Below are 72,089 nucleotides of genomic sequence, written 5' to 3'. Positions count from 1 at the left end.
TATGACCACCAGACACATGTATGACCACCAGACACATGTATGACCACCAGACACATATATGACCACCAGACACATGTATGACCACCAGACACATGTATAACCATCAGACACATGTATGACCACCAGACACATGTATGACCACCAGACACATGTATGACCACCAGACACATGTATGACCACAATGCACATGTATGACCACCAGATACATGTATGACCACCAGACACATGTATGACCACCAGACACATGTATGACCACCAGACACATGTATGACCACCAGACACATGTATAACCACCAGACACATGACACATGTATGACCACCAGACACATGTATGACCACCAGACACATGTATGACCACCAGACACATGTATGACCACCAGACACATGTATGATCCCCGGACACATGTATGACCACCAGACACATGTATGACCACCAGACACATGCATAACCACCAGACACATGTATAACCACCAGACACATGTATAACCATCAGACACATGTATGACCACCAGACACATGTATGACCACCAGACACATGTATTATCACCAGACACATGTATGACCACCAGACACATGTATAACCATCAGACACATGTATGACAACCAGACACATGTATGACCACCAGACACATGTATGACCACCAGACACATGTATGACCACCAGACACATGTATGACCACCAGACACATGTATGACCACCAGACACATGCATGACCACAAGGCACATGTATGACCACAAGGCACATGTATGACCACCAGACACATGTATGATCCCCAGACACATGTATGACCACCAGACACATGTATGGCCACAATGCATATGTATGACCACCAGATACATGTATGGCCACCAGACACATGCATGGCCACAAGGTACATATATGACCACAAGGTACATATATGACCACAAGGCACATGTATGACCACAAGGCACATGTATGACTACAAGGCACATGTATGGCCACAAGGTACATGCATGGCCACCAGACACAAGCATGGCCAAAAGGCGTATGTATGGCCATAAGGCACATGTATGACCACCAGACACATGTATGACCACCAGACACATGTATGATCACCAGGCACATATATGACCACCAGACACATGCATGACCACAAGGCACATGTATGACCACAAGGCACATGTATGACCACAAGGCACATGTATGACCACCAGACACATGAATGACCACCAGACACATGTATGAACACCAGGCACATATATGACCACTAGACACATGCATGACCACAAGGCACATGTATGACCACAAGGCACATGTATGACCACAAGACACATGTATGACCACCAGACACATGTATGATCACCAGACACATATATGACCACCAGACACATGTATGGCCACAAGGCAGCACATGTATGACCACCAGACACATGTATGACCACAAGACACATGTATGACCACCAGACACATGTATGGCCACAAGGTACATATATGACCACAAGGCACATGTATGACCACCAGACACATGTATGAACACCAGACACATATATGACCACCAGACACATGCATGACCACAAGGCACATGTATGGCCACAAGGCACATGTATGACCACCAGACACATGTATGACCACCAGACACATGTATGATCACCAGACACATGTATGACCACCAGACACATGTATGGCCACAAGGCACAGTTATGACCACCAGACACATGTATGACCACCAGACACATGTATGATCACCAGACACATGTATGTCTACAAGACACATGTATAACCACCAGACACATGTATGGCCACCAGACACATGCATGGCCACAAGGTACATATATGACCACAAGGTACATATATGACCACAAGGCACATGTATGACCACAAGGCACATGTATGACTACAAGGCACATGTATGGCCACAAGGTACATGCATGACCACCAGACACAAGCATGGCCAAAAGGCGCATGTATGGCCATAAGGCACATGCGTGACCACCAGACACATGTATGATCACCAGACACATGTATGTCTACAAGACACATGTATAACCACCAGACACAATCATGTATGACAACCAGACCTTATCATACATCGACTAAATTTACAATGTGTTTAGCCTGCCAGGAAGTAATCTATTTTTAGCCTTTGCGCCAGTATAGAGCTCGACCAACCTGCACATTCGAACAATCAGAAGGCTCTATACTGGTGATAGCTAAATGCTTTAAATGTTTCAGTTTCGATAATGAAATCCTTTTAACTTCGAATGGACTGTTCCATGTTGAAAGCAGGGCAAACCAACTACTCAAGTTTAAGATATATATATATATAATGGTTATTCTGTGTTTTGTTGTTTTATTTTTTTTCTTATTTTGATATTAAGGTGGCGGGTTTTAATATTTTTCATTAAAATTTAACATTGCGAAACCAGTTGTTGCAACTTATATTAATCACTTTCGAGTCCGCTTCGATCGAATGGGGCTCGAACCCATGATCCTTGGGTGGAGAAACATACACCTTAACCACTACCGCTTCCCTAAGGCTTAAACCGTCAGAGAAATAAAATAAGATGAAACGATATGACAAAGTAAAAACGAAAATTATTTTTTAAAAAAAAAACAAAAACAAAAAAAAAAACACTTGAATCTGACAAATTTTCGTTTTTACTTTTAAAATTTGATAAGACAAATTATTTTTGACATTGCTAATTGTTAGTAAAATTTTAAAGGGTTGTTTTAAATCATCATAACTCGTGTGGTTTATAAAATGTTTAGTTGACGTTCACGACTGAACCACATCCCACATAAGTCTGTTCTGTGCGGTTTCCAAGAAACAATTAGTTAAGAAATAAACGATATTTGACGCCCACATATTTATCAAATATTTCAACCTCCTATTATCTCATTTTTAGTAAACATCGAAACAAAATGCATAAGTCATTGTTTGGCAATATTGACCTGAGACTCGTATATTTTCGAGAAGTTTAAACGCGTAAGAATTTATGAAAATGGTAAAAAAATAAAACAGACGGAAGAATATTTTAAATCTTTACTAACGGAAGGAAACAAATGTAGGGAATATTAAAACACTTACGAAATAATGCATATGCAGTTTACAAACGGAAGTTTTAAAAACAACTTTACAAACGGGATTATATTTATAGAAATTACAAACGAAAGAATTAAAAACTTTAATATTTCTTCAAGCTGAACTATAAATTCTTAAATTGTGTACACAACAGACAATATAAAAGCAAGTAAATCTAGATTAACATACACAATAAAACAACAAAAACAGAATACTGAAGAGGTTGTCAAAATATGTGAAAAAGTATGATATATATTATAGCAAAAAGGATGCCATTTCGCAAGTGATTGTGAAGACAATATACATGCGAATTGATAGGACTTATTTTCCAAAAATGAATCCGTATCAATTTGCAAACGAAATCACGTGGGCTATTAAATACATATATAAACGAACCCTATTAGATATAATTCATTTAAAAGATATACAAGCTTTTCATTTAAATGTCAAAAAAGACTTTTCGAGGGGGGGGGGGGGGGGGGTCTGCTTTCCAATATGAATTCATAATGCAACAAGTCTACACAACATAAGATAAATATAGAATGTATTTGCTGTTCGTCGAGTTGTATTAAAACAACACTCCAAACTGAATTTCAACACAAACAAAATAAAAAAGCAAAATAAGACATTTAAAAACCAAACCACAAATCAAAAGTCAAAATTCCTACCCCCCCCCCCCCCCGTTGATTAAATTATCTAAGCACATTGACAATTATGGTGAAGAGTCTCGTCTCACATTGTATACCGTAACAAAGTTATGTGCTTTACGAGAAATATAAAGTACCTTTGACATAGAATGATAATGTACTGATTGAATGGCGTTCATCTCTAATACCTTTTTAATACGATTTCCATGCTCATCCGAATGGATAGCGAGTAGCATATCCGGCGCTGTGCAAACGTAGAATTTTTTCCCATTTCCAAACGAAACCCCATATGGAACGCCATCATTGCCTAACTTTAGCATAGACAATATTTTGCCATGCCTGTTGATGGACGCCACACAATTTCTAGACGAATCAGATACCAAGATTTCTACATTTTTCTGGTCAGTATTTAAATCTATGTATCTTGCACATCTAAAAATATTTCTTGGAAATGAAAGCGGAAATGTAAACAATCTCTTCTTCACTGATTCTGAACATATTTTCTGTGATAACTTTCCTTCGTATGTTATGATGCGGATCTCGTTCTCCATAGCAACGTAAATGTCTTTGTTATAATACGATATCCCGTAACAATTTTTGTCAAGACTTATTGTCCTAGTTATCGTCAAATAATCGTAAGTAAGCATGATATGAATGTTCTTTGAAGACGGACAGCTTACGGCTACTTCGTATTGTTCGATGGCTGTAACATCCCAAGGCTCGGTTTCAAGCTGTATATAAGTTTCAAAAACTCCGTTACTGTCAAACATTTTTACATTTTCGTTTGCCTCATCTGCTAAAACTACCTTTCCGTCTGGTAAAACGCACATTCCGGTGATAGAGCAACATTTCTGGTCACATTGAGTGCGAACATAGAACCTATTCTTCTGCTCTAAATGAGATTTGGAAACATTTTCATCAATTGAAACGGAAATGATTTCTTCATCTTCTTCTATAATATCGTTCAAACTAGTCATCGAATGGGTCTTTGGTTCGATAGCAATTCCGTCAACAACTGTAGAAGAAGTCTCCGCATTTCTGAGTTTCTCATGGCAGGAATATGGCTCCTGACTTTGAGGAATGTCCATGTCGTCTGCTTCGTCTTTCTTTTCATTTCCTTTGATATGCAGTCTGGTTAACGACTTTCGGGTATGTATGACTGGTCTTTCGTTCACAGCTTCTTTATTGACGATCTCATCATGATGAAAATATTTTCCTGACTCATCATTCGCATTTTCTCGGCTCCCTACAACTTTAGGAAACGTTTCATTGGTTCCAACAATCGAGCGTGCAAGCGCAAAGTCACTTGTAAGAACATTAGGGTCAATTGATTTTGGAACGGTTTGGTCACCTTCGTCAAAACTTTTACTCAGTCGTATAATTGATCTGTGTATTTTACGGCTATGTGAGGAATCATCTTTGCTTTTATAGTTATGTTTTGGCATCTTCCCTTCATCTCCCGCGTATCCAAGAAAGTTAATTTGTTCGCATTTCCGGTGCAGAAGTGCTGCGCATACACTACAAAATGAGTCACAGTGATCCAAACATTGAAATTCAATTACCCGGTCCGGATGGCTTACACATTTTGTTTCTACCATACTCCCCGTCCCAGCATTCTGTTCTGCTTGTTTGGCGGTCCTTAAAGATTTATGCTTGGCTTTCATTTCGTTTACTAGTCCATTCAAAGCAAAGTTTAATGGAAAATTATACGCCCAGGAGCATGTAAGCATTCCTTTGAGTGGAGGCTTAATAAAGGTTTTGCATACCGGGCAGATAAGCCCTTTTTTATCTCCAGTTTTACAATCACTTGTGATGTATGAATTGAGACATTCAGCACAGAACGTGTGCATGCACGGTAAAGCACGTGGATTGAACAATAAATCCAAACAAATAGGGCACGTCACGTGATCAACGTATGACCTTCTTTGGTCAGCCATTCTATCTCACCTTCTAGTAGTTACACTTAAATCTTAAATGGGTATACAAAATATGTGAATTAAAAACGGTTTTCCTTAAAGTAATTTACATGGCAAAATTTCCTTCAAATTTTCATTTTCCTAATTACACTTTTTTTCAAGACTTTAAAACCACATGCCTTGCACAATTTATACAATAACTCAATTTATCCTTTTCTTTATTTCATTTTTATACTTTACTATCCCTGAAATATTTAGAAACGTCGTTTTCTAGTATAAAATATTTCCCTGTCTACACTAAAATACAGAATGAAACAGCCTAGTAAACATTTTACCCTTCAGTAGTCATGACTTCTTTTCGCAAACTAGTATTCTCATGAAATGATCCGTGTCAGTTGTATCTATTTGTAAAGCCAAGAATGCTACTCCCTGTTAAGTTCTCCCAAGATAGAAACTGCGTTCAATATATAACGTTTCAGCTGTGACCAAGCCCCAGTAGTTGTCTAAGACACGCGCGTTCAATATCATGTATTTATCGCGGCCTTTGATTGTATTGAGAAAAAGAGATTTTAATAGTACTTTTATAAATGAAGGACTGGTTAAGTTTGGCGTATCATATATTGCCATGGTTATATTGTTATACGATGTAGTGTTTACCGATAAATATTCTCGTATCCACCTATGATATTTCACCGATATTGTAAATTCTAATGGCAACAGATTTATCTAAAAAATCTACTTAGAGAGTTTTTCTTTGTAAGATCTAAAATGGCTGAATTAAATGTTATTAAAAACATTTATCAAAATTCTGTTCTTATACTTTTTAAGTGATATTAAATTAAATAGATTGCATAACTGAAAATCATAATCCTGTTTAGAAGTACTTTAATAGAATCGCTCTAAGTTGTATTTCTAAGTTGCGAATCTGTGTTAAAAGGAATATATTGAAGTAAATTAAAATGTTGAGGTAGCAAATTACCTTAAATAATCAATAAAGAAAATAATATAATTATAGCATTTAATCAAATCAGGTTTAGAAGATAAGCAAAGTAATTTTCTTAATAGTACGTCTAAAATAGACATAAAGTAATCTAAAATTAATGTCAGTTGTATAAAAATATTTTTCTTTTCAATTCAGTATGTTAAAACATGTAAAAAAATTTTCTTCCATCTATCTTATGTAAGGCTTTCTACCATGTTAGGATTTCCTTTAAATGCATCTAATGTTAGGCGTTCTACGTAAGGATTTCTTCCATATATATTTTAGGCTTTCTACCATGTATTCAATGTAAGGGTTTCTTTCATGTATCTTATGTAAGGTTTTCTTCCATGAATATAATGTTTAGCTTTCTTCCATGTATCTAATGCTAGGCTTTCTACCATGTATATAATGTTAGGCTTTCTACCATGTATATAATGTAAGGTTTTCTTCCATGTATCTAATACATGGCTTTCTACTATGTACCCAATATAACATTTGCTTCCTTGTATCTTAACTATCGCTTTTTTATTATTTTTCAATTCTAGGTTTTCTTCCACGTATCCAATGTTAGACTTTCTTTAATATACCGTATCCGCTGCTAGAATTTCTTCAATGTATCTAATGTTTGATTTTATACCGTGCATCCAATGTTAGGCTTTCTTCCATGTATCTTAAAGGCACATTGTGACTCAGAAATAAAATTTTCACATATTTGGAGGGGAAGAACATGAGTTTTGGAAGATTTTAATTGCTAATGACCTGGAGAAAGAAGCGCTTAATGTGAAATCATTTGTCATAAAAGTAGTAAAATGTAAACAAATAGTATCTTGACTTCCATACAAAATACTTAAATCACAATAACTGTACTAATTACCAATATGCAAAAGAAGCAATAGATGGTTGAACAGGTAATATAATTGGACACTGAGTAACTTTCTGAAAACTATAACAGGGTACCAAATATAGAAAGTTTTTGAGTTATAAAAGCCTTTCTGGGGCATGATGTGCTTTTAAGCCGTTTTGTTATAATGTAAGTAAACATGTATAATGTAAAAAGTACTTATTTTGTAACAGTCAAACGATGTTAGAATGTTTATTGGCACATTAATTATGGTTAAATTTCTGGGTACCCGTCCCGGATTTCACGTCCTCACTAATCCATATGAAATGTGAGAACTTGGGGAAATATTTGCACATAAAGCAACCCATAAATGTAATACAATAAGGAAGATGTATTGTTTGCGACACGAATGGCTGTTCGCTTTGACAATTTGATGCCTCGAAAAAAAAATTAAGTATGGTATCTTATTGCGGCTAGAATGTGTAACTGCGTACAACACGGAAGTTATTTACTATACCAATCATTTGAGCCGCGTCACGACAAAACCAACATAATGGGTTTGCGACCAGCATGGATCCAGACCAGCCTGCGCATCCGCGCAGTCTGATCAGGATCCATGCTGTTCGCAATCAGTTTCTCTACTTGTAATAGGGTTTGTAAGCGAACAGCATGGATCCTGATCAGACTGCGCGGATGCGCAGGCTGGTCTGGATCTATGCTGGTCGCAAACCCATTATGTTGGTTTTGTCGTGACGCGGCTCATTTTTCCTTTTTAATGGAATTTTAATGGTCTTACGTGGAAGAAAGTGATGAGATTGTTATCGTTGTCGTTTTAGGAATGTCTGTTTTTTGAACGTTGTTGTTGTTGTTTTCTTGTTAAATGATAATGTCTATTGTCTTCAAGTGCCACAGCATTTTAAATTGAATAATATTTGTGATGTTCCTTTCTTGGGATGGGGAGGTTGAGGTTAAGTATTGTCGATGGAGTAAAGCTGTCAATGTCCCCAATACAACTTTCTATTTGTATTATAAATATTGATATTTTGAGTTGTATGATTTACATAGATATTTGTATGATAAACATTGATATTTGTATGGATAACATTGAAATTTGTAACATTGACAAACAATGGCAGGTGTATTATTGACATTAATAGGTGTATAATCAACATTGATATTTGCCTGTTTAACATTGATATGTGCCTGTTTAACATTGATATTTGCCTGTTTAACACTGATATTTGTATGATTAATATTGAAAATACCATTTTATGCTATATCATATTTTCAGACATTGATATCAATTTGATAACATCAATAATTAGCCATTCTGAATACTAGTAATAACAACACAATATTAACTTTCCTCTGTTTATAAACTCTGTGTCGGTTTTCCGCTGCCGAGGAATATTCTATCTTTTCAAATAAATTGATATTTTTCGTGTTTTTTGCGATTGTCATTAGTATTCTTTGAATAAGAAAGGATTCAAAACGTTAATATTCAAAGAAATAATTGCAATACGGTTTCTAGGCAACGGATTTATTACGCTACTGATATTTTCAAAACGCATATGTGATCAGAATCCACGATTGCTTCAATATTTTACTTGAAAACGAATTAAGGATACTGTCTCATTGAATGAAGTGTTTTCTCCTATTTCTTAGGTATTGATTTCAATCTATTTTGTAGAATTACGCCATTTGTGGCAGAGTTAATATTGCCTTTTGTTTCAAAGGCGTGGGTTTCGAAATTGACAATTCAGCTAGTATTGTAAAACATTGTATAAAAATGTACATTTTTTTTTCTATATATGTGTATTTATCAATACTTAACGTTTCAAAGTTGATGTTCATACCCTTGGAGCGCAGTATTGCACCACCCCCGGGACTATCACTGCTCAATGCACTACCCCCCGGACAGTGCTCAATGTACAACCCTCGGGACAATGTTGACTGAACAATGCCAAGAACCAGCCATAAAAACGGGACACCAGATCATTAAGTAAGAAACAAATATACATGAAACAAAAACTGTGTTTTTTCTCTTTTTTTCTCTCTTTTTTGCGCGCGCAAATAGGGATGCAAATTGTTTCTATAAAGTACATTACAGTAACGGGAAGAAAAAGAATAATAACCTCTTTTTTTGCTGCAAAAAGAAGCAGTTAAATAATGATAAGGGTTGTCATAACATCTCAGAATGGAATTTATCATAACTTAAAATGATTTTAGTAGATACAAATATCGCGTACTGACAACTTTTCAACCATTTCCGTCAATTTTCAGAGAAAAAAAAGGTAAATGAATTAATCGGCGATGTGTTCCGGAAAACTTCCGGAATAATTATGACTTATCGGTTAGGTGTTCCGATTTTATTCTGAATACATGTTAACGTTTATCTGACCTTTATGAAGATCAAGTTCTATATAAGGAAACAAAATAAAACGTTCGGACTATCACGACCATCGATTCCCCTGGGAAATTTTGAGATCCAAGATTTAATCATCGTCCTAGCTAATGGGTCATATAATGTTTCATATTCTCTAAAACTGACATCTTTATGGACATGATTGGGTTTCTCTCTTCAGTTAAGCATGCTTGGATAAAAAAAATCCCACTCACGAGAGAAAAATGCGTGCTTATTTTCTAATTATTGAAAAGGTGCATTCGTTTTAATTTCTGGGAATGAAAACGGAAGAAATATATATACTGACTTTTTAAATTTCTAATGACCTGTTGATTTTTGTTACACATAATGATGATGATTATGATAATGATGATCGATATTGCTGCTGCTGCTGGTTTTGTTGTTGTTATTGTTGTTGTTGTTGTTGTTGTTGATGATGATGATGATGACGACGACGATGTTGTTGTTGTTGTTGTTGTTGTTGTTGTTGTTGATGATGATGATGATGACGACGACGACGATGATGATGATGATGATGTGAACAAAATATACAAAATTAAGATCGATAGCATTAACATGTTTTGTAGGTCACTGTGAAGTTCGGCATACTGCATGTTTTTCACGTGAGCATTTATAATCATTAATTAATTTATTTGATAAAAAAAAAAAAAATAAATAAACTCGCATGATAATAACCATTGACGTTTAATTCGTTAACTTTATCTGATTAAGATTTTATCATTAATTTAATTAACAGATCTAAATTAACATTATTTTAAAGAGCAATATAACTTCTTTCTAAAACATGAAGCTATATATTTGTAATTAAAGTCTCTACTAAAAAGTTTCTAAAACTAGAATATAAAATTGAATATATCTAGTTAGAGCTAAATAAGAATGAACTAAAGCCTACACATATGTCTACGAGGGATTTGAAATTACTGAAAGTTAGATGGACTAGATATCTATTTCTTTTTCATATACCACCTGTCACACACCGACGCAATGAGGACTCAAGAGTCTTTCTGGGCATACTAACATAAATCAACACACAGAAGGCGCTGAATTTGTTTGGGTCTCAGAATGTCAGAAAGGTGAAGGTTGTGAGATTATAAACCAATTTGTTTTTGTATAGTGCCACCAATTAATGCTTTCCAGTGTTTTAACTGTAGTAAATTGGCTAAAAGACTAATTGCAACACTGATATTCAATTCAGTGTTGATTTGACTTAAACAATTTAAATAAAAATTGACTTGCCTTATCTGGGATTTGAACTCCAGACATCTCACTTCCTAAGCAAGCTAGCAAACCCTTAGGCCACGGTAAAGTTATATGTTACCGGCCTGAAGAAAACCATATCATTCTTAATTAGGGTTTGTAACACTTATTTTTTCGACGCTAAACCTGTTGTTTAACATAGATGTAAATAATCATGGAGATTACTATAAGCATGTATATCTATAAAGAATAAAACAATATTAGAAATATTCGACCATTCGGGAACTATTTTGCTTGAAATTTAATGCGCCTGTCATTTGACAATCTTTACGCAGTGATCTTCCCTGAATTTTTCGGCGTTAGTGTACATATAAAGGGAAGTATATAACCGCTTCAAAAAAGCTTGCAATTAACAGCATCAGGGTCTGAAATTTCGCTACCATTATTTGTTTGGTCTGAAGACCCAAAGAAATAAAAACGAATAGAACTTATATTAAATCGTACGTTCTAGGGATGTAAATATCATTCGCTGGTTTTGCTTTTCATATGGAGAGATCAGTATATGTAATATATGTTAATCCATACCAACTGATATCTTATATCTTAAATTTCAATTTATTTTAATAGATTCATCTAATCACGGATTTATATTACAATATTGTAAATAAGATCCGTGCTCTAATATAGGATTTATTGCCTTCGCTTGTCGAAATAAATTTATTTTCAAACAAATTTATTTCAATAAATTTAGATCTACAGATAATAACATACTGCAGTAAGGTAAATTTCATACTTTATGCATGCGTATTAAGCATATGTAATCAACTGTAATATCCACTGTGGAATTCTATACAGTAAATCATTTAAATATATAGAGGATATTTGTTTAGTTCAGTGTAAGATCGGAATATATTTCACCGAGTGAGCACCAAAAGGTATATTTCACGAGTGGCGCAGCCACGAGTGAAATATGAACTTTTGGTGTTCACAAGGTGAAATACAGTTGAGTTCACACTAAACTTCCCACCCTTGTGCACTTCTAGTGCACTAGAGCTGAACTAGAAGTGCACACCGTGTGCACTTCTAGTGCACTAGACCATATGACCAGGCTGGCCAGGGAAGGTGACACCTAAATGGTTTATTGGATAATTGCATATCAAGTGATAGGGGGCATCCATTGTTATGCTGCTGTAAGAAAAAAAAACTTTGGGAATATATGGCCTATTCATGAATATAAATAAGTAAATTTTAAAATCAGCAGTTTTAACATTTTAGGTGATATCATGTTAAAGCTTAAATTTTTTTTTTTATTGATTGTAATCATATTTTTCCTAACCAGTATTTAACTGTAGGTGTAAAATAACACCCCTTAAAAATTAAATTTATAGAATTAACAAAGTTAAATTTAAATATGCTCCATAATGGATAATTAAATAAGTGTTTTTAATTTTTAATTTTTCAAGTGTACAAATGGGAAAATCAATGTGATAATTCTGGCCCAAATAATTTAGTTTGTAACAACATAAACTTTTTTTCCATAAGCTCAAATAAATCAAGGAAAAGTTTATATTTAAGCTAAAGTGTTATTTTTATAATATATAACTTACAGACAGTTCCTCATGTACAATATTAAAAGAGAATATTAATACATTGATGCTAAAACAATCAATATACTGTGAAAATTTAGTATTCAACTGTGTAATGCTTGCATATGTTTTAAAGATATAAAAAAAAATAAAATATTATCCATAAAATAAATAAATTTGATAACTTTATTCATGATTTCAATATTAAAAATAATGTATTAAAGGAATACTTTTATTGAAGAGGAAAATCACAAGTCATGCTGTGTATTGGTATTTTCTGAGAGGAACTAACAGTTTTCGTTATACCACTCTCCTGTTGATAAGAGGGCCTCAGGGTAAATGACAAAGAACAGTCAATTTTGCAGATTATAAGTATGCATTGAAATTCCGTGGTTTTCTCAAAATGCATGTTAGACATAAGCCTGGAATACCTGGGCACTCAGGCTTGTTAGTCATATAGATAAATGACCATAATTTTTGTATAATCAAATATACAAAAAAAATCATAATGGCATAAATGCGTATAGATATTATTGTCTCTAAAGCAGAATTTTCTATATTTCCAAATTTCTTGCCATTCTGCATAATCGTATATAACTTAAGAGGCAATTCCTCATGTTCAAGATTGAAAGAACATATTAATTCATTGATATTAAAACAATCTATACACTGTGATAGTATGTTTTGCAACCATGAATTGCTTGCATACTTTTTAAAGATATAAATAATTAAAAGTTTTCCATGAAATTATTAAATTGATAACTTTATTCAAGATTTCTATATTAAAAATTTAATGTATAAAGGGAATGCTTTTATACAAGAAAAAAGTCTCAAGTCATGCTGTGTATTGGTATTTTTCTGAGAGCAACTGTTTTCATTATACTGGTCTCCTGCGGTCGTCTCCTGCTGACAACAGGGCCTCAGGGTAAATAACAAAAATGCAGATGTATGCAATAGTTATTTAAAATTTCCTGTTTTTTTCCCCAAAAATACACGTAAGACATATATAAATGACTATAATTTTTGTTATAAATAATCAAATATGAAAAATAATCTTAATGGCATAAACGAGTGTTACATATTATTGTCATTATTGTCTTTGAAGTGGAATTTTCTAATCTTATCATAAAAAAACTGGTTTAAAAGTGTTAACCATTCTAGAAAGACCTCATATCAATATTTATCCACATTTCTTGCAATTCTACAAATAATAAATCTGCAGCATCTTTTAGTTTTTGAATTGGTGAATGTTAATTTTTTCTATTATAGATTTGACAAATTTGCCTTAGTGTCAGTATAAACACATTTATAGAAGATAATATATTTTAAAGAAAATATTTAAATACATGATTATAAAACTTTTTCAACTTCCTTTTCACATTAATGCAGATCTGGTTATTTTGTTTTTGTTTTTTTTTAAATAAAATATCACACATGGGCAGAAAACAGTTACAGAAGATTAAAGTGTCAAAAGTCATGCTGTGTATTGGTGTTTTAATATAGTACCCTGCTGATAATAGAGCCCCTCAGGGTAAATAACAAAAGGCAGATGATAAATATAAGTAGGCAATGTAAATTCTGTATTCTCTGGATGTTGGTGCAAATAAATTTCATATCAAGTAGTACAAAAAGAAAACTGAATTATTTTTGCATTTTATAATAAACTATTTTCAGAATAATATATATTATGTATATTAATCTTAGGTAAATCTCAGTTTGAGAAGGTAAGAGAGATTATAAATGGGATAAAGGCCAATTATAAACATATTAATTCTTTAATGTATTAAAGGCTATTAATGCTTGAAATCATTACCTCTAACTAAAGCAACCATAAGTTAAAATCAAAAATAACTTACTGGTATAATTCCCCCCCCCCCACCAAAAAAAAAAAACCAACAAAAAAACAAATCAAAAATGACTGAATTTTGAATTTTGTTTAATTAGCATTTCAATGTTTCATATTTCATTACCAGATTATATTAAGATAGAATCAAATTAAATATCAATTAATTTTGTTTATTTATGCACTTATCAACATTAAAGAAATAATTATTTATATGTATATACTTATTCTAACAATTAAGTTTTAAAGTACAAAATCAGTAAAACTAATGACTTTGAAAAAATATTTTTTTAATATTTTACACCATATTTTACAAAATTCAATATTCTCAACTTCAAAGTTATTATGAAAAGCTATTAAACAGATATTTATCTTTCTTTTTGTAAAAGTCAAATTGCTATTCATTGAAATAAAAGATAACTGCTTAATCCATATAATAGGTCTGGTGCACTACAAAATGCACAAATGAAGTGCACTAGTAGTGCACTACTAGTGCACTTTGAAGTGCACTAGTAGTGCACCTCTAGTGCACTCCTAGTGCACTTTGTGTAACCTTTAGTGTGAACTCAACTGTATATTTCGATCTTACACTAAACTAAACAAATTTTCTTTTTATTACATGCAAAGAAACGTTTTAAAAGACATTAAACCTAATACTGAATGAAAAGCGCGCCAAATAATAATACAACGTGTCGTCATTTACGACGTCACGTCATTAAGTTGGTTTCCAGTTCTGTGCACGCTGGTATTTCACTGAAACAACGTAAGGGGCTTAAATTCAAAACAGTGAAATTATCAAAGTGGTAATTTCACTGTTTCAAACAGTGAAATAACCAGTTTTATATCACTGATATATTTCTATAAACCACCGAAAAGCATGTAATAAATCAGTCTCCACCCTCCCCACATTATTGTATTTTTGGTACGATAATTATGTGGACAAAAACCAAAATCGGGATTACTTCCCTTGGTTTGAGCATGCGCAATGAGAAGCATTCCTGACAACCACCGACTGCAGAAGAAAAATTGTACATCAAATTGAAAAAAATGGCTAATATACAGATAAAGGAAGGCGAATTTACGTCAACTATTTATGGAATGGTGAGATGTTAATATTTGTTAACTGCAGAACCATTTGGCATTTATATTTAGATAACAATCCTGGTCTAAACTGTAATCCTTCAGCTGTTGGTCACGATTACTGGAGGTTACGTACCACGGAGGATACGTACCAGGAGGTTACGTACCATTTTTGGAGGTTACGTACCACTTATATATTTTGGAGGATACGTACCATATATATAATTTATATAAAATACAAATAATATAGAGCATAACAATTATAAAAAAAGACCGAATTTTATAACTTTAATATTACTTTTTAAAAATCACATATGAGCAATTAATATAAATGCAAACGTTTTATGTATGATTATCACACATTCAGAAATGAGTAATCTAACAAATCACAAACAAATTGCAAACTATTGTTGTTTCATTTCAGAGCGTGTAACATAATTATGTGTTTTTATATATGAGTCTGTAAATAAAACGTAACCTGCATATGTACTGTTATCAATTATTTTGTCTTGTTTATTTCAGTATATTATTATTATTCAGTGCGGATAAATAAAACTCAAATATTTTAAAAAATACTTGTTAATTGTATTATATATAATTATTGTTATTTTCATTTTATGCACAGTTCGGTTAACGTGTAAATAAAAATGTATCAATATGTAACACTTGTTTTTTTTCAAAGGTAAGTAATTTTGTCCGGTATATTAACATGCATATGAAATATTATTATTATTATTGATTATTTTGTTTATTTCAGTTAATTTCAGTGAAATGCGTATAAATAAAAAAATAATACTACATACATGTGAACTTTTTCTGGTGCCAAGTAGGGAGATTTGACCCTAAAAGTAGGTAGATTGAGTCTGTTGGGAGGGAGATTTTTGGAAACCGGACTTTTTGCGTACAGGAAGGTCTTAACACACAATAATTAAAATTTAAAAGCATTAACTACAAGTTCTTTAAAAACATTTTATTTTGCATGATAACTAATTAACAACCCAATTTTATCATTAAAAAACTTTCTTTATAAAACATATGTTTTTTTTCCACTGCACTTGTGTTTTGATGTTTATGTAATTTACTCAACTTTCACTTACACACTTTACACAATTAGTACTGTCTTTATTTGTCATACATGTTTTTTGACTTCACTGTACACAAGTGTTGGCTAAATGGCATACACAGCCCATTTCAGACACATCAGGTTGCTTCTCACGAATAGGAGATAGGACAGAGTTGTGACGGCCAACCATGACACTAGCGTTGTCAGACCCATACCCAATGCATTGCTTCCATGGTATATTCTGATCCCTGAAACAGAAAAAAATATCAATTATCATACCTAATTATAAATATATTATTCATCATTTCATAATTTAAAACAGTTTAAATTGATCCTTCCAATTAGATGTAAATCATAGCCTTACAGAATATTACATTATGTAGACACCTGTCGTGGATGCATGTTAATCCCCATGACAATTAACAATTTTCATTCAAAATAACATAATTGGCATTAATTGACAGTGTATTTGTTTAACAATAAACGGTACTTACCAGATTTTAGTCTCCCTCGCATGTGCCTAATTACTGTTATCAGCAATTATAAACCCCGAAGTCAAGCTGTGAAAAACTGACAATATACAAACAAATTTGCCGATACCAAGGTCAAGGTAATTAGACTGTGTTACATTTTTAGTGAAATAGACAGACTGTGGATGGGTAAAACGAATCGATATCGGTAAACCAGTCAATAAATGTTTACACTGATCATGATTACCGAAACGCTTGTGTTGTAAAATTTTTATTGCTTTTGAAATGAAATATCGGTAGTTTGTAAACCCCGAGCGGTAGGGGGGTCTTAGTTGGCCAAAATCGGTAGTCTACCGCCCAAATCGGTAGGGTTCACATGTATGATACTATAAAGTGTTTTTTTTTATATATTTACCGTGGTCTGTTTCATTGTACTGTTCATTTCAGTTTAGTGCGTGTAATTATATTAGTGTTATTAATGATTTTCATCGTTTGTTCGTTTCAGTTTTGTGTTGTACAGTAAATAAAACTTGTTTATTATCGTTAATTGGTTTGTTGTTTATTCTTATATATTCATACATATTTAATCTCATTACAAAATACAGTTACTGCGCGAATTTAAACAATAAACCTGATATTCACACCTTATCCCTTATTATCACTTTATTATATATTTCTATAGTGCCATTAGTGGTACGTAACCTCCAAAAATGGTACATTTATGAAGTGGTAAGTAACCAGTAACCTCCATGGTACGTAACCTCCAAATTCCTTGGTCACTATCGGTTAAATATTCCAAAATCAGCTTCACAAGGGCACAGTTTATAAGCAAGTTGGCTTAATGCTGGAATAGACCCAGGGGTCAGAACCAGGAGTATATATGACACGCTAGTCACCTTGCCCGATAGAGCTTATAAATATCTCTTTATTAAAATTTCTTGAAAGACCATGAAGATGTTTCATTCACATTAATGTATTTTTTAAAATTACGTATAAGAAACATAATATAATTTGAAACATTTACAAATTGATAACTTTCAGCTCTTATATAAGAATTTCCTATTTTTAGATTTTCATGACATAATTTTTAAAGTCCATAAGACCTGTTATGATGCAAAGTTTGGACAAAACAAACTTAGTGGCTTTCTTGTGTTCTAAATTTTTGCGCCAATATGTGACGGTATACATTTTTTTGTGTTTTCATGTATTACATCTAAGAATATTAGCCGTAAATATATAGACATATTTAGGGCAGTCATTGAATGATTGATGGAAAATTTTGTATTGATATATCGAGAGACAAATATTGACGATATATTGACATTGACAGTAATGCAATGAAAAACATTTAAATGTACATAATTGGGATCATAGTGTTATGCATTGATCAGGGCTTTTTTTCCTTCTATAACAGGGGCCGATATAAGGCCCCTTCACAATTCAAAATTACTCAAGTGATGATATGAATGTTTTTATATTTATTATATATATACAGTCCAAATTTATGTAAATGAATATTTTTAGAGAATAGCTTATCAACGCTTATCAAGGAAATAAAATTTTAAGGTGCATACTTGTTTACATTTATTTGAAGTATAACCCAAGTTCCTGAACACTGGGCGTGTGAAAAAAGATGGTAATTAGTCTGGTCTATAAACTTTAAGGGGGCTTTTGTGTGATGGACTGTGGGGGGGAGCTTTTGTCCTATTTGTATTTTTGATGGGGGGGGGGGGCTTTTGTCCTATTTGTAAATTTCATGGGGGGGGGGCTTTTGTCCACCTTGTCATTTTAAATGGGGGGGGGAAGCTTTTGTCCTCTACTCTGTTATCAGTGTTCCCACTTCTATTTTTCATTGGGGGTATTTTTACCCCTTAATTACCTTTGGAACCTGGGGGTAAAATAAAAATTCAGGGGGTACATAAATTTGAACAATAATTATATGAAATTAAAGGATAATTCCAAAACCACACATCAGACAATTATGCTTTTTTTTTTTTAAAGATTCACTCCCCCCCTCCTTTAGGTAAAATTCATTGTGACCAATACATACTGCCATATATCTTAATTAATGTAACCATTATTTAAGTTATTTTAATTCATAAACTGCATATAAATTGTTACTACACACCTTTGAACAAAACAAAGCTTTTTTTTGGTGATGTTTTTAATTAACAAAATCGGCAATGCTAAATTATGTGACTAATGAAAATTTATCTGTTTTCTGCAGAAACATTCATAATTCCAGTTGTTGCTGATTATAATTATATTAAAATTTGAGAAATTGCTCAAAAAATTAATTTTTGAATTATACCTGATTACGTTTCTGACTTTCTGTGCTATTTTACCCTCTTGCCTAAATTTCTGTACGTGAATTTTGGCATTTATGCGTAAAATACGCACATATGTGCGTAAATGGGAATACTGTGTTATGACTTTTTCGTCATTTTGAAGGTTTTGGTGGCTGTATGACTCAGATCCTAACAAATTTTTATTTGGCGAAAGTCGAAATAAGTTTACATTTTGCCAGAATTCCTTTTAATTTTTTAACTTACATATATAAATGTTATGTACTTCACATGAACCAAAGAGATTTCCATAAATATCCGTAAGAAATTACCAGTAATTCCTTTTATGAAAGGAATGGGACAGTCTTTTTATATTTAAGGCATATTCATATTTCATCCTAAACATTTTCCATTATTACAGTGAATCTTTTGAAATATATAGTCAATGCCGCTCAAAAAATGAGCATGTATATTTAAGGTTACTTTGATGTTGAAATTTGTAGAAATTATTTGTTAGATGTATCAGACGTGGTCTATCATTTTATGTTAACCATACTTGGATTTTCTTACAACTTATTAGACAGTCTTTTTTACTTGTACTTAATGTAATTGTATTATTTTCAGATAAGAGAGTCAAGATTTAGTGAAGCTGTTCAAGTTCTCAATAACCAGCTACAAACTCACCAAAGGGTAAAACGAATTATTTAATACTGACATATTAAATATCGATTTACATTATAATTACGATTATATACATAGGATCATTATTCCTTTGCAAAGTAAGATTGTGTCAATGTCTGATGGTTAATAGCGGTGGCTTCTCTTTTAAAATACATAGAAGGAGTGGGCTCTATACTTTATCCCATAAAAAGTAATGAAATATTTAAAAAGCTGCGGAAAAAACAAAACCTGGACCGTCTTTTGTACAAATTTTTCTGCCTCATGAAGATCACCATCATCAAAAGTTATGTGGTATTACCAGGTATAGGCACATGGTTGTTAAAAATGAAGACACAATGTTTGTTGACAATGACTTCTATAGTGAATGGTAAATGTAGGAAAAGGCTGTGTGGTATTATAATGTATTGTACATATGTACGGTACGTTATAGCCAAAGATTTTGAAACCATTCTTTCCATTTGTTGGAAATCATCGTGTTTCAAATATAAATCATGTTTTCAAATATGTCTTTACTTTTCAAATGTCAAATTTTTTCCTCTTCCAGTCAAGAGCAGCCTTGTCATTGCTTGGGTATTGCTATTACCAGATGCAGGATTTTGTGAATGCGTCTGACTGTTACGAACAGTTGTCGATGATGCACCCTGAGATAGAGGAGTACAAACTGTACTATTCCCAGGCTCTTTACAAGGCTTGTTTGTATGCAGAGGCTATGAAAACTGCTTGTCAAATTGATAATCCTGCTAGACAAGGGGAGGTAAGTAAAATAATCTTTTCAGTCTTGCTACTGGCTGTAAGTTTGACCTAATGCTTCATTATTTAAGAAGTTTGATGAGAATATTGAACCCCTAATGTATGTTTTAAAACAACTAATTTTACGGAGGGAAACAATTCTTTGAATGCTTGGTTCTAAGTTAAGTTTGAAGATTGAAAAAATGAATACACTTTCCATTTCCAGTATAAGAGTTGTCTTATCAATACTACTAAATTATTCATCTGATTGAGATTAACATGTTGCCTTTTAATAGCCAGTGTTGAGTATAAACTGCTTTAAGGGCTGATTTAATGATTTATATAGAATTCCTTTTGTTTAGTTATGGACTTAAGTTAAGGACTTCAGTTCTGGATTTGAACATTTTATGAACTTCAGTTTTGGATTTGAACATCTAATGATCTAAATACAAATTTAATGTTATTTTCTTGAATATTCATTTTAGAGAAACTAGATTTGCATGTAATAATAATTTTTCAGATGGTACATATGGGCACACCTGAAATAAGTATTTTGTAAATTATAAGTTATGTTGATATTATTGTTTACTTTAATGTTTATTCTTCAGTTTATTGTTTTTCTGCGTTAATTTTATTTCTACCCACCTATTAGGCAGGGGTACATGTATATTGATTTGCCCTTGTCTGTCCATAATGCTGTCTGTAGACAGACTAAACAGTAGAATGTTGAGCAATTCATGTCCTATGGACACATTTTTTAGTTTAAAAATGTTCTGTTCAAATTTGCAATATCCAAAATTTATGGATGTCATGATAACATGTATTTATATGGGAGGAAAATCAAATATGACAGTTTAAGTTTACTGGTATTTACCAACATCATAAGGCTTCTGCATTTCAAGTAAGAGAGCTTACCTTTAAATATATATGTTAAAATTTACAATGTTACTCTATAGCATAGTAATGTTGTACCATTATCAAAAGCACATTTGTGTGTTACATTTTAGATTTATATCCGTAGTTTTAGGTGAGAGCATGTTTTTCAGTATGACGACCCTTTGAAAACTGTACGGTCAGTGTATGATAACTTATCATGCAATTTATAGGTAGTATTAAATAAGATCTTCATTTTGTGGTGTGTATTTATGTTTATATTTCTGTTTTACTATAAGGTGATCAAACTGCAAGCTGCCATCAAGTATGGTGAGGAAGATTTACCAGGAGCAAAGGTAAAAAATTATATATATTAAAAAAAAATTGAATTTGAACTTTTAATGACAATGTTTCGGCTAACACTTTCAAGTCCTTAAATTTTTATTTTTCTCTCTAGTTTTTAAGTTTTTGTTCCATTATGTTAGTTTTCATTTATTCAAAGTATATAAATCTATAGATCTTCTGTTATTTATTGTTTAAAAAGAATAATTCAAATAAACCAGTATGAAAGGATAATGTTTGAGTGAATGGTGCTTGCAGCAATATCACTGATATATGCTTAAATCCGTACTTACCATAGAAGTATAATATTTTGTTCCAGAACATGTAATTCTGTTTACATACAAAAATCATGTGTGTAAAATAATAAACTAAAGGATATTTTATGTTTTAACGCTTTTCTAAAATCTATCATAAATTATGGAAACGACATAATTTTTATGTTTATAAAATTTATAAAACATTATTACATATAGCTTTATACACTTCATTATATAGTTTATATGTAATTTAAGTTTTAAACTATATTGTGTATGATTCAAATGGTAACAATAAGTAATATGTACAATATTTTGGTATTTTTAGAGCTTGGTTGAACAGTGCCCTACAGACGACCCAGATACAGAGATTAATCTAGGGTGTCTCCTCTTCAAGGTAAGATTTAAGTGTAATGGTTTGTTATCAAATTTAGGCTAGCAGACTATTGTATTAATATAGCATTTGAGCGGACATTCTGTTCTATTTTTAGAAGCAATAGTGCCCATGGAAAATAATACCAAAAAAACCAACTGAAAATGATAATACTTGCTGAATATGGCAGTTGTTGGCCAATGAAAGGCAGTGTATTGTATACATATACTTTTTGAGAAAAAAAAACAAAGTTATTTCTTATTAACTTTGGATGATCACTGACCACTGAAAGGCATTTTTATTGATAGAAAATATGATGTATTTGTTTTAGGAACATCGTTTTGAGGAAGCCTGCAACAAGTTCGCTACAGCTATACAAATACTTGGATATAAACCAGATTTATCGTACAATATAGCTCTCTGTCACTATATGATGAAACAGTATGCACCAGCACTTAAACATATAGCTGATATAATAGAGAAAGGAATCCGAGAACATCCAGGTAGGTGAAATATACTTCAAAACAGCTGGTTTTATGCAAATCACTTGAAAATTGGTCATTGGTCGGTTCTGTTGTCTGCCTGGTAAGATCATTATTGGATTGGAGCATTGGATTTGTAATCTAGGGGTTCGAGTCTAGACAAACTTTATCTGTGACAATTGATCTAAGATGTTGAGTCTAATGAGTCATTGACCTCTCACTGCTGATTCAGAAAGTATGTGAAATTAGTAGTCGGTCACTTGCGGTGAAATTGGTAATTATAAGTAAGCTATCCAGGAAAGCTGGTCAAGTAGATCAACGGCCAAGATATGAACAAGAATGTGTTTAAATCTGCATAATAACCATCCAAATAAACATTTTGCTGGCCTTCGTTTGAATGAAGCTTTGTCACTCCTCAAAGGATTTACTAAATTAGTACCAGTCAAAAATCTACTTGTCATTTTCATTGCAGAATAAGAGAAATATTTTAATAAGAACATATTCTGGAATTTCAGAGTTGAGTGTTGGCATGACAACTGAAGGAATTGATGTTCGTAGTGTTGGAAACTCCCTCACACTTCATGAGACTGCCCTTGTTGAGGCCTTCAACCTGAAAGCAGCTATTGAATATCAGCTGAAAAACTGTAAGTTGATTTTTTATACCCCCAAAAACGAAGTTTGGGGGGGTATATAGGAGTCACCCGGTGGTCGGTCGGTCGGTCGGTCCAGACGTCCGTTGCATTTTCCTTGTCCGGAGCATAACTTGAAAACTAATGGTTGGAATTCAATATAACTACATACAATGGTCAAGCACATTGAGAGGAAGTGCAGTGCACAAGAACCATAACTCTATCATGACTAATTACAGAGTTATTGCCCTTTGTTACTTTTCCTTGTCCGGGGCATAACTTGAAAACTACTGGTTGGAACTCAAAACAACTTCATACAATTGTCAAACACAATAAGGGGAAGTGCAGTGCACAAGAACCATAACTCTATCTAAAGTAATTACAGAGTTATTGCCCTTTGTTGCTTTTCCATTGCTTTTTTTTTTGTCCGTTGCATTTTCCTTGTCCGGAGCATAACTTGAAGACTAATGGTTGGAATTCAATATAACTACATACAATGGTCAAGCACATTGAGAGGAAGTGCAGTGCGTAAGAAACATAACTCTATCTTGACTAATTACAGAGTTATTGCCCTTTGTTACTTTTCCTTGTCCGTGGCATAACTTGAAAACTACTGGTTGGAATTCAAAACAACTTCATACAATTGTCAAACACAATAAGGGGAAGTGCAGTGCACAAGAACCATAACTCTATATAAAGTAATTACAGAGTTATTGCCCTTTGTTGCTTTTCCATTGCCTTCTTTTTTTTGTCCGGACCGTAACTTGAAGACTAATGGTTGGAATTCAATATAACTACATACAATGGTCAAGCACATTGAGAGGAAGTGCAGTGCATAAGAACCATAACTCTATCTAAAGTAATTACAGAGTTATTGCCCTTTATTACTTTTCCATTGCTTTCTTTTGTCTGGACCATAACTTGAAGACTAATTGTTGGAATTCATTATAACTTCATACAATGGTCCAGCACATTGAGAGGAAGTGCAGTGCACAAGAACCATAACTCCATTTTGACTTATTACAGAGTTACTGCCCTTTGTTTCTTTTCCTTGTCCAGAGCATGACTTTAAAACTACTGGTTGGAATTCAAAACAACTTCATACAATGGTCAAGCACAATAAGGGGAAGTGCAGTGCACAAGAACCATAACTCCATCTTGACTAATTACAGAGTTATTGCCCTTTGTTACTTTTCCATTGCTTTCTTTTGTCCGGACCATAACTGGAAATCTTATTGTTGGAATTCATTATAACTTCATACAATGGTCAAGCACATTGAGAGGAAGTGCAGTGCTTAAGAACCATAACTCCATCTTTACTAATTACAGAGTTACTGCCCTTTGTTACTTTTCCTTGTCCAGAGCATGACTTGAAAACTACTGGTTGGAATTCAAAACAACTTCATTCAATGGTCAAGCACAATAAGGGGAAGTGCAGTGCACAAGAACCATAACTTCATCTTGACTAATTACAGAGTTATTGCCCTTTGTTACTTTTCTTTGTCCAGAGCATAACTTGAAAACTACTGTTTGGAATTCAGTACAACTTCATACAGTTGTCAAGGACATTCAAAGGAAGTGCAGTGCACAAGAGCCATAACTCCATTTTGACAAAATACAGAGTTACTGCCCTTTGATACTTTTCCTTGTCCGGAGCATAACTTAAAACTTACTGGTTGGAATCCAAAACAACTTCATACAATGGTCAAGCACAATAAGAGGAAGTGCAGTGCACAAGAACTATAACTCTATCTTCAGTATTTATAGAGTTATTGCCCTTTGTTTTTTTTCTTTGTCTTTCTGGACTTATTACAGAGTAATTCAATTAAACTTCATCAATGGCCAACCACATTGAAAGGAAATGCAACATACATGAACCACAATTATCTTTAATTGCCCACAACCATAACTCTATGTTTCAATTCTTTTACAAGGTATTCTGTTACTAGTAACATCCTCATTTCCGAAGCAGACTTGTGGGGGTATTAATCACATTTAGTGATAGTTCTAGTTTTATTTTTCTTCATCCATTGTGAAGCATTTATTGACCAACAGAAAACTATAGTGGTATGATATTCATCATCATATTGGTGAATTTAGATTGGGGGTTGTCTGGGTATAAACAATCTTCTGTGGGCAACTACTCTAATACTTCTCAAGGGTTTTCAGCCATATAATGATTGACAATTCTTATGTTATTTTGATGTGATTAATGCTTCCGAGGGATCACTTTGTTTCCAGAATTTTGTAGGTATTGGATTGGTGGGTTTTTATAATTTGATCATATTAGGCAGAATAATGTCCCTTTGTTGTTGTTTTTTCACATAAATATATAAAATGTTGTTTTTTCATATGAATGTAATGTTGGTGGTTAAAGCAATTCTGTTACAATTTTCTTGACTGTATTTTAAAGCTTCTTTAAGAAGTTGAAAGTGAGCTTACTGGTTTAATTGAATGGTATACAGCTTTTGCATTCATTTTGAAAATAATGAAAGTGTAAATGGCTAAATGTTAATTGCTGAAGAAATATTGACAGGCTTCGCGAAAGTTGCCGGACCGTCGGACATGTCAGGCAAAAATCAGGCCGGTCAGATATTTTTTTTCGGAGTTCCGGACCTTATGTCCGGTACGAAAAAATGGCCGCTTTGATCATGAATGTTTTGATTTCCAAACAGAGTCCATCCACAGGTGATTGAAACAAACATTTTAAAGTTTTAAATGGGCTATAAACTATATTTTAATATACATATATAATATAGACCGGTAATGTAAAATATTTGATTATGTGACTAGCGCCTGTGAGTCCATCAATCTGGATAAACTAATGTTTTATTTAAGGGAATAAAATTGTGTTGCAAATCTTTAAAAGTTGTTATGTCTTTAAAAAAAAACACCAAGGTATTACCATATACATATATTTGGGGGAAAAAGTTCGGTCAGACAAAAGTTCTTTCGGTCAGACAAGAATTGAAAGTTTGTCTGACCGAATGTCAGGCAAATTTTTCAGCAGTTTCGCGAAGCCTGTATTGAAATGGTAGTTTTTTGTAGAACATTTATTAAATGTTTATTTTGATAAAAATTTCAGTTGAGGCAGCATGTGAAGCCCTGACAGACATGCCACCTAGAGGTGAGGAGGAGTTAGATGCTGTCACCCTGCATAACCAGGCACTGATGAACATGGACAATGACGCCACACAAGGCTTCGAGAAGCTCCAGTTCCTTCTACAGCAAAACCCGTTCCCACCAGAGACGTTTGGCAACCTGCTCATTTTATATGTGAAATATGAGGTGAGTTTAAATAAAATTATAAATTTTGGATTAGTTTCCTAGAATATTCACTTGCACAGCCAGCTGTTTACATGATGTGTTTCTCCCCCAATATAGCTGACGTATACATGTAGGATGTGTTTATTAACTTTAATGAGGGCCCATGTAGGGCACAAAAAGCAGCTTTCGCTGTCGAGTACGGATCCCGGAAATGTCACCATTCACGCCCTTAAAAAGTTAATTTTGAAGCACAAATGGTGATAATTAACCTCCATGCAATTTCTATGGAGTATTAGTCAAAGATGTGAATTTTGAGCCAAAAGTAGGTCACTGTTTGGTGGTTAATGAGAACCTAAATGCACAGTACACAATATGAAAAGGATGTAGCCCTTAAAAGGGCTGTTGGTGTCAAGCGAAGGTATCGTTGCAACTTGACTTTTTATAGTATATATAAAAAATGACCTGAAACACAAGAATTTTTTTTTGAAAGAATTGAATTATATTTTCAGTACTATGACCTGGCCGCAGATGTTCTAGCGGAAAATGCCCACCTGACATACAAGTACCTGTCCAGTGTGAGTAGATCCTATATGATTTAATATATATGTGATAGAATTGATGGCAAAACTTCTGATATGATACAGATAGTATTTATAACTTCATATGCCTACACTATGATATGATATAACACTTCGCCCTGACTGTTGTGGGTCTGAATCCTTCCAGGGACTTTGAATTCTTTCATGTGAGGAAGTTATCCAGCTTGCTTACGGAAGGTTGGTGGTTCTACTTGCCTGAAATAATGCGTGGTGGGCAGGGGCACCTGAGGTCTTTCACAAGTAAAAATGAAAGTCGCTATATTACCATAGCATAGTTAGTGTGACGAACCAAAAAGAAAACAAAATAGTATGATAGAATTCATAATTTTCAGTTAATATGTATTTCATATTTAGTTATACTAATATTGTTACTTTCAAGGTAAGCTATTTACATCAATTACGACTGTATAATTGAACTGGAACAGAATTAAGAATGAAATTATTTATTTAATCCAAATCCATGATTATTTTTCAGCGACTTGCAAGTATTTCTTATATATATAATTACATTGTTTTAGTTCACTTGGATAAATCCAGAAATGTCCATCAGTGATTTTTTTTCTCAATTTTCAAAACAACCTGTGCTTTTCCGCGGGGGGAAACATAGCGCAATAAATCTGAAAAAGGGGGAAATCTGAAATCAAATTCCAACAACTGAGAATGGAATTTCTCCACATATTTTATAAAAAAAATTCGATTTCAATTCAGTTTAACATGCATGTTATATAACAGAGGCTATCTATAGGGACAGCTTTCTGTCTTCTAGCTGATATATGTTAGATGCTGTGAAGTCATGGTTCTGATGAAAAAGTGATCTGGGCATTTAGGGGAAAATATTTGCATTTTTAGGGGCAAAATACTTATTTTGGGCTAAGGGAAACAGCCTTTATTTGGCTGTAAAACACAGGGAAAAATTCGCTGTCCATGCATGTCAGTGTATATAACCCTCTCCAAAAAATGATAATTTTGACTGGATTTGTCTTTTTTATAGCAAAAATTACTGTATTTTTGCTGTTTCATTACAGTACTTGGTATGTACAACAAATACTTCTAAAAGCCATAGCAAAATGTTGGTTAATAACATAAAAATGGACGTTTTTGAGATGCATTGTTATTGTTTCAAATCTTCTTTTTTTTTTTGATGATATATTATTCATATACTTTTGAAAATGTTTTCAGTTTTAAAAGTTGTTATTTACATATTATTTTTCTTTATTTTCAAAAAAGTGAGTTTTTGTTCTGATTTTAGTATTATCAATCAGAGCTTCTTGGTTCCCAGGTTAGAGCTGTTGTGATATTATTTGAAGTTTGCTGTACGAGGAACCAGTGTTATAAAACATAAATTTTGCAGACAAGTCTGAAAATAAGATCTTTAGTTAACTCTTTAAGCTACTAGCACAGAAAATGTCAAGCCCTTGCGTTCAGTATAGAGCAAGGTTAGTCTGCACAATTTTGCAGTCTTACTAGACTCTTTTTGTTGACAGAGTAACATCAAATTTTAATCTTGATTTCCCCAAAATTTATAAATTATTAATGGACAATTCCAAAAATGGAACTTATTAGAGCCCAATTTACAAATCAAGCAGGTTACGGATTAAGGTTAAGTTGCTCTTCAGGACAGTAATATTTTGACTGGTCTCTATATTTAGGTTTTGTAAGATTGGTTCTTATTGGCTGATCACAGAACAGAATTCTGATTGGCTGATCACATAAGGTTGTTTGATTGGCTAATTACAGAATGTGATCTGATTGATTTATCACATAAGTTAAAGATGTTGCAAGATGTTTCAAGTTTAAATTTGTCACTCACTTTCTGTCACATAAAAATTTAGATATGAAAATTTTCAATTATTCTTAACCCTTACCTTGCTAATTATCTTAAATGGATTTATTCATCTTTCAATCTGGACATTACCATTCCTCAATTGTTGGGGAAATTTTAAAATATGTACTGACTGAAGCGCAAACAGTGCTGACCATGATAAGATAGCACACAATGATGTATTGGCTGGTCTGCACTGGTTGCATGTAAAGATTCAGTTGGCACAAGTAGACTAAGGGTTAAAAGTCTTTATAATGTCAAGTTGTCACAGAAAGTCAAATGGTTTGTTAAAATGTATTTTCACAAAGTACAAATGAGCCGCGTCACGACAAAACCAACATAGTGCGTTTGCGACCAGCATGGATCCAGACCAGCCTGCGCATCCGCCCAGTCTGATCAGTATCCATGCTGTTCGCTTATCAACCCTGTTACAAGTATAGAAACTGATAACGAACAGCATGGATCCTAATCAGACTGCGCAGATGCGCAGGTTGGTCTGGATCCATGCTGGTCGCAAACCCACTATGTTGGTTTTGTCATGAAACGGCTCAAATGTACTTGAAATTTGTCATTCACAATTATGATCATGTTCATTATCATGATTCTACCATGTTTAAGTTCACATTGTCTTAACTTTTATATTGTATGACTTAAGTAATTCAAATCAAATTTTTTAAAATAATTTTGACATATTTTGGCATTAGCATTGCATTGATCTGTCTGTTTGATAAAAAATCTATGATACAGCTTTGTAAAAAAAATGTTGTTAAAGATTTGAAAATTACTTTGTTTTAACTTATAAAAGTTTGAATTAACAATATGTAATACTTGATTTTCTCTTTTTTTGTAGCATTTTAAGGCAAGCAGTTTACCACTGTCCTTCAATATTTGCCCATTGTTCAGGGCATTTAAACAAATCTTGTTTTATTCATGTTCTTCTTTGCAAAGTTGATAATAGTTCATGTTGATATTTTATTGTTAATTTTGATTATATGTTTTTTGTTGTCTTTTTTTTTTCAAAAGAATTATTGCATCTAAATAAACAAAAAGATTTTTTTTTACTTTAGCATTTAGAAAAGAATAATATTTTGTTCTGCAAAATGTACTTTTCAGTTTTATATATTCTAAGAGAGTATAAAATAGAGAAATACTAGCAGACAAATATAAAAACTACAATAAAGCAAATTTATTTTTGATTTATAAGTAAGTAAGCTAAAGTATAGATTCCAAAATATGAATTACAAACAAGTAGATATTTGTTACAAACAAGCTAGGTAGTTAGTTTACGCTGTAGTTTCAAGTATAACTATTTTGTATTGTATTATATATACATGTATCATAATGACATTGTAAACAATTGATTGTATTTTTTCCTCTTACAGATGGCTATTTTTTTTGATACTTGTATTGATTAAAGAGATATCCACTTGTTTTGTTAAAGACATTGAAATGACATTCCCTAGATGTACATTTTGAAAGGACATTTATAAGGATACAATTTCATTATCACAGCTGTAAAATTCATTTGATATGAAGTCAGTAACTGTTTTCCCTTCATGATAGCCTCAAATTTTATCTCAAATTCAAAGCTTATTGCAACTTTGGTATGTAAACAATCCACTAAAATCTTGACAAATTGACCAGTATGGCTTCTTCCAGAAATTCAAAATTCATTAAAAAACAGCTTCACTGTTATTAAATTGATCTGACCTCAGATAACCAGATATATGTATGAATGTATAATAGAAATAGAAACCAAAGAATTGAGCTTCTTACATGTATATTGATCAAGGAAAATTGGCACCAGCAATTAGCACAAAGCATGGGATAATGGATTTCAAAATATAAATAAAGCTTGTATGATTGAACCTTTATCTGTATTTCAGTATCTGTATGATTTCCTGGAAGCTGTGATAACGAGACAGACTTCCCCTGAAGAGGCTTACAGGAAGTTAGATGAGATGGCAACCAAACAGACTGAAACCCTGAGAAAACTTACCAAACAGGTAAAATAATTGAGCCGCGGCATCACAAAACCAACATAGTGCGTTTGCAACCAGCATGGATCCAGACCAGCCTGCGCATCTGTGCAGTCTGGTCAGGATCCATGCTGTTTGCTATCAATTTCTCTACTTGTAATAGGGTTTGTGAGCAAACGGCATGGATCCTTATCAGACTTATCACACAATTATTGTATATTGTTCAACAGAATATGTTCTTAGAACATGCTGCGATCCCAGATTTGTAAATAAACAAATGAAAAGCAGTTAAAATAACTTCACTGAATTTTGAGAATTTAAACATTAAAGACCCTGGTCATTTAGGCATTCATTGTTAAAATAATAATCTAAATGGTGTGTGTCTTCGATGATGGAGGCTGAATTGCTATAATTTCCACAGGAATTAGTCAAATTATTGCCAGTCATTCAGCTTGTGCTCTTATGCAAACTGAAACATAAAGTAAATACTGTATAGAAAAACAGGGCCTTAAGTATATTAGAAACTGGCCTTGGCCAGAATGAATCTTAATTGATGTAGGAAATATAAAACTTCTATGTTTTTGAAATTTTAGCTTGGTCTCCTAGGTAGCCAGTTGTTGCCCCTCATAGCCAACTTTGACAAGGCGCTCTAATGAGAAAATTTTATATAAAAGTAATTATTTATTAAAAAGTATAGTACAAAAAATATGATATCTGCTTTGAATATATAGGTACAAGAGGCTCGACAGAACCATGATGATGAGGCAGTGAAAAGAGCAGTTAATGAATATGATGAGGCCCTGGAAAGGTTGGTTGAAATTTATTGAGCTAATTTATGAATGTTTGATGGTTTTACACATAGATACCTGTTTGTGCATTAATTAATACATCAAAGAGCACCGGGGTGTACTCACAATACTAGTAATATAGCTTAGAAAGTTGTCAGATAAATTTAACAGAGTTTATTAACCAGGTTTTCAACGAAAACAGGGTTATTGTAATGCCGAAGTCGGCAGGCGGGCGTCAACTTTTGGTTTCCTCTCAATAACTTTAGTTTGCTTTGGCCTATTGACACCAAACTTGGTGTGTAGGTTGCTTATATCAAGAGGCAGCTTGAGATTGCTACCCAGGTGTCTGTGATCAAGGTCAAGGTCACTGTTACTAAAAATAGAAGTTCAGTTTCCGCTCAATAACTTGAGTTTGCTTTGACCTATTGACACCAAACTTGGTGTGTAGGTAGCTTATATCAAGAGGCAGCTTGGGATTGCTACCCAGATGTCTGTGATCAAGGTCAAGGTCACTGACTGTTACTAAAAATAGAAATTCAGTTTCTGCTCAATAACTTGAGTTTGCTTTGGCCTATTGACATCAAACTTGTTGTATGGATAGCTTATATCAGAAGGCAGCTTGGGATTGCTACCCAGGTGTCTGTGATCAAGGTCAAGGTCACTGTTACTAAAATTCAGTTTCTGCTCAATAACTTGAGTTTGCTTTGGCCTATTGACACCAAACTTGGTGTACGGACAGCTTATATCAAGGGGTAGCTTGGGATTGCTACCCAGGTGTCTGTGATCAAGGTCAATGTCACTGTTACTTAAAATACAAATTCAGTTTCCGCTCAATAACTTGAGTTTGCTTTGGCCTATTGACACCAAACTTGGTGTATGGATAGCTTACTAGTATATCAAGAGGCAGCTTGGGATTGCTATCCAGTTGTCTGTGATCAAGGTCAAGGTCACTGTTACTAAAAATAGAAATTCAGTTTCTGCTCAATAACTTAAGTTTGCTTTGGCCTATTGACACCTAGCTTGGTGTATGGATAGCTTATATCAAAAGGCAGCTTGGGATTGCTACCCAGGAGTCTGTGATCAAGGTCAAGGTCACTGTAACTGAAAATAGAAATTCAGTTTCTGCTCAATAACTTGAGTTTGCTTTGGCCTATTGACACCAAACTTGACGAATGGATAGGTTATATCAAGAGACAGCTTGGGATTGCTATCCAGGTGTCTGTGATCAAGGTTAATGTGTTTAGTTTTCATGTTATACCTTGAGTTTGCTTTGACCTTTTGACACCAAACTTGCTGAGTGGCAGCTTTGGATTGCCACTAAGATATCTGGGAGCAAGTTCAAGGTCATTTGCTTACATTAGAATTTTCAGCTTCTGCTCAATAACTTCAGTGCTTTTTTGCCTATTGATTGCTGTCACATCAAAACTTGGTCGTTGAAAACCTGGTTTTCGTCGCATTGCAGCGCTTCTTGTTAAAATTAATGTATAAAATAGAAATTAAATCAGAATGTATATTATATTTCTTTGTAATTCTTTTCAGGTATATACCTATCCTCATGCAACAAGCAAAGATTTACTGGGACATGGAAAACTATCAACAGGTGGAGAAGATTTTCCGTAAATCTGTGGAGTTCTGTAACGAGCACGACACGTGGAAACTGAACGTAGCTCATGTGCTCTTCATGCAGGAGAACAAGTACAAGGAGGCGACAGGATTCTATGAACCCATCGTGAAGAAGAATTATGATAATGTAAGTGTAAGAGATATGGATTATATTGCAGAGAAAAATGAAACATTGGAAACAAATTTCTGTGCAAATTCATAATCAGAAAATGAAAGGCAACTTCAGACACCTTCAGAGTTTTATTTATTCCAATATTCATGTTAAAAAACCATATTTTATGTTTATTTATACCCTTTTTTAGCTCACCTGTCACAAAGTGACAGGGTGAGCTTTTGTGATCGCTTTTCGTCCGGCGTCCGTCCGTCGTCCGTCCGTCCGTCGTCCGTCCGTAAACTTTTACTTTAAATGACATCTCCTCATAAACCACTAAGCCAATTTCATCCAAACTTCACAGGAATGTTCCTTTGGTGGTCACCTTTAAAAATTGTTCAAAGAATTTAATTCCATGCAGAACTCTGGTTGCCATGGCAACCGAAAGAAAAAACTTTAAATATCTTCTTTTACAAAACCATAAGAGCTAGAGCTTAGATATTTGGCATGAAACATCTTCTAGTGAGTGTCTACCAAGTTTGTTCAAATAAAAGCCCTGGGGTCAAAATTGGCCCCGCCCCGGGGGGTCATTGATTTTCCCTATATGCATATAGTAAAAACTTAAAAAAATCTTCTTTTAAAGAACTCAAAGAGCTAGAGCTAAGATATTGAGCATCAAACATGTTCTAATAGGTGTCTACCAAGTTTGTTCAAATAAAAGCCCTGGGGTCAAAATTGGCCCCACCCCAAGGGGTCATTGATTTTCCCTATATGCATATAGTAAAAACTTAAAAAATCTTCTTTTAAAGAACCAAAAGAGTTAGAGCTAAGATATTTAGCATGAAATATGTTCTAATAAGTGTCTACCAAGTTTGTTCAAATAAAAGCCCTGGGTCAAAATTGGCCCCGCCCCGGGGGGTCATTGATTTTCCCTATATGCATATAGTAAAAACTTAAAAAATCTTCTTTTAAAGAACTCAAAGAGCCATGGCTAAGATATTTAGCATCAAACATGTTCTAATAGGTGTCTTTACCAAGTTTGTTCAAATAAAAGCCCTGGGGTCAAAATTGGCACCGCCCCGGGGGTCATTGATTTTCATTATATGTGTATAGCAAAAACTTAAAATCTTCTTTGAAAAAACCCAAATAGCTAGAGTTTAGAAAGCATGAAACATCTTTAAGTGAGTGTCTACAAAGTTTGTTCAATTAAAAGACCTGGGGTCAAAATTGGCCCCGCCCCGGGGGTCATTGATTTTCATTATATGTGTATAGCAAAAACTTAAAATCTTCTTTGTAAAAACCCAAATAGCTAGAGTTTAGATATTAAGCATGAAACATCTTCTAGTAAGTGTCTACAAAGTTTGTTCAAATAAAAGCCCTGGGGTCAAAACTGGCCCAGCCCCAGGGATGTCATTGTTTTTAACTATATGTGTATAGTAAAAACTTTAAAAAAATCTTCTTTTAAAAAGCCCAATGAGCTAGAGCTTAGATGTTTAGCATGAAACATCTTCTTATGGGTGTCTACCAAGTTTGTGCAAATAAAAGCCCTTGGTTTAAATTGGCCCTGCAACGTTGGGGGAAGGGGGGGTTGGGGGGGGCCTATATACAGGTGAGCGACCTCAGGGCCATCATGGCCCTCTTGTTTATTGGAAAATATTGATTTTTTCACTAGGAGTGATATAAAGTTAGTGATATGAATTATATTTCACTTATAAAAACTTTGTATTGTCATTGATCTAACTTAAATGGGACAAAAGATTATCCGTAGCTCTGCTAAAATATCTGCTTCATTTTATAACATAACTTTAAAATCATCATTCCGGTAGTCTAAAAAAGGAAGTATATATTTTTGTTAGCAGGGGTTCGAGTAATTTGTTTAAAAACTGTAATGTGTTTTTGCATTGAAAAGTGTTCTTGTTCTTTTGGTAAATAATGACAATGGTTGGGTAAAAGTGTATAGAGCTATAGCTAATAAAATGTTTTATATTTTAAAAGAATTAAAGTTTGAAATATTTTCATAGTTAATGATGTAATATAGAATGTCTTGGGGTTTTTCATACGCATCGATAGCCTAAATAAACTGAATGAAATGCTCAACAAATTATTATTCTGCTGTTTTAAGTTAACTTTGTAGTGCCTGCAGCATTTTCTAAAGGAGATATACGTATAATCCGAACATATTTCATTCATAAGGTATTTTGGGATTATTCATTTTCCAAATAGAAACAACTATTTTATTAACTTATATAGCTGTATATATAGTGTAAGATATAATTTACTTGATTTCAGATTCTGAATGTGAGTGCTATAGTACTAGCCAACCTTTGTGTAGCCTACATCATGACCAGCCAGAATGAAGAGGTGAGAATTTGTGTTTTGATAATGGCTTCAACACTTTAAATTGATACTTTAGAAACTATCAACCATACTTCCTTATTTGAAATCTAGTGATAATACAAGTAAAACAAATTAGGGGTAGAGGGGGGTGGCAATAAATATTTGCTAATGCTATTGTCAGTCCATCCGGATGTCTGTAGACTGACAAAACAATGGAATGTGTGGGCACCCATGGCTTATGGACACATTTCTAGTTTTGTAATCAAGCTAGCTGAATGGTTTTATTCTGGTGCCAACTTGTGTCTGAACGGCTGCAAGGATTGTTGCCATAATTATAACTTTAGTAACTCAGCCAAAAAAAAAAAAAATACAAAACATAATGAAACAAGAATTTGTAACAGAGTTACCAACGTCCCCCGCCCCGGGAGTTTTCTATGAAGCATAAAATTGTGCTATTTCAAAAGATTGAGGTATGGATCTCAGGACATTCAGTCCAAAATTATGATCAATGCTAGATCTGCAAATGTAACAATAAATTTGTTAAAGAAATAAAATGAAACATGGAATTTAAAAATTTATCATGTTAAGCTTTGACCTCTAAGTGTGACCTTGACCTTGGAGGTAGGGGAGCAGGTGTTGTGCATGACATAATGTCTTATTATTGAGACTATTTGTGCCAAGTATTTTCAAAATCCCTTGAACTATGAAGAAGTTATAGATTGGACACAAAATATACCCTATAACAGACTATGTAAATCTTTGACCTCTAAGTGTGACCTTGACCTTGGAGGTAGGGACACAGATGTTACGCATGACATATCATCTAATCATTGTGACTATTTGTGCAAAGTATTTTCAAAATCCCTTAATCTATGAAGAAGTAATGGACGGGACAAAAAATATACCAAATAACAGACTCTGTTAACCTTTGACCTCTAAGTGTGACCTTGACCTTAAGAGGTAGGGGTGCAGGTGTTGTACCTGACATATCGGCTTATTATTGTGACTATTTGTGCCAAGTTATTCCAAAATCCCTTGAACTATGAAGAAGTTCTAGATTCGACACAAAATATATCCTATAACAGACTATGTTAATTTTTGACCTCTAAGTGTGACCTTGACCTTGAAGGTAGGGATGCAGGTGTTGCGCATGACACATCCTCTTATTATAGTGACTATTTGTGCGAAGTATTTTCAAAATCCTTTGATCTATGAAAAAGTTATAGACCTGACACAAAATATACCCTGTAACAGACTATGTAAGTATTTGACCTCCAAGTGTGACCTTGACCTTGGAGGTAGGTGACCGGTTTTTGCGCATGACACATCATCTGATTATTGTGAACAATTATGGCAAGTATTTACAAAAGTCCTTCATAGATAAGAAAGTTATGGACCGGACACGACATATACCCTCAAATAGACAATGTTGACCTTGAATGAGCAAGTACGACCTTGACCCTGAAGGTACGGGTCTGGTTGTCGCGCATGACACATCGTCTTTTTATAACAAACATTTGTGCCAAGTTATCTCAAATTCCTCTGATAAATGACAAAGTTATGGACCGGACACGAAATATACCCTGTAACAGACTATGTTAATATTTGACCTCCAAGTGTGACCTTGACCTTGAAGGTAGGTGACTGGTTTTTGCGCATGACACATCGTCTGATTATGTGAACAATTATAGCAATTATTTACAAAATCCCTTCATAGATAAGAAAGTTATGGACCAGACACGATAATACCCTCAAATAGACAATGTTAACCTTGAATGAGCAAGTACGACCTTGACCCTGTAGGTACGGGTCTTGTTGTTGTGCATGACACATCCTCTTATTATAACAAACATTTGTGCCAAGTAATTTCAAATTCCTTTGATAAATGACAAAGTTATGGACCGGACACGAAATATACCCTGTAATAGACTATGTTAATATTTGACCTCCAAGTGTGACCTTGACCTTGAAGGTAGGTGACTGGTTTTTGCGCATGACACATCATCTGATTATTGTGAACAATTATGGCAAGTATTTACAAAATCCCTTCATAGATAAGAAAGTTATGGACCGGACACGACATATACCCTCAAATAGGCAATGTTGACCTTGAATGAGCAAGTGTGGCCTTGACCCTGGAGGTAGGGGTCTGGTTGTTGCGCATGACACATCGTCTTATTATATTATATAATAAACATTTGTGCCAAGTTATTTCAAATTCCTTTCATTTATGACAAAGTTATGGACCGGACACGAAAGTGTGACGGACGGACGGAGCCTATTTCTATATCCCCCTTTTTTCTTCGAAAAGGCGGGGGACAATAAATGGATTAAAAAAAACATGCAGGAAAAAAAGTTGACAATAAGTTAGATGCACACATTTTGTTTGATCTAGGCTGAAGAGTTGATGAGGAAGATAGAAAAGGAGGAGGAACAGGTGGCGTATCAGGACCCTGAGAAGAAAATTTATCATCTCTGTATTGTAAACCTTGTTATTGGGTATGTATTTTAAAGTTTTTTAGTTGACACTTAACTTGAAAAGTATGATACTATTCCTTTGTGTTTAAGAAGTTTTTATTTTTTGCAAAAGCTAATTAGCTGAATGCCCTTGGAAAACATGTGATTGTTTATAATTGACCATAAGGGAAAATGGAGGCATTTCATATTTTATTGACTAAAAGGGCAAAAAGAAGTGACTAACACTTTCTTGTTGGTTTTGATTATTCTGTCTCTGTGAAAGGGCTCATTTACATAATGCATACAAATCAAATAAAAAGTTGTATTCACAGCTCTATTACAGATTTATTGAAATATTTGAGGAATTTGTATATCCAAATATCATATATATGTCAAATAATAAATTTCATGGTTATTTCAGGACACTTTATTGTGCAAAGGGCAATTACGAGTTTGGTATATCGCGCGTGATCAAGAGTTTGGAGCCATACAACAAGAAGCTCGGTACGGACACATGGTACTATGCGAAGCGCTGTTTCCTGTCCCTCATTGAGAACATGTCAAAACATATGATAATGATGAGAGATTCAGTGATCCAGGAGTGTATACAGTTCCTTGAATGTTGTGAAAGTAAGTCTCTCTCTCTCTCTCTCTCTTGACTGATTATATGCTTGTCTCATAAATGTTCCGGGTACAGTACAGCTTGCACAAAATGCACACTTTTTATGCTTACTTTGTATCGATGTTAAAGCAAACTCCCAAATTTAAAGGAAACCACATGTACATTAGCAGATTTTAATTATTTGGCACATATTGTCATTTCCAATATGTTAGATTCCTATCTACATGTAATAGTTTATGTGTGCATATGATATTCTATAACATGACAGAAATTGGCAAACTGCCAGATGAACAAAAATTTCCAAAGATAAAATTTTGATTTTTATGACTCCATCCCTCAATGAACTACTTGATTTGGAAGTGGGATAAATGACCAGTTGTGTAAACCAGTTGTTTATCAAAGAAAATTTAAATTTTATGTAATACAAGTATGCTTTTGGTCTCGTTTGAAGAAAGTGAGTAAGTTGATCCTTTTCTTTTCCTTTTTTATCTAAAAAAACAAAGTACAGATTTAAAAATGTTGGCAATTCATTATTTATCTGGATACATTTTTGTTAACAATGATATGCCTTTATATCCATTATGGCTGTTTTACTTGATGTAAGTGAAAAGGTTGACATTGTAGAAATACAGATTGGCACTAATGCAAAGTCGACGATCAATTCATATGTAGTTGCCTAGAGTATAGGATTGACAAAATGGAATGCCTAGGGTACATAATGGAATTTTTTATTGTATATTTCAGTGTATGGACGGGAAGTTAAGGCTCTTATAGAGCAGCCCCTGGAAGCCGAGCCGATGCATCCTGGGAAAAATACAGTTACATATGAATCTCGACTCCTGAAGGGACTTCTACTACAGCTTATGTAAACTTAGGAAAGAAATAACATTTGAAATATCCATAGGTATAAAGATTCATAAAAAAAGATTATCCATTATGGCTGTTTTAGGGGAAAAAGTAACACTTGGAATATCCATACATATGAAAGATTTGTAAAAAAAAGATTAATGCAAAATTGACTATTGATTTCTTTTTAAACAGTAATTTTGTGTGATCAAATTCTCTTTTCATTAATTTCAGTAATCTGGATAACTTGTACTGGTTTGTGCTTCATTTGCCTCTTGTGTTAGATAAATGTAACCCAATTATTGTTCATCATATAAAACGTGATTAATATTAAGAAATTGACAAAAGAAATGATGAATATATTGTATATGAAACATTAATACCTATCAAGTTTAGTAATACAAACCTTTAAAATAAACCAATCAACTGAATGAAAAATAAACCAACTGATACTTGATACATCTGTTCATGTTAAATATATATCATACATTCACAAGAATTTAAAAAATTGTCAGTGCATTAAAATAAGCTAAATTTTAAAAATGGAATGTTTAAAAATTATCTTTTTTATAACTTATGTAAATTGTTGATTATTTGTGTGTTACTTAATGAAACATATTTTTTTTCTTTGATTTGTTAACAATCTAGTTCCGTCCACTTATAAAAGCTTGTTTATATATTATATTTATTATGAGTAACTTATTTTCTAATAAAATTGTTGGTTAAGCAAAAACTTTATGTAGTCTGTTTTTAGTTAGGCATTTAGAGACATATACAGAGAACTTGAAACTCGCACATCTGGTTGAGCGTTTTACTATAATCTGAGCACGATAAACAGAAGTTTCTTCATATCTATTTATAGGACGGAATAGTCCATCTTTATACTATATAGGTAAACTACATTTTGCACATTTTATTGATTGTACCTTTTACTGATAATTGTAAAAGTAAGTAACAAAAATTTCAATAACTCAGTCGGTAGAGCACTAAGTTCAGAAAGAAGCTACTCCTTGGCAGGAGGGTAACAAGCTTCAAAAAGATTTTCTGTTTTTTTTTTGTTTAGTTTATTTCCTCCTTCATGTACGAAACTACATAATGATAATTCGTTTTTAACTCGACTATTCGCAGAATAATCAAGCTAATGCAGTCACCAATTTGTCGACGTCGGCGTCCCTGTGGTTAAGTTTTTGTGTGTAAGCTGGTATCTCCATAACTACTGAAGGGAATGGATTGAAACTTCACACACTTGTTCTCTGTGATTATCTAAGATGATTGGCACAAGTCCCATAACTCTGATTCGCTTTTTTGCATAATTATGCCCCTTTTTCGACTTAGAAATTCTTGGTTAAGTTTTTGCGTGTAAGCTGGTATCTCCATAACTACTGAAGAGAATGGATTTAAACTTCACACTCTTGTTGTCTGTGATTATCTTAGATGATTGGCACAAGTCCCATAACTCTAATATGCTTTTTTACATAATTATGCCCCTTTTTCGACTTAGAAATTCTTGGTTAAGTTTTTGCGTTTAAGCTGGTATCTCCATAGCTACTGAAGGGAATGGATTGAAACTTCACACTCTTGTTGTCTGTGATTATCTTAGATGATTGGCACAAGTCCCATAACTCTGATTTGCTTTTTTGCATAATTATGCCCCTATTTTGACTTAGAAATTCTTGGTTAAGTTTTTGCGTGTAAGCTGGTGTCTCCATAACTACTAAAGGAAATGGATTGAAACTTCACACTCTTGTTGTCTGTGATTATCTAAGATGATTGGCACAAGTTCCTTAAGTCTGATTTACTTTTTTGCATAATTATGCCCATTTTTCGATTTAGAAATTCTAGGTAAATTTTTGCTTGTAAGCTGGTATCTCCATAACTACTGAAGGGTTTGTACCTTTTCTGACAATTTTATGTATTCATATAGGTAAGCATTATTATACTCAATGAAATGCCCTTGTGACAACTTTTGGAATAGTCGAGAGTTACTGTCCTCCGACAGTTCTTGTTTTTATTTGATTGATTTATTTATGTTACTTTTTAATCGAAGTATTTTCATTTTATTTATTCCCCTTTTATTTTTTTTTATTTTTTATTCTTCATTTCTAATTATAAATGTATGAATATTTTTACTAATTTTATGAGAGACAAAATACAATTTCGTTTAGTTTCTATGCATAATCATATATTTATTTTTTCAGGCAGAAAGTTATTAAAAAAAAGAATTAGAAATTTCAATAAAAAATGAAACTGTTTCCGCTAGGTTTCGAACCCACTAGCAGAATTCATAAGCTATAATTTAAAAGCGGTCTTACTTACTGTGCCTTTGTGCCAAAAAAAGATAGTATCTCATAAAATATAATTTGTATAACTTTAAAGGTAATTGTTTGGTTAATAACTTTCAGTTTACCTTTGTTTACCTGAGTTAATCTTTTAATGGACTGTGCTTGTATTTTTAGAACTGACGAAAGTTATGTTTATTGTGCTCGGACTATACTTTACCTGAACCCATTGTGTTTTTGTTTGAAATTTGGAAATCTTTTCACCGCCATCTTTAGTCATGGAGTCTCAACTCATGAATATGACATGATGATGGACCAGTTTTGTTTTAGTTGGAGTTTATAGTTTTATTCAACGTGACTTGTTCTGCATACTTTTGTATAACATCTGTGGTCAGACTTCAAATCACTTGCTCCTCATTGTTCCTTCCTTGTTAATAGCTATACTAGATAAGAGTTAAATCATATGTAAATATGTCAGTGCAATGTTGTTGGAAAAACAGAAAGTCAAATGATAAAATCATGATAAAAGTATATGTTCAGCAGAAGCGATAAGGGGAATAATACAGACCAATACAAGTCGAAGACTAAACTGCCTTTCCCTTACTGCTAAGATACTGTCTGTGGGTAAGGTTCACGCCGAAATGGCAGCTTACGATAGACTGTTTATTTCAGGAAAGGGTAAACTATATCGTTATATTGGGGCGGATTTTCAAAGTCCATGACAGCAAAATGAATTAAGAAAAAACCTCCATAAGTAGACGGACATTCCAAGATGGTTGAAGCAAAAGTCCAATGCAAGAGTTCTTCATCTTGAGAACTATTTAAATATGATAAACTGTAGGTAAGTGATTAAACACACGTATTTTGAGGAGGATCATAGTCACAGTTGAAAACTAAAGAAAGAATTTTGCATGTATTAGAAGCGCGAGATCAAATATGCATTTGCCCTTTATACACTTAAATTCCAGTGTCGACGGGCCTGAAAATCCAACAAAAACGAACAACACCAAACACACGTTAAATATGTCTACTATGTCTTCATTTTTCCACTTCTTTCACTTTCATCACAAATTTGTATAACTTGATAAAACAATAATCACAAAATTTAGATGCTTCACTGTTTATTTTAATGGCTCCGAATATAGTTTACAATTTGAAAACATACAAAAACCATAACATTGAATCAAATCGATTAATGCTGCATACATACAGATAAGTAAACAAATGAACTAAACGAATAAATGTGTATTTAATTGATCAGTGTCGCCAACTTCTGTCAGATATATTCTTATCACCATATTTCTGCCTAAGTAATTTGCTAGCTAGCAGTATAGTGCCACGCCAGTTTGCACATCCATGCAGTCTGTCTACGCTGACAAAATTCTATCTTGATATCCCCTTAATTGATTGTGAACAGTTCTAAAGGTGTAGGTTTTTGGTAAATACAATTTACAGTTTTCTTGTGTATTTTGACACACACACGGGTTAAGTACATAATCAAAAAAGCCAAAATTATTTTGGATGTGTATTTTTAACTATTTTTCTGATATTGTAATTGAGAACTTTTACCAAATTTTCGAATGGATTCAGGCGTATTGCTTAAATTTGTGTTGATTTAACAAGATTCGTATTTATCCATTCAAGTCGAGAACGGTTTAAAGACCTTCTATTTTTCAGATGATATTATAGCAAAAATATGATTGTTTGTGTGTAATAAAGTCACTTTCTTGCATCTCAGACAGGATTATCTACCGTTTACACCGGTGCTAGAAAACTCTGTCTTACACCCCCCATGTAAGACAAGTCGCGTGCTTTAAATGACGTCATTGACGCGCGCCTTTTATGAATGAATCGCGTTCTTAGGATGACGTCATTTTTCCGTTATGAATGAAGTTGTAAGTTCAAACGCTACTATAAGAAAAAAGTGCGTAATGAGAATATCAGTTTTCATAATTTCTGCTCCTAAATAATTGACATGTAATATGCAAGAAAAAGAATCAAACACCGGCTTTTGGTACAGACGGGAATATCTAGCTCTCGGGTAACTGTTTAGCGGAAACTCGGCAGAGCCTCGTTACCGCCGTAAACAGTTACCCTCGAGCTAGATATTCCGGTCTGTACCGGCAGCCGGTGTAAGATTCTTATATTGTCATCAAAATGTTGCCACTTTAAAAGTCATTTAATATATATAGAGGATAATGAATTAGTGAAAGTTTAGTACTGAATTTACTGAACGACTTGAATAGAAATGAACTTACACGAATTTAATATTCTACTTATCACATACCAAAATAAATACTGTCTGAAGTGATAAGAACCATTTTTCATTGACAAGCCCATAGAATACCGCGTCTAAACGCTTTTTATATAACGCAAAGGACGTCACGTCAAAATTTCTTGCATATCTGACAGGATTTTCTTGCAGCTCAGACAGGATTATCTACCGTTTACACCGGTGCTGTACATACCCCATTTAAGATAAGTCGCGTGCTTTAAATGACGTCATTGACGCGCGCCTTTTATGAATGAATCGCGTTCTTAGGATGACGTCATTTTTCCTTTATGAATGAAGTTGTATGTTCATACGCTACTATAAGAAAAATGTGCGTAATATATATATCAGTTTTCATAATTTCTGTTCCGAAAATAATTGACATGTAATAAGCAAGAAAAAGAATCAAACACCGGCTGTCGGTACAGACGGGAATATCTAGCTCTTGGGTAACTGTTTAGCGGAAACTCGGCAGAGCCTCGTTACCGCTGTAAACAGTTACCCTCGAGCTCGATATTCCGGTCTGTACAGGCAGCCGGTGTAAGATTCTTATAACCTACTGTTTACAGTATAAAATTCTTATAATATGCATCGTATCCACGGTCGTGCAATACCATTTTACTAGGTCGCAAAAGCAGCACGAGTGTGTGATAAAAGCTTGTATTTAACACAATATTATACGCCTCTTAATATGTATTAAGTGGTACATGTAGCATAGTACTAGACCTTTTGAGGTTAACATTTCTTTTGTAGGACGTTATTTGAGAGAAAGAGGTATGCACGTTCAAAAATTCGTTCAAATAATTCCCTCGCCATGTTACCGACCTATTCTTCGTGCCTGATAACAGTGGGTGTTACATTTTGATTTATTAAACTTGTACAATAATACCTCTGAATACCTCAGACGCCGAGCAATTGGTTTTAATGACTAGTGCGTAATCATCGTCGGATACCCACGATTGATAAACATGTCACATAACATGCAATCAACCGTGGGTAAAATGAATCGATTTGCGTCGATATACGGCAACAGGTGCGTAAAATATCTACCAATTACATCGCGTTTAACAAATCTATATTCTTCAACAGCGGAGGTAAATCAAAGCGCTGAAAGCACTGAAGTATTCGCTGCGCATTTATGCATATGTGTCTTACTTAAAACGTTGAAATTGTGAAGCATAAAGGAATATGGGCCACTGAATAACAGATTATTAATCTGGTGGTTGAATATTTTATTGAAAGAGGGAAAGAATTAAGAATAAACTAAATTAGAACAACTTTATTACATTATCTAATTGGTACAATAAAATATACATCCAAAAATATGAATGCATTCAGTACATTCATGACTAGATCCTTAACATGATAATGAATATATATCCAGTAGCAGTACCTAGAATACTATATTGCTACATAAGCTTCAAATGTAATGAAAGACAGATTACCTAGCTAAAGCATTTCAGTTTTCAACATGATGAAAAAGTGAAACTTGGAACATGTTAATTTCATGAAATTTGAGAAGAAAATATAGGTATTTTTGTAAAATACTTAAATTTTAAAAATTTCTGAGATTAAAAAATTACAAAAAAAACAAGTACTTTTAATATTTTTGCGTATTATACTTTTAAATGAGGATAATGCAATACACACAAGAGCACCGCTAGGCGGAGCATTATATGCCCGAAAGTGTTTGTTTTTTTAGTAAGGATGAAGCATTTGTAAGACATGGGAATTAGCTGTTCATTCCTTAAAATTTAACAGCTGTAGGTTGATTAATACTAAAGTTATTGAGCAAAAACTGTTTTCATTTTTAAGGTAATAGTGACTTTGACCTTTGACCTTGTGACCCCAAAATAAATAGGGGTCTTTTACCAAATATGGACAATCATCCTATGAAGTCTGAATATTGTGGGCCAAATGGAATGCTACGGAAACTGTTTTCAGACTTAAGGTAATAGTGACCTTTGACCTTGTGACCCAAAAATCAATAGGCGTCTTCTATCCAATATGCACAATCATCCTATGAAGTTTGAATATTGTGGGCCAAATGGAACTTAAGTTATGCTCTAGAACCTGTATTCAGTATAAAGGTAAAATTGACTTTGACCTTGTGACCCCGAAATCAATAGGGGTCTTCTACCCAATATGGACAATCATCTCATGAAGTTTGAATATTGTGGGTCAAATAGAACTTAAGTTATGCTCCTGAAACTATTTTCAGTTTTAAGGTAATAGTGACCTTGACCTTTGACCTTTTGACCGCAAAATCAATAGGGGTCTTATACCCAATATGGACAATAATCCTATGAAGTTTGAATATTCTGTGGCCAAATGGAATTTAAGTTATGCTCTGGAAACTGTTTTCAGTTTTAAGGTAATAGTGACCTTGACCTTTGACCTTTTGACCCCAAAATCAATAGGGGTCTTTTACCCAATATGGACAATCATCCTATGAAGTTTGAATATTATGGGCCAAGTGGAATTTAAGATATGCTTCGGAAACCAAATTGCTATGGGACGGACGCCAGGGGGTATAACATATTCTTGCATCTCAGACAGGATTATCTACCGTTTAGAACGGTGCTAGAAAACTCTGTCTTACACCCACCATGTAAGACAAGTCGCGTGTTTTATATGACGTCATTGATGTGCGCCTTTTATGTATGAATCGCGTTCTTAAGATGACGTCATTTTTCCGTTATGAATGAAGTTGTATGTTCATACGCTACTATAAGAAAAAAGTGCGTAATGAGAATATAAGTTTTCATTACTTCTGTTCCGAAAATAATTGACATGTAATATGCAAGAAAAAGAATCAAACACCGGCTCTTGGTACAGAGCCTCGTTACCGCTGTAAACAGTTACCCTCGAGCTAGATATTCCGAGCTACTTATTCCGGTCTGTACCGGTGTAAGACTCTAATAATATGCCCTTTCGGGCATATAACAAAATAGGACAGTTAGGGAAAAAGATGGTTGTAAGATTTAATCTTTTTTTAGCTACTGTGACCTTATCATGCAATAGACCAAATTAATTTAAAGCGTTCTTGCAAAGACACAAGAAATGAGAATTTTTGACGTTTTCAAACTGGACCAGTAGTTCAATATGACATTATTGAAATATGGATAACATATAGACAGGGAATCTTTGACTGTCTGTAATAGCTGAGCTATTGCTAATGTGAGCTAAAAATATTGAGAATACTGATGTCGAGGATGATTCAATAATATCCATATTTAAGAAAACACAGCTTTAAAACCAATCGCAATATTGATAAAAAAGTAAACAGTATATATTATATTATCTATGCCCCTGGTTAAAACATGATATCCCCAGAACCTTTTTACTCACAATAATAATACATGTAATTATAACAGCATTAATTAATAAGTACATCACCTTATCTAATAGTCTGAATCTTACACAATTTAATGTTGCATGACAAACTTTCTAATATAAAGCTTTGAATATTTCAGTTACTTCACACATAAGCAGTGTTCTTTTCTAATTAAAGCATATATACAAAACTTGCAAACATGAAAAGAAAATTTGGTCATGATAAGTTTACCTCATGTATAAAATTGCAACTTGCTTGCAATTTAAGTAATTTTATTTTAAGATTCTTATGCTAGAAAGTATGGTGATTGCTCAATTTTTAGTCATTTGTTGAAAACATTTTCATTAATCGGAAACACACTGTATAAATGGCTTGGTACTAAACATATCAATTGTGAAATTTCTTTTAATAAGAATATTACTTACTGATAAATGTTCACAAAATTGCAAATACAATGTAAATATAAAAACAATGCTACATAATTAAGGTATTAACAAGTTATATAATGATTAAGACAATGGATTGAAATGATAGAGAAACAAGCAAATGTAATATGAACATAAAAAATTATATACATGTAACACTATTGACCATTAGAAACAATTAAATCAACAAATGTGATAATTATTATGCATTTAATTAAATGACAATTTCTAATAAAGGGATGTACAGGTTTGTTTTGCATATGTTATCAGTTAAGAACAACTTAAGCATGTAAATAAAAAGTACTGGGAACATGGTATTTTAAAGGTATTATACAGTAGATTTCAACAATAATAAATGAATGATTTCAAAATTAAAAAAAAAAAAAAATTGGTCAAAGACAGACAAAGCCGGGTTGCATTTCTATACCAAATATCATGATGCTGTAATGCTATGAAAAAAATTTACCACTGACCATTAATGTGGAAAATTTAACTAAGTCAGTTAATAGGAAGTGGATGAGTTCGAATCTCACATTATGAGACCATGTGTAAATGCCGTTTGCCAAATATCAAGAGGCTGTGATATGTAGTTGCTAAAAAAACTGTAACGAAAATTTCCTACCATTGACCATTAATGTTGAAAATTTAACGGTAAACAGGGCGTGGTGAGCGACAGACCTGAAATCAAATCCGACCCTATGGGACAACGTCAATGCTGTATGCCAAATATCAAGAGGATGAGATATGTTGGTATGGAAGACAATACTATGAAAGAAAATCAATTATGTATTAAGTTATAGTAAAAAATAACATTTGTTTACATAAATTACATAATTAAGTTCAAGGGGGGGGGGGGGGTAATTCTGGAAATGCTAGAGTTATGAACCTTGTCACACAATATATGTGTAATGATAAGAAATATATATTTGAAGTTTGAAGTAGATACCTTTAAAAGTAAATTAATTATAATATTTCTTTTAAAAAAATCCTAAGTTCAAAGGGATATAAACCTGAAAATATTGCTTCACAGACGCCGACACCAACACTGACGCTCTGGTGACAACAATAGCTCTACTTATTCTTATCGAATAGTCAAGCTAAAAATAACATATTTTAAGGAAAATTCTATGTTCAGGGGGAGATAAACTTGAAAATATTGATGCTAGAGTAATGAACCTTGTCATATAAAGATGTGGTTGATGATATGGAACATAATATTTGAAGTATGAAGTTCATCCCTTAAGAAATAAAGAAGTAACAGTAAAAAATAATATTTTTTAAGGAAAATTCTAAGTTCAAGGGGAAAAAAATCTGAAAATAGTGGTGCTAAAGTTATGAACCTTGTCACATGTGGTTGATAAGGAAAACCAAAACTTTAATCTGAAATAAGGACGCGGACGCCAAGGCGAGTAGGACGGCTCTCCATATACTTTGTATAGTCTAGCTTAAAATGAAAAGAAAGGAAGTGTTTTATGCAGTAAACATTAATATAAATATAAAAGTGATACGGCACTTTTTGTACTAAGAAGCGAGGAATGATATGTTATCTTTTCTTGCATTCTAAATCTATAGTAAATGATATTAATACCGATACCCTTCTTGCCTGTATGGTATTATACCTAACAATATTGCTTTAGCAATGATGTTCCAGAGTTTTCACATGTTGGTTTACACACAACACCTATACATATATCTATTATAATACATATAAACATAAAACTTTATGCTTTAAACAAAAAAAATAGAACCTTTTACAACATTACCATTAGACAGGATTAATTTTGACCCCACCGGTCAACCCAGGGACACTACTGAAGTTTTGTATGTAAATGATAAGCAGACTGGAAATCTATTCACCAGACAATCTATTTTCCTTTTTCGAATTTTTCCATGAATATGTGACCATAAGGCTTGGAAATTTTTTAACAACATAGCAATAATCTGAGGTATCCAATGCATTTCTTCGCATAATTTCAGCTAGAAACTTTTTAAAAGGAAGTTTTTTACATATTTCCAATACAATTTAGGTGAAACATGTAGGTCCATTCAGGGTTACCATTAAGATCCAAAATTTGGAAGTCAAAGACTGCAAAATGTCTTGACATTGGAAGTCACAAAATATTGGTATAGAAGAAAAAAGCATTACATTTTGGAAGTTACAAGCCAAATTCAAGGAGTAAATGACTCCCAAACTTCCATTAATGGAAGCCCTGCCATTACAAGTATGAAAATGGTAGCCTGGTGTTCATTTACAAAAAGTGTTTATACCTTGATCATTCAAACAAAAAGTTTTTCCAAAAATTATGTATTTCTCTTCTAAACAAACAACTTTGCACAGTTCAACTCTATTTATTTATGATAAAATCTTACAGTTCACATATATTCGTCTTACATGTCCACAGATATATATACAATGGATAGGAAGCTCAGAAAATAGTTGATCCACAATCCATTGTGCGCTTCGGTGATAATCCTGTTTTCCCGCTAGTCTCTGATTCTCGCACTCTCGTTAAACTTCCGGGATTCATGAATTACTGTTTACATTGCCGACATTGTTTTTTTAAGGAAATATCTGTGTGGAAAAGTGTATATGGTACGTTTGAACATAAATACATGTAACTATTGCGTCTTTATATAAGTATAAAATGCTTCGTCTTTCTTTGTCAATGTACCTCTGGAAATTCAATATGGCGGTATTTTGGCTACTTTTACCCAGGATGCATCAAATCTTGGAAAATCCCGTTACATATGATAACTTGCGTTAAAACAACCCCATTGATACTGAATTTAACTGTGTGACGTCTCAGTTTCTTCTCCATCTATATTAGGCTCCATGACATGTCCAATCAATCAGTAAATCAATAAGTTGATTGATCATTAGAACATTCAATCAACAATCATCAATCAGAGAATGAATCATCGAGTAAATGAAATCGAGGAAATCAACACTCTGAAAGTAAACAAATAACATCAACATAAAAATAGAGTTAAATCAATTTCCTATGTCTGAAATGCATAATTATCATAAAAAACATCCAAATTTATGATCAATTACAATAAACCCATTAACACTTTCGATATGATCTACACAAATAACCGAGGTATATCGAGTGAAAAAATACGAGTTGCTTCCCTTATCTTCGAGTAAAATTGATATCTCTTATGCTAAAACAAAACAAAATTTGCCGTTTTTTAACCGCAAGTTTGTTATGATTTAATGTCCGATTTTAAAATGTATTACACCAATAGAAAACACTGGATCTTAGCTTCGTCACAGTATATTTTTCAACATTTCTTTTGACTCCAAAGTCTTTAAATGAACTGTTAAACCTACCACATGTCAGACCATTATACATACGATTTATACAGTGAGAAAACAACCTATTATCTTTATTCTTAAAACTACTGATAAGAAAGAAAAGCCTCTCCTCTGCTAGTTCTGAAAGTGTTTATCGGTGTATAATTTTACTATTACTTATTAGATATTTACAACACATTGAACAGCTTACTTATACTGAAGGTATATGAACATATAATACGCGGAAAGTCCGAGCGAGGCCGAAGGCTCCGCGAGGGCTGTAGCTCTCTTAGATAACATGTATGACGCGTATCAATTGAAATGAAATCAAATTAAAACTAAATGAAAATTTCAAAAAGATAAATATCCTATACCTAATGAGCTGTGAAAAAATCCTAAGTTAACAGGGCGCCGCCAGTTTGAAATCCTTTTGAGCTAAATATAGATATCAGAGTGCTTTTAATGAGCGTCTACATAATTCAGACTATTGCTAGCAGACGCATGCTAAGTTACACTTCCGGTGAAAGAATTATGTAAAAAATCAGAAACTAAACCTACATTTCATTGATACGATAATAAATATAAAAAGTTACTTTAACATATCATTTAAGTTTTTGATAAATAAGCACATTAAAAATAACGTTCAAACCAAAACTGTGATTAGAGATTAACAAAAATGGCGGACGGGATTTTCCAAACGCCGACGCATGCGCATTGGTTCCCCTTTACGTTCGGAGATTGCTCCAATGATAGGTTGAACACGACCAAATTATTCGTTTTGCTAATGGTAAGAAAGATATGGTTTACATGTACACTAAACATGTTATACTTAAATCATAATTCATAAGATCTTTCCGCGCCATACTAGGTAGCACCTAATTTCATATTATAGCTATATGCTTTCTTTTGGCAGTCACAATCATCAGTTCATTTAATGAAGTTAATATAAGATACATTATAATCATAAATAAATTCTAAACTTACCAGTTCGTGGAACTAAATGTACCAATAATAACATTATCTTCTTCAAACACACATACTGTCAAACTCTCTCTCTGCTGTAACTTCTGCAAAATATAATAAACACAATGTGCAAAGTGATAGGAATGAAATGTGTGATTAAGTTGATAGAGAGCTAGATTAACTGCTTTTTCTGAAAACAATTCTTAAAGGTTCCAAATCACGAAAACTGATGACATTTCAAATCAGACCACAATCATTACTTAATTAAAAACAAATCTATGACATACACTCTTTAAAACACTAATTTAAACCAAATGCAACTCAAAATAATACTGACCAACTATCAATAATCCATATTTCCAATAAATTAAGAACACTTTGAACTTTTTACAAACAAAGCCGCTTAAACATAGACAAAACTAGTGATATTGCGGGAAACCAAGGGAAACAACTCAAACAACAAAAAATATATCAAGACACCCGAATTATCAACACTGTTACACATCATGAAATCCAAATAAGAATTCCAAAACAGAATACATTAAGTTCAAATAATATTGGTAAGTTTTCTGTACCTACTTTTAGAAAATGATGAGATCAGCTTTCACATACAAAAATAGCGTCGAAAACTTTGTTTTGGTACGAACTACTTCCTTACTCAAAGTTAACGCGAATGAATACTAATGATACTTTTTACTGATTATATCCTGAAAACATGCAAATAATATACGATAGAAATAACACAATCAAAAATGAACTACTGACAATTCAAAATCTTATCACTTGTGTGTGACAAGAAAATCTGTGTAGAACTACTTTGCGTTGTTAGGTACCCATTCTTATATTGAAATCCCGCAAATTGTGATAGAACTGTATTCACTGCTAACGCAGCGAATACAAAAACAATAAGAAACAAAATGGCAGCGCCCACGGTTAAAAACTGTTGTACGTGTCTTGCTAAAATCAATGGCAAAAACTATCGCCAAATCAGTTCTTCTGCAAGCAAATATCAATCAGAAAGGAAAACATCACGCTGTGAAAGTAAATTATCTATACTTTCTTGCTGGAAATCGTTTAATTTTTCGATGTTGAATTTTTCATATTGTCTGTAATACCGAACGTCGTACAGAACGAGCGTTTTGATTGGTTTTAATCGCCTCATGAAATTGTGAGGCAGCCAATGAAATAGCTGCCTTTGACACACCTCTAATCGACTGAATATCGGCAAAAAATCCCACGGCTGATAAATGTTAATGGTTCGGCCGTGGGTATCCGACGATGGTGCGTAATAAGAGGTTGCGTTAACTTGGTCATAGGTACCCCTTAAACAAATATTATTTTTCACAAAATGTTAAGACTCGATAGTTTAAAGAAATGTAACAAAATAAACGCGAACGTCGTGCTTATTAGTATACTGCGAAAATTTGTAACACATATAAGAAAGGTAACTCGTGGCTTTACATTTCTGCATGCATATGTAAACTTTCAGAAAGAAATATCTGATTATATGTGTCAACACTATATAGTGATATCTGGTGAAATTTATTTATTGTATGTGTTTTTGACGTTCTTCCCATATGACGAACTTAGCCTGAAAATAAGAAAAAATATATATTTATATTTATAATGATGAAAATAATATTCAGTAATGTCCTTGCGTCAATAAAAAAGTAACAACCGATCATTTTATTATTAATTGTACTGTATACTGTATAAAGATTAAACCTTTACATCCTTTCAAGTTAAACAATGGTATTATAAAATGATGATCTAATTAAAACATTATAACACATTCAAAGGCCACGAAAATATAGATCCAATTAAAACATTATATTAACAAAGGTCACGTATTACGAAACATAGGCCTACATAGACAAAGAATTCGTTTTCAATTTCCTTTGTTAGTTTCAAAACTATTTGCAAATGAAGTAGTTGACTGTATCTGTATTTTCAGTGTACTTTATATATATAACTTTGACCCTATAGTGGGTCCAAAAGAAAGTCCGCATAATAGTGCTAAATACCAAGTTTAAATATTCACTTTTTTGCAAATTGAAAAAATACTATTTCGTGTATTATGTGTATAATTGGTATATGCACTGGTTTACTTGAAGGGAAATACTTTTTTCTTTGAAGAAATTTGGTATTTTGTCTTTGTCAGTGAGTCTATTGTAATTACTTATATCGTAAAATATTCCAAATAATATACACCCTAACTGAAAAGCATTCCAATGTCGTGCAACTTCATTTGTGTATCACAAGGATTTATTTACAATGAAAGTAACTGTCTTTACTCATTTGTGCTCCAGGACTGATATCGAGAATGAATAGTTTTTACCGATGATAATTTGTCCTGTTGGATTATTTGTCGTCTGCGTACAATTACCGTTACAGAAGTCGTCTGTGCAGCATGCCGAACATACTGGCGTAGAGCGTCGTAGTCGTCTGGGTACACTCGACCTTCTCATCGGTGTGCACTGTGTCAGAAAGAAAACAGAAAAAAACATCTAACAAGCATTATTTTCAATTATAGAACATTTTGGAAAATAAAATGTAAAATGTTTCTTAATAATGCAACATTGACAAATTAGCCTAGTATTCAATATTTTTTTTTTATCATTGCATCTATTACCTCCAGCAGGTGAGGCATTTTTGACCCAAGGTGTTGTTTCTAAGTTTGTTACACCCAAAGTTAGCACAAACCATCTTTCCCATTTCGGCGCCGTATAATCTAAACTGTGTTGGTGCGCCGTAAAACCAAACAAAGAAAGTTATGCATACATCACATGCCCAACAGAAAGAAAATCTGTATCACATACGTAATGTGATCCAGAATGACTTTGCTGACGTACATATATACAAACTACGCTTTAGTTGCTTATATAATTTAAATTCGGAAAGGTTTTTATAAAATGGTTATAATAAGAGTATCTTGATATATAATTTTTATTTAACTCTCATTTATTTTTAAATTACTAGAACGGATCACACTTATCGCTACCGCGCCTTACGTACGATACCCTTGCCCAGTGCAATCCACCTGAGTCCAATCCATCAAGAAACTCATATTTTATTGCTATTGTAATTGAAAGTTTTGCTTGGAATTACAGAATATGGGATTAAGTGAATACTTTTTGGTAGGTCAATCCTTGGTTAGAACATATAGCAACACCATAAGAATTACCAGTTTGTGTGTACATCCCATTTTGTAATGAAAATCGTTTCCCCATCTGTACTTCTCAATGCTGCAAACCTACGTATATAAAATATATACAAAACAATGTACATTAGTTAAAATGTTAAAACATTTTGAGTTCGACATTCTTATCAATATAGCCAGCATAGGAAATATTTCGCATTTATTGTTTGAGCAAATCTAAGTACACGTAGTTGCATAGCTGCTTTATCAAAACCATAAACTTTCAACTAACCGTTAATATGACAAAAACATTTTCATGCAAGGATTTTTTAAATGATGCTCTTGCCTATCTGGTAATATTTTGAAATATAAAGTAAGAAAAAATGTTAATCTGGATTTAGTATACCAACCTCGTCGGGTCCGCACATTGTGACTTTCATACAGAGGTCAGTGTCATTCAAAATATGTTGACAGTCATAACACATAGGCCCTCGGTTTTGGCGGTCAGGAAATCCTAAACGACATACAGCAATTACTTTTGTTTTTGTTTAAGCAATTTGTGTTAAATTATCTAGATAAAATTGTTTTGCAAGGAAGAGCTTCTGAATCACCCTTTACCGTTTTAATTGAAGTCAACTAATAGAACGAACGAATAAGCTAGAAGTCGGGAAATCGGTGTACATACCATAACAGTTCAATGTCACTTCCCCACAGTGCTCCGTTTTTTTTTTGTTTGTTCATACAAAATCAGTTAAAGACCGTGAAATGATGGACTGTTTGAAAACTGATCTAAATATTATAAGTCTCTATAGACCAAGTTTGTTACAATATCTTAAAATATTAATTATGCCATTTAATATGAAAAATTTGTTTCATATTTTAACTGTATTCACATGGCTCAAGCAGTAACCGAGCTAAAGATGATATGAATTCACTTACTGTCATCACCGCATCCTTTGTTGTTACAATAATTACCATGGCAACACTCTAAACAGACACCGCTTGACGACGTGGTATTCTGACATTGCTATAAAAATGCATAGATATATATATTTCCGATGCCCCACTGGGCGCTTTTCGGTTGTTCTGTGTTACCGGATATTGCAGGGGTTGCGTACAGTGATGTTTTCCTCTTTTTGATATATTGTCTCACATTGTTTACATTGTATGAGTTAAATACAAGCAGACCAAACTGAGCTTAAGAAAGATCTTATCTTATTAATACTATTTTTGACTTTAATGAGAATCCAAAATGATTTAATACAGTGCCAGATTTTCTCTCATTATCATAGATATAGACATAGACACTATGTATCTCTCACTAAAAATAAAACAAAACAAAACATTTTTTACTTACTTCCTTTGGCATACATCCTGATTTGTAGAAATAGCCTGTCCTTGATGCATACTTCTCAGCAAAACAAATCTGTGAAAACGATAAAAATGGAGTTAGATAAAGAAACATTTACGTTCAATTTGATTGTATAGACCTATGCATCTCGGCTCTTTTCATGATAACCTCGGACTTAATACGGATTGAATCACTATTAGTATTTTAGCGAAGGTCATCCAAATTACTATTTGTTTACATGTTTGTTTCTTATAGTTGGTTTTGTTGTCGAGATTCTTATCCAAGTTTGACGAAAAGAGCCGGGAAGATGAGATTGAAACATATAATATTCTGTCAATCAACATTGCGGCATCGTGGATTCCATGCATGAATTCGCTTTTTTTTCCAACAGGAAACATGAGAGAAGAATACCCGAATCTCTTATTCTTCAATTAAACATCATTTGAGGTCTGATCACCAGTTTTACTATAAAGTTGTGACAATCCTTAAACAACATTAACAAATAATCATCATTAGATTAAGCCTAGTTTTAAAATCATTAAAAATCCATATACTGATACATTGTCATATTTTGAATAGAAATGAAAAGAAACCATTTGGTAATCATCAAATTGACGATTCTTTGGTTAAGGAGATAATGTTTTAAAAGGAATTATATAAAGTATTAATTTAGGGCGCATTTCTCTGTTTTGTTTATGTGTGCTTTAGTTTAAACAATATTTATTTCTATTCACACAACATATAGATATATAAAGTAAGCAAATAGATTTCGTGGATTGGAAAACAAGTCTAATGTGACAAATGTAAATTCCTTTTTTAACACATAAGGTACTTGCAATAAAAAAAATATGCACATACTTGGTAAGAATAATACAGAAAAATGCAAATCAGAAAAATAATTTAAATGAGGAAATTTGTTAGAACATTATTATCTAGAGTAGTAGAACAAAAAACTTTCTATACCAAAAGTAAATTTTTTTTTAACTAGTATTCAATTTAAGTTAATTTTTCAAATGATTTTATATAGAATGTTTCGAAGAAAAAGAGACAAAAATATTTAAATAAAGTTTTGAATTAAGATAAAGAATAGAGAATATATGTCTGCACACAATATTATCGGGAAATGATGGACAGGAAAAAGTTGATATTAGTTGGTCAAACGTTTGAAAGCTAGGATAACTGTTGAAATTATTTTTCGTTCGTGTTAAAGTCTCTGTACAAGAGATTGTTAAGTGTCAGGGGACATGGAAGGGGACGTAAATGCATGTTTCTAATGATATCATAACGAAGGCATATCCTTTGTACCAACTGTATCAAATTTCAATTCAGATATTCACTTTACCTTTTTAATTATGACTTGTAGCATCTATGATAAAAATAAATCACCTTTTCATTAATTGACATATGAAAGAATATTCCATTAGATCACGGATCTGGAGTTAATTTTTTTTTTACTTACCTGGGCATCCGAGCAGGTTTTGACAGCATCGCAAACTTCTAAACTGGACATTTCGTCACAGTGGTAGCATCTAAGTTTATTCGGAGGTGAAATTTTAGTCTCTATAAACAATGCAATATTTCAGAAATAAGAATATAAACATTTTTAAACACTTTTACGGAAATGATCTTACATAAATTGCCATGCCGTATACATTGTATATATGCGTAAACTGAAGTGTTATAAATAGATACTGTAGCTACTTTCATAGACGAGCTTGATATAGCAAAATTGGGTATTGGTACAATCACTCACTTCTCTTTCTGTTTGTACATTGCTTTTCTTTCAATTCATTAATTCAATCGGCAGTAGTTAAGATAAAAACGAGATATACATTTCTTGAAGAAATAAAATGATACTGAATTCTATGGTAAAACTGCTCAATCGGTCTAATCTTAACATCATGTACACTTAAACTCATTTTAGAATACATTTGGTCGTTCAGTAACATGAAGAAACGAATGTTGCGTTCACAGTTTTATAAAAATATATTGATACAAATATTTCCATACGTTACCGTCTTTAAAACTGAACCCTAGTGGTGTGCCGTAACCCGCAATTGCCCAATAACCATACATGAATGCTCCAAATTCAGCTGTAGGATCACTGTTGTTTAATATGTGGTAACCCGTACTGATGGTAGTTACCAGCACAACATAATGGTCAAGAGGCCTGCTCACTGTGTAATTGTAGGCAGCTTGAAAAGCCCTTCCATCTAGTCTTAAACCAGACACATCGGACTTCTTAATTATCACTGTCACATAGTTACGAAAAGAAGAATATACCGGCGGAACGACAAAATTGTACTTGGTCAGAAAATTCTGTATTCCAGGGATCACTGTCATAAAAGGACCACTGTCTATGTCATCAATACTTTGACTCATACCATATTGTGTCACACTGAATGTTGATGAATCATTTGTATACACAACTGTTGGTTCTGATCCAAGACGAAATTCCTTGTATGAGTTCTGTACCATGTGTTGACATGATTTTTTAGTGCTGTTTTGTACACACATATATAATGAATCGAGCGTCTGTATTCGTGCCAAATAACCACTTTTAGGTGGCAGAGGTGGAATTATGTAGATATTTGTCCACATGCTAACTGGAATCATTTGCTCAATAATGTTATCACAATCATTAACACCTGCTGGTATATTTGAACAAGAAGTGCCTGATATTACAGATACAGGCTTTGTTGCAGACACGACCATCCCAGTTTGGTCAGACCTACTCTGAGTTTGTAAAACATAAAATTTGTCCAAAGTCACTAAACCTTGGTGATTTGTATTTATTGTTGTGTTTGGAAATGAACTTACAATTGCAGTTGCGGAAATAAACCCCCGCTCTGGCTGATAAGAAGCTATTACATATTTTTTACCGAGGGAGTTTGTCGGTAATGCCAGAAATGTGTCTGGGGAGGAGCTTAAGAAACTAGTGACAAATATAGCAACAGGCACGTTGGTTTTAATCTGTATCGCTCGTTCCTCGCTGAAGTTTCCTTTCTTTACAATAGATTTACTAATGCTTAATGTCGTATGTCCAACTCTCAGTGTCTCTGTACGATTCATATTTAAATAAGGAACATACAATTGTAAAGATCCACTAGAATCTGAGGCAATATCAATTGTAATGTTAGATTCAGCATAATTTGGAGTCATACTAAACATGAACTCTGTACCGTAATGACCTGAATTATAAATATTCAACAGTTAAAATAAAAAAAGTCAAAGTGGATTCTGTTACAATGTTAGGTTTGCCTTATTTATAAAAATGAAAAGTAAAAAGTATTAGTCGTGGTATGGAAAGCAAGTCTGTTTTGATTTAGATATTATAGTGTAAGAAAAAACTATAGTGTTACCTTATGTTGTCCATAACTATAGTTAGAGGAAAAGAAGTATTGAAATGAAATTTTCTTAAATAAAAACAGTAATTGATTAACTTACTTTTGACAGTTAGTTCACAATTCATCATGCACATGATCTGTAGTGTATAAATATATAAAGCGTTAGTAAAGTAACTCAATTAAAACAGTTGCTGCTTGATTATAGAGGTCTTCTTTAATAAATATTTATTAAACATTGTATTGTCCGACATGTGCTACTTTCTGTATGTAATATGTTTTGATTAGATAAAATTTGAAATACATCCGAATTGCTAATGGAATTATCAAATATATGCGTTTGTCAACGGTCACATACATAATCTTTTGTATATTATGATTATTATTTATATAAAAGAATTGTTAATAGTAGTGACGCACGCACGCGCATTGTACACAATGAAACTAAAATAATTCCGAATAAATAAAAATTATGTACTGGTAGATTCTATATGAAAGTTGGTTCATTATACACTCAATATAAGCAACGAGGAATTAGAAAATATTTATTAAGTGTACAGTTATACTAAATTTATTGTACGAGTTAAATAATATTGTTTTATTCAACGAGTTTAATAACTTCAGCTTTGAATCTACACTAATAGCACAATACAACACAACATAAACACACAAAAACGAAGCAAAACAGAACTTACTTGAATAAGTACGAAGCAATGAATTATAGTATTTCGCTTCATCATTGCTTGCTTTTCGACAAGTATCCTAGTTTACAGTAAGGAGTTAAATGTAGATTTTTAACGTTTTAAACATCGAAAGCATATATCTCTTATCACCGTGTCATGTAGTTATGCTGTATCTCCCAACACAGGTATGAACTACCCCCCCCCCTCTCACCGCCAAGTATGCAATGAAACACAACACCCAGAGCATGGCCATCTAAAGCAACATGCCTCTAGATTTTTGTCTTTTTTATGAAATTTTGAAAATGTATTAGATTCTAAAAAGTAAAATATTTTAAAGTGAACAAAGAAGATATTTTTGATAAATTGCAAAGGGCGCTTCCAATCCATGTATATAACCAAATTGATGTCAAAATATGCGAAATATTGCCCTTAGCAGTAGAAATATGGTGATAAATAATGCAAACAATCAGACATTCATTGCATATCATATATATATTATTACTTGAATTGTTAATATTTTAACTTTCTTAAAATTAGTAATACATTTTTCTTAAGATTGGTTTTCTTTAATTTTGTGGCGCATCTGGAGGCATGCAGCTTCTAACATAAAGTGCACCGTTAGTTCTATATCACAACTGTGTAAGGCATTGCCATGAGATGCATGTACATATAATCAAACTTCACACTCCTTATTTAAGTAAATATCAATGTGAGAATATTCTGTAATTACTGTTTATGTACATAAAGGGAGAAAATATGGATAGTTTTTTTTCTTCTTCAGCTTCAGAATTGTGCAATAACATGGTAAAACGTAACTTAAACATGATGAAAAAATCAAACATAAAATTATGTATGAGAAATGAAACCACCTTAATTACATTATACTTAATCTCATATTTCCATTGTGGTTCTTTGGTACTCTTGACGGAATTGACATAGATGCATGAAATGGAATGTCACAGTATTAAAAACACCTAAGGAATACAAAAAGTATACAAAGACGTTTTGGAAAAAAAAACTAGAATTAAAAACAAGAGGATAAGCATCATTAAAAGAGATAATTTTATATAATGAAAAGAATTTGTGAATGACTAAAATATACAAATTAGTTTCGTTACTTATAGAATTGGGTAGTTTATTCCACAGGACACAGCCATTGTTGTCAAATGATTTTGCACCACAACCGTAACTCCAGATAAAATGATAATAACAATATCAAAAAAAAAAAAAAATAATAATAATAACAATAACAACTATTTTCACTTGACCTAGTACTATAAATAGATAGAGTCTAAGGGAGCACAATTCGCACTCATATATCTATAGAGACTATTGATATATGAATACTTCGGTTCTACTAAACAGATTAGTAAAAATCTAATTGTCGATCCGAGAGTTACATACTTCACTGGTATTAAGCATTTTGATTATCTCGATTTGATAAATTGAAAGCTGTTAACATGCAATTTAGATAAATTGCAAACTGTTTATAAATATATAACTTCAAATTTGCGACATGTAGAAATGTAAACGATAGAACGTACACAATACGTTTAATGCTATGCATCATGACGTTGAGAATGTAACTGCATCAACTTGACACACTCAGGTTTACAACACCACACTTTCGTTTTACAATCTAACGCGATTAACATTTGTAAACGATTTTGCAACTTCCATATATGGAATTATCACGGAAATAGACGAAAAATTAAAGGCGGAGCCAATTTCACGAAAGCAGAATATAAAGAGAGGTAACTCTCGCTGGTACAAAAATATTTCAAATTATATAGAAACTGTTACATCAATCTTGACTTTGAACATCATCTGATTTTGTTAAAACGTATTCTAGTACAGGATATCCAAGTAATGAAAAATTGGTTAAGATATAATGTAAAAATATAAAAACAACGTATATAATGATAATGGGCATAATAATATGCAAAAACTAAAGTTGGTGAAATAACATAAGGAAATGTTTCCCATATATACTGACACACACCATTATCATTGATAACAATGGTAGGGTTTTGTGAGCCACGGCAATACTGTTAAGCAAATTTTTTTTTTACCTTCAGCAAATAGTACTATAATGCGATGCATGGAATGCACTTTTGGCAACACAAACTGAACAATAAGCATGTGCCTTCTTTCTTTAAAGGACTATGTTGGGTTGTAGAAAAACTCATATTTTTGACCAAGTGTATAACCACGAAACAATGCAAAGTTTACTATCGATAATTCCGTTGTATAACCAAAACTTGTGAATTTGTCCCATTTTAAGGTTGAAATAAATATTCAGTGTATCCTGCCAACTCTGTTTACCTCCATTGGGAGGTATTTTGAGTCATAGGATGTTATTTAGCCTTTTATTGTTAAATATATATATGTAAGCTGGCGTAGGTTAAGGTCTTTTTATGCATTGTGCTGAATCAATAGGACCTCTAAAATATGTGTAAACATGCTGTCATTAGCTGTTACCTAGATTTGCTGTCTAGATTTGCTGTCTATATGATCAAAAACAGAGAACTACTTTTATGTACATGAAATACTACACAGAATATTTATTAAGTTTTGTAAGTGATGGCTTTCTATGAGATAAAATAAACAAGGTATACATAAATTGATAATCAACATACATACATTTGGACTCATTTAAATTAAACAAAATGGGAAAAATGGGAAAATATATGGTAAAAATAAAAAGTTATGTACGAAAAAGTACATACAACTTTGGTTATAATTTTACTATTGTTAAAAGTTTTTTTCTTGTCAAGTCATACGCTAGAATTAAAGTTACTAATATAATAGTACTACTAGGAAAGACAACAGCCAGACTTTGGTCTGTATTAGTAATTAGTCGTATAAAAATCTCTATCAGATGTTGACTTGAAAATTTGAAAGTGGTAAGGTAGCAGCTTAACTGTAAATGTTACTCATTCCTATGCAAATTGGAATACCATCAGTAAAATTTATTTGTCGTTGAATATAGTCTTTTCAATAGTTTTTACTTCCTTGAAAAATATTTAACCTCAGACAGTATGTAACCTGGTGTTTTTGGTTTTTTTTTTAAGTTTCTTTTTCCAGAAAATGTGGTGTCTACAACGTTTTAAAACTTATATGCCTATATTCCTTTAAAGTCCGCTGATGTTGTTTGTAGGCAATCATGCAAGTGAATTATGTTTAGTAAAGGTATGATAAACGGAAACTACGCCGCTTCTTGTCGCCGACGGTAAATACCGAAAATGAGCGGAAAATACGTTTATTTACGATGATTTAGTGGGCGGGGAAATGGGCGGAGCTTATTTTATCTCCTATTGAAAAACGTGTAAAGCTGGATTATGCTGATCTGTGTAAAGCTAAGAATGTTACTTCTGTTTTGAGAATTCGAACACTTGGTATTGCTACTATCAGTTCATGTTTTGTCGTTTAACAAAATGTATTTTGTTGAAATGCATGTTTACAATGTTAAATCGGCAAACTCAATCCAAGTATGCAACATTGGAGTTTACATACAAAGAAATACAATTGTATTTTTCCATTAACAAACTGTTCAACTCAGATCAACAAGGCTGGATTTTTGGCAACGAATAGCCTCCATATATATCTAGTATAACCTTAAAACGTTCATTGTCAATAATAATATAATATATGGCCAATATTAATTGCGAAACAAATAACCAGGTTATTTATTCTGCATGGCTAGTGTTACAGAAATTTCTTAACTATGAGAAATAAATAAATAAATAAATAAATAAATAAATAAATAAATAAATAATATTAATAATAATAATAATAATAATAATAATAATAATAATAATAATAATAATCCATTGTAGCACCTAGTTATTCAACTTTGACTTAAAGCACATGCATGGGTTTCTAATTTTAGCAACAGTAACCTTGACCTACATAGCGAAGTCTGCCTACGCTACTTTTTAAACAAAATTGATTACAATACCTTATTCCTAGCTCATTCCTTACTCTAGTTATTATCTGAATCTACTTTACAGACGACTGTATACCAGCTCTTTTCCGCTGGCTTTAAGCTCAATTGAGTTTTTTACATGACGGGACTGGAAATATTTTCCCGAGATTTCGGTTCCGTTTGATGCAAGTCTGGACCAATAACTGGCTTGGAAAGTTTTAGATTATTCCTTCATCTCGTTTTTTTTTCAGAATAATCATTTTATTGGCATTTAAATTATCCAAAAATGAAAAGTGTTGCACCGCCTTTGACTCGAATTGGGCTAATAACCTCACAAATAAGCTCTGAGTATATTTCTTGATTACCCTTTGCGGATAGATTGATCACTTGATTTATGTCAGAACGTTTCACAATTTTATGTGTTTAGGCTTTTTGACATCAGTTAGGCTCCTGTAACAGATGCACCTGTTTTTAACATTGGCTGTGAGTCAAATAATATTGTCTCTGTTTTACATAAATTTTTGAAAATATTGTTTATTGTTAATTTACCATTGACTGACAGATAAAAGATCATCTGAAGGTTCCTTTTCAACAATATCAAAAAGAACGGAATAATCGTCGTTTATTTTAACCAAAGACTGCATATCATTCACATAATATTAAAACCCAAGATAGATCATTAGGAAACACGACGAGTAACATTTCCTTGAGAGGAAAAGGGTACCAGATACGACCACAAATTGTTAACTGTCAGACATACATAAATATATGACCTTAACCACTGTAAAATATCAGTTATATCTTCTAATTTCATCAACAGAACTGAATGGTCTAATGTACCAAAGTCTGTTGAAGATCCATTACATAAAACCATAAAGATGACCTTCATCCATATTTTATCTTGTAAAATCTAAAAGACGTATAAGACAAGTGTCTGTGAAAAAAACCTCTATAATATATAAACACAGAATGAAACCTATATAATATTTTGCTCGCCTAAATGGTCTCTTTCCGGTGGCGATGGTAAACAAACCTAAACACGCACGCGCACACACACGCACACACACGCACGCACGCACCAACGCACGCACGCGCGCGCACACACACACACACACATACAAATATTTCTTTTCCTTTTTAATGGGAGCCTTTTTAATGGGAGCAATTTTTGTCATAAACAACACTAAAAAATTCTAGAGAAAATACTTTCTTTGATTTTATTAACCTGTCTATAGCTATTGTACACGGTCAGTGCACATGACATCGTTCGTGAAATGTACGCTGTTACAAGTCAAGTCAAGTCAATTTGTTACATGTTTAAATTTTAATTTTGTCTAAAGTAATTATAATGAGCCTTATACACTACGGTTTGGTAATTTCTACAACATATTTTACGTGTTGTAAGATGGCGACCGCGCATATTCCATTTTTCTTATTCATACTTTCAACATTGTTGAAGCTTGATTGTTTTTGTTTTGTTGTCTTTGTATTTATATGTTTTGCACTTATTTTGGCAAAATCTGTCGTCTTTTTAAATATCATCGTTAAGAATAAATATATTCAGCATTATTATTCTTTTCTTAAGGAGGAACAACTCTCTCTGCATTTAGCCTATCAGGTATAGTTACTGTACACATTTATACATGTTATAAAATGCGTTAAAGCGTCCTAAAGGTTAAATAGGTTATTTTTAAATAAATCGTTTTGTATGATTGTCGAATCAAAATAATTGAGGCGGAAGACGATAAAATACATAAACAAGAAGGAAACCCCAGTAAAGGCTGTATTATTTTTAGACATTAACGTCACTGATGCGTTATAAATAGCTCTCGGGTCGCTGTTTTACGAAGGCTTCATGGTATTTTGATGCACTTTTCCAAGATAAAATTACTGAAATACTTAGTTTGAAACAACACAGAACTGTGTTTGTTTAGATAGAAATTGGAACTGAAGCTGAAGTTTAAGAAATGTGTTAATAGTGCACTCTCTCTAATAAAACGAGATATAGGATTTCCTTAAGGTTTATGATTTTCAAGAGAGTTACTTGAATAATTATTTTTAACTTTACAAATGAGGTCATTTGCTGTGTCTAGATGTTTTAAAGTTCTCATAATTTTCTTCGGTTGTTTATTTGTGGTATAAATGAAAATCACTTAGGGCGTCTTTAGCTGAACGTTAAAGGTATTGACTTCAAACCCTTGTCTCTTTCCGCTATGTGTTCGAATCCCGCATGTAAGTTTGAATTAAATTTATTCAGCTGGATCTACTCAAGTGCGCTTAAATTGTGCCTGAAATAATTCACGGGACTTCCTTCACCAGTAAAGCTTGAAAAATAAATAAAAAAATAAATAAATAAATAAATAAATAAATTAAATAAATAAATAAATAGATAAATCAGTCAATCACTACCTCTTTCCTTTAAACATTATATTATCTCCTTCTGTTCGTTTTTTAATACGCATTTCCCGAATTGGGAACGTACTACCAAAAACAGTTAAAACGTGAATTTTGAAATGTTCGATGCCTCAACCACAGTCACAAAGTAACACATGTGCCCTGTAAACCGTGGGTAATGTTTGGTGAAAATAATCTACATTGTAACTTTTTCATTGAACGCGTTTAAAATAGTAATGCATGCAAACATAATTTTAGTAACTTTTCTTGTATAATAGATAGTAAAATGTTCACAGAAGCATGTTTTTTAGAACTCCTGACTGAGGAATCTTTTCTGAGTCTGACAAAATAATATCTACAGAAGATGATGTTAGATCAACCCTAGTGTGTTCACGAATTATCTGTTTTAAATGAAACATATTAAGGAAAGAGTTCAAAGCAGAAGTTGGCTAATGTCTTCTCTTACAAATATCAATGTTAAAATCACCTAGAATGAAAGTTTCATGTTCAATTGAATAAGGAGAACAATCACACAAATGTTCAAGAAGACCAAGAATGTTTAGCTGTTTTTGAGATCAATAAATAATGCTTAATATCATTGGTCTACTCTGTAGTAGAACAATTTCTACCCAAGTTGTTTCCAGATCCCCAAGCATGTGATCGCTATGAGTTTTTAATGTAATATGGCTTACAGTATAAAAGACAAACTCCATCTCAATGTCTATCTCGATACTATGTAAGTACATGTACTACACTTATCTATTTTAAGAATAAATAATAATAATGTGGCTGAGGGATTGCCTTTAACAATGGTAGAGACATAAGAATTGCAGACATCGTTTATCCCCGTGTGATCGTATAAGGCGGTTATATGGGTTCCAGTTTCTTGAGTCTATACAGCATGTGAAGAGGTTTTGACCCCTTGTGTTGCTTTGATGCGTTTAACACCCAAGGTTAGCCAACATCTCCTTTCCTGTCTCGGCGCCTTATGAACTTTGCTTTGTCGGTGCACCGTAAAATTAGAATAAATTAATGCTTTATATTAGTGTATTCAGCTCTGTTTAAGGAAAAATACCAAAAGTGCAGCTGTTCAAACCCCACACGATTTTTCCCTCGAATTTCTTTTATTTTCTGTTTTATTTTCATATGTATATGTATATTCACTTTTCTTTCAATTCTTTGGGAACATTTTGAAACATAATGAGGAGATAACTAAATCATTTCATTAGATTATAAGAGACACATCAACAGAATATAAACTTTGTGACATATTTTACAGCGACATAAAAGCTTTCCTGTTGGAGGATGACCCCAGTTGCCTCGCCGTGCTTTCTTTCTGAGTAGAGACACCGACCTTCCACATGCTAGCTTGATAGCTTCCTGATATACAGAATCCACAACACTTGGCGGGATTCGATCTACTGCGGCTTTCTTGACATATTTTATCATTAAGGATAATTTTGGTGAAACATGAAACTGTTCCGAAGGTCCCGGGTTTTATTCCACCTCCATATTCCTTTTTTCCCTTTACACTCCTTTCCCTTTATTTCCCGTATTGGCCCCTTTTAGTTGTCATCACTATACTTATTACATATCCCCATCCTTACACAGCCCTATTGTCTTCTCCAAATTTTAGTTCGGTGCCTTCAAGGTACCCTACTGGTGTGACTGGATTGTGTCGGTGGCTACGTTCTGTGAACGTTGCTTTGCCTTGTTGATCTTTATTCTTATGTTTTTTCACCCTGTGACATATGGCGCCCAACAGAGGACCGTGGCTGCATAAAGCCAAGTGTTTAATTCACATAGCTCTGTAACTCAGTGGAATTCGAAGACTAATTTCAACAAAGCGGTGGAGTATGTCACGATTTAGAACGATTCACTATATAGGTGAGAAGGTGTGTAGCTTAGTCTGTAGAGCAATATTCCGAGGGTCCCTGTGGTCTAAGTCCTTGTCAGACTGGACATTTTCTCACCCTGTGACATTTCACTGAACTTATTTATTTTCTTCACCTCAATCAGATATATGAAGTTTCTGTCTCCGGATCTAATCTTTGGAGGCATTTTTATATTTTTTCCGACCGAAGGTCGTCTAAAATTAGTTCCGACTTCCTGTGAAATGTACAGGGAAGAGACGAATATAAGAAGAATTTAATTTTCACTGGTCATTTTGAAATTACAAACTGATTATTTGAATCTCATAGGCTATTCTAATATAAGTTATAAAGAACAGTTCTTGCCATTAAAAAATAAAATGTAAAGGATAGTTCTAAAATAAAATATACAGGATAGTTCTATAACTTTCTAGTTAGATAGTTAAGCTATGTTAGTTCTGTTTAACCATACTTCCTATCACAAAGCATTTTACACCGCTTTTAGAGCTTATTACATTTTCTAGTGAACATTTTTTTACATATGAACTTACAAAGTTAATTTAACATAAGAACTTATAAATTTAATCTAAAATAACGAGATCATCAATAACTTTCACGATCCTGTATCTTTACTTATGCACTTGAAATTATCAAAACAAGGAGGCCATTAGCCCAAGTGTCCTCACCCGAGGACAGACTACATGTATTACTCGTATGTTTGTGAAAGCTAGTGTTTATTTCAATAATTTGAACAATGTTGGTCACTAGACAGAACTTCATGCAAAATAATTTTGGTTAATTATACTATATACGTGGTCATAATTTCATAGATAGAAAGAAAGTCACTCGGTCAATATCGAGTTCATTTGATATCAAATTTCAGTGCTACACCTAAAATTGTGCACATGGTCAAAATGTTAATAGTGTATATAAAAAATTAAAAGCCAAAGGAGGTCACTTCATCATAATCTAGGTACGTTGATTTTACATCTAAAACTATGCCACCGTAAAGATCTTTAAAAAAAACTACACACTTTTATTTGATTTATTCATTCATACAGGAAAATGCTATTTTTTGTCTTCATTTAAGTATCCTGACAGTTAATCAAGATGTTTCAATAATTAATTGCACGTGGAATAATAATCAATTGACAAAGAAGGTATTGGTTGTATTTTTATTGTCATTTGAGTTTACTAAATGGAAAAGGTAAACGTGTGTAATCGATATAATGAAATGACAACGTTGTAAAGCATTCAGCGAGATGCATATATGCGATGCAAGTCATAAATCAATATAAACATGACAATGTCATTCATTTCTAACCAGCTGAGTAACTATCACTTTGAATGGTACAATAATATGTTAATTACGATGTAAAAATTAGACAATAAAACAATATTATGCTGAAAACCAGTCCACATCACTACATTGTATTTAGTGTTCATTAGTAAGCATTTACAAAAGTAAACTGGTCAAGAGCGGCATAGTTTCATCATATGAAAGATTAGAAACCACAGCGAGATGCAAAATGTTTGAAGAACTACTCGGCTGTGGGGGCTCTGTCTTACTCTATAGGGATCCTTTCGAATAGAACAGAAAATAATATACAGTTCATTTATTTAAATAATCAGCCAATATGATCCTTATTTTAAACACATACACATAATGTAAATAATATCGTCATATTCACATTAAAATGATAAAGATATAACTACAAATGTACATATAGAACATGTAGAATGTATAACATAAACACGCGTTACCTCGGGGTGTTCTTATTATATACGTATGCGTAATTGTAGTAAAAAGCGACATATGTTACATTAAGTCCTTAATTTTTATTCTTTTCCAATGAACATACACATATTAACTAGAGTGTCTTTATCACCGGATGTTAGGGGCACTATGGTTTGAGTTGTTTGAAAATATCTATTCGTCCCTTTTCACCGGAAAGAGCTTCCAAATTATACATGGTGCTGTATTCAGAGTAAGTATTGCTATATGCCTGATAGAGATCCTTAATTATCTAATACAATAAATGCGTCAATCATTGACATAACACGTAACTTTATCTTAGCGTTTCTATTGTTCGTCTTTCAACAAATTATTGTCCGCCTGACTGACCAATTTTTCTGTTCATTCTGTATTTTGTTCTTCTATTCCAGTATTCCAGGTTCTTTTAAAATAATTCCTGATATTTTAAGCATTTCTTACAACAACAACAACAACAACAACAACAACAACAACAACAACAACAACAACAACAACAAAATGGCAACGATAGATGGAGCTAACACATGGCTCAGACATTTTTTTTGCCCTCCTGTTTTCTCGTAACTCTATACAACAAATCTCTGTGATCTTCGATTCATGTCATGTATAAGACGTAGGGCTTTGCCGGTCATTAACTAGCTCAGGCCCTTCGTACAAATTATTTGGTAGATCGTTGGGTTCAAATTGGTGAAGAAAAACTGAAAACAATATAATATTATCATAGATAATTTATTATATATGAAAGTAATAAGTCTACACAAAGTGAGTGAATTTGACGGAATGCAATGATGCATTACCGTACCCGTAAATATCACTTTGTATAAACACACGGTTAGTACATGTTACTATAGGAATA

General features: G+C 33.1%; 3 protein-coding genes and 1 long non-coding RNA gene across 5 annotated transcripts; 1 reads left to right on the top strand and 3 right to left on the bottom strand.

The window, feature by feature from the left end:
* Positions 1-2,993: 2,993 nt before the first annotated feature.
* On the bottom strand, positions 2,994-6,190 carry LOC132757772 (uncharacterized). The gene is made up of 2 exons (XM_060749163.1): positions 5,945-6,190; positions 2,994-5,662 (listed from the first exon to the last, which is right to left on the bottom strand). Exon 2 carries the CDS (start codon positions 5,628-5,630, stop codon positions 3,759-3,761), a length of 1,872 nt encoding a protein of 623 aa, XP_060605146.1. The 5' UTR covers positions 5,631-5,662; positions 5,945-6,190; the 3' UTR covers positions 2,994-3,758.
* A 9,235-nt stretch (positions 6,191-15,425) lies between these two features.
* LOC132757754 (intraflagellar transport protein 70A-like) lies at positions 15,426-40,909 on the top strand. Of its 2 annotated transcripts, XM_060749144.1 has the most exons (17): positions 15,426-15,584; positions 20,006-20,071; positions 20,607-20,816; positions 21,312-21,335; positions 21,958-22,020; positions 22,589-22,657; positions 22,965-23,136; positions 23,631-23,759; positions 26,830-27,032; positions 27,521-27,586; positions 31,319-31,438; positions 32,143-32,219; positions 33,739-33,949; positions 36,203-36,274; positions 38,646-38,749; positions 39,129-39,337; positions 40,074-40,909. In XM_060749144.1, exons 1-17 carry the CDS (start codon positions 15,531-15,533, stop codon positions 40,196-40,198), a joined length of 1,974 nt encoding a protein of 657 aa, XP_060605127.1. In that variant the 5' UTR covers positions 15,426-15,530; the 3' UTR covers positions 40,199-40,909. The 2 variants fall into 2 exon arrangements, with proteins under 2 accessions (XP_060605127.1, XP_060605135.1); XM_060749152.1 differs by lacking the exon at positions 21,312-21,335 and having other exon boundaries at positions 21,964-22,020.
* A 5,311-nt stretch (positions 40,910-46,220) lies between these two features.
* Positions 46,221-53,652, bottom strand: LOC132757749 (uncharacterized). The gene is made up of 3 exons (XR_009629497.1): positions 53,087-53,652; positions 52,771-52,853; positions 46,221-51,438 (listed from the first exon to the last, which is right to left on the bottom strand). It is a non-coding gene; the product is annotated as an uncharacterized LOC132757749 (long non-coding RNA).
* A 1,391-nt stretch (positions 53,653-55,043) lies between these two features.
* On the bottom strand, positions 55,044-61,374 carry LOC132757739 (IgGFc-binding protein-like). Its single transcript, XM_060749128.1, has 9 exons — positions 61,279-61,374; positions 60,687-60,723; positions 59,255-60,430; positions 58,699-58,799; positions 57,246-57,314; positions 56,828-56,915; positions 56,299-56,402; positions 55,934-56,002; positions 55,044-55,226 (listed from the first exon to the last, which is right to left on the bottom strand). The coding sequence occupies exons 1-9, from the start codon at positions 61,321-61,323 to the stop codon at positions 55,044-55,046; spliced, it is 1,872 nt and encodes a 623-aa protein (XP_060605111.1). The 5' UTR covers positions 61,324-61,374.
* Positions 61,375-72,089: the final 10,715 nt, after the last annotated feature.

The sequence above is a fragment of the Ruditapes philippinarum genome, unplaced genomic scaffold, assembly GCF_026571515.1.
Source record: "Ruditapes philippinarum isolate M1 unplaced genomic scaffold, ASM2657151v2 ctg244_1_1_1_1, whole genome shotgun sequence".
Lineage (NCBI taxonomy): Eukaryota > Metazoa > Mollusca > Bivalvia > Venerida > Veneridae > Ruditapes > Ruditapes philippinarum.
This window is presented reverse-complemented; position numbering and strand designations above follow the sequence as displayed.

What these genes read in the sequence shown, in the direction of transcription:
- LOC132757772 (XM_060749163.1), bottom strand. Translation starts at nt 5,630, where the DNA reads ATGGCTGACCAAAGAAGGTCATACGTTGATCACGTGACGTGCCCTATT.
- LOC132757754 (XM_060749144.1), top strand. Translation starts at nt 15,531, where the DNA reads ATGGCTAATATACAGATAAAGGAAGGCGAATTTACGTCAACTATTTAT. An exon ending in AGGAATCCGAGAACATCCAG is followed by an intron (nt 23,137 to 23,630) that starts GTAGGTGAAATA and finishes CTGGAATTTCAG; the next exon opens with AGTTGAGTGTTGGCATGACA. An exon ending in ATTGTAAACCTTGTTATTGG is followed by an intron (nt 38,750 to 39,128) that starts GTATGTATTTTA and finishes TGGTTATTTCAG; the next exon opens with GACACTTTATTGTGCAAAGG.
- LOC132757739 (XM_060749128.1), bottom strand. Translation starts at nt 61,323, where the DNA reads ATGATGAAGCGAAATACTATAATTCATTGCTTCGTACTTATTCAA. An exon ending in ATTGCTTCGTACTTATTCAA is followed by an intron (nt 60,724 to 61,278) that starts GTAAGTTCTGTT and finishes TATACACTACAG; the next exon opens with ATCATGTGCATGATGAATTG. An exon ending in TTGTGAACTAACTGTCAAAA is followed by an intron (nt 60,431 to 60,686) that starts GTAAGTTAATCA and finishes TTTATAATTCAG; the next exon opens with GTCATTACGGTACAGAGTTC.